The 72,089-nt window shown below is 46.7% G+C and overlaps 1 long non-coding RNA gene across 1 annotated transcript; it reads right to left on the bottom strand.

Moving 5' to 3' along the window:
• Positions 1 to 35,922: 35,922 nt before the first annotated feature.
• On the bottom strand, positions 35,923 to 56,234 carry LOC140213533 (uncharacterized). Its single transcript, XR_011890393.1, has 4 exons — positions 56,003 to 56,234; positions 40,918 to 41,075; positions 40,767 to 40,846; positions 35,923 to 36,009 (listed from the first exon to the last, which is right to left on the bottom strand). It is a non-coding gene; the product is annotated as an uncharacterized lncRNA (long non-coding RNA).
• Between the last annotated feature and the right edge of the window lie 15,855 nt (positions 56,235 to 72,089).

Below are 72,089 nucleotides of genomic sequence, written 5' to 3'. Positions count from 1 at the left end.
AACTTCCAGGCCAAGAAACCGGAGCTCTTCAATCTCAGGTATCAGCGATCAGCCATTCTTGACATGCAAGTCGCTATTACAAACTGACTTTCTGAGCGGTTTGTTGGCAGCGTGCACGTAGCGAGATTTATGGGTCGATATGAGGAGTCTAGTGGACTGACTGCATGTATTCGTGTAACACAAGAAGACCTCTCTGCAGTTGTTTACACTGTATCTCAAAGTCTCTTTGACTGGACAACAGCTTGACGCCCACACCATAAATGAGACATCTTATATTATGAACTTCCTGTAGTGTATACGCCAAAGGCAAGAAGCCAATAATAAATAATAATGATGCCAGAACAGAGCCTCCTGTACCCCACAGTTTGGTGTAAAAGAACCCGATTCCTGCCTGTCTACACGTACAGAAAATGTTCGGCAGATTAAGAACGAGTCTACTGATTTCTTCACATGAAATGGCAAGCCGAGCGTGTCCATGTTTCGTAGAATGGTCTCGTCATTTGCATTATAGTATGCTTTGGCTCTGTAAGTTGCCACCACAGTGCGCCCGAAGTGACGGTAAGGTCAGACGCGCAGGTCTTCAGCTTCCAGTATAGCTACGACATCTTGCGTACTTAAGTACGGCTTGAATCCAAGCTGAGCTAGATAGTATTTACGGTTGTGTTTTGCCCACCACGGAATGCCACAAAAAAAAAAGATCATTCACATAAACATTTTGCAGATCGTTGGTGCGAAAGAAATTGGCCGCATAGCTTCAAATCTTGTTGGCGGATATCCTGGTTTTGGAAAGGGATCCACATTCGAGTGTTTCCATTCAGGTGGGAGAGATTGCTCGATCCACACGTTATTTATAACCTGTAGAAAAATGTCGATGGCCTCATTGCCCAAGTTCTCAAAAAGCTCATACGGGAGAAGGTCATGTCCAGGCGTTGAATATTGCTGTATGCCTTCAAATGCAACGAACCCCTCGGCTTTTGTGAAATGCAGTTATAAATAATGTAGGCGCGTCTTGCACCGAGCGGTAACAGTTAACATTTGCTAGCTGGCGAAGGGCAGTCACCGAAGGAAGACAGACAACGTCAATTGAAGTCATAGCGCTGGATAGACGCAGACAAGATAGACGACAGCACGAGCGCACGTCCTGTCGTCTTTCTTGTCCGTGTCCATCCAGCGCAATGACTGCAATTGATGCAACGAACCATATAGCCTAAAATCTGCGCTCCAAGATATACAAGCAAACGTGTCTGAACCCCCATCTTAGAAACCATGTCCCGATGCTACAAACAAAGGCGAACCCAAAACAAAACATGCTGCGATAGAGAAAAAAAAACAAAGTCGCAAATTCGTCACCGGGCATAGAAAGGCTTAAGATGCACCTCGTGGACTTCGGGCATGCGCGGTGCCACTGTGATTGCGCAACGCTGTCCAGAAGCACCTCAAGAAGTCAAGTGTGCCACACGTCGTGCGATGATCTTCCAAGGTCCGAAATAGCGCCGCAAAAGTTTCTAAGTGCTCGTCGGCGTATCGGAGTCGGAAGTCGAACATGGTCGCCAGGCTGGTAATTCACATATTGTAATGGAAGATTGTAGTGTCGGCTGTCGGTCGTCTGCTCGTTCTTGATGAACAGGTGGGAGAGCTCTCGGGCCTCTTTCACGCGTTGGGTATACCCTTACAAAAAAATTGTTGAAAGGTTATTGAAATATTGTTGTTCAACGTCAACAAATGGCCTTGAAAGATCATCGGGGAATTGTTGAAACATCATTGAGGAAATTGTTGACAAGTGTTGATAATTGGCCCGCGACATTCTGTCGAAACATCATTGTGGCCTCTCAATTTGAAAGATCATTGGCATATCGTTGAAACTACAATGTACTTCAATGTTGAAAGCCCATTGAAGCATTGTTGAAGATGTGTTGTTTGTCAATGTTGAAAGCCGATTGACGTATTGTTGAAATGTGTTGTTCGTCAATATTGAAAGCCCATGGAAGAATTGTTGCAGATCTGTTGAACATCAACACAATCTATGTTGAAAGCCCTTTATGCCCCACTGGGTATTTAGCAGTTTAAACCTGCACTTTCCTTAGAATACTGCTGAGCTATGTTGCATATAATTACCTTTGATGTCACGTTGGTATGTTTGTTGTGATAGGGATAAAATTTAAACACAGCCGTTTTGTATCGCAGGCCTCTGTCACCCTGGGCTCAAAAGCATGCTCCTAGATTGCCTGTAATAAACCATATTGTAAAACTGCTAGCAGTACTGTTATGCCACTTTTTTCAATTGTCAGAGTGAATGGTCCTCCACAAAATCAAGAGTGCTGAACTGATGCAGACAAAAACCATTTTTCTAGGTGAACTGTTTATTTGTAACCAAACATCTGTGTAAATGTACAACCATTTGTAGTTTGAGAACATCAGAAACTTCTTAAAAACTATTGCACAGACAAAACTTCCTGCAGCTTGACACCATAACAAAATTGAATACTGGAGATGTAGTCTGTGTGGCCCTCAAGTAAAACACATTTCCCAAAAGAAATAAATTAAAAAAATAAATACCTAAATAAATAAATGTAGAAGCAGACTGACATGACTGTCAATAAGAACACTCAAAAAAGATACTTGCTTTCTCTATTAGCGAGCCAGTGGTACTATTACCATGGCACGATTTGCTTGAGCCCACAGCACTCAAATGAGACCTGATATGCAGGGTGGTTATCTTGAAGTTTCATGAAATTTATTAAACACGAACTGTTGCAGCTAACATAATTCTAGATACAGAGTGCCAAACATTACTTGCGTGAGTAATCAAGACACCATAGTCAGCTGATTAAGAAAAAATCAGTTCCTAATAAAGTTTTTACGAATTGTAGACGGTAATTTTACAAGGTGTATGCACTTAGAACGAACTTCCACAATGACACCAGTAACGAGACACATGCCATCAAACTGGCTGTAGAAATGCACTGCTGTAGCACTTTTTTGTTAACAAAACGCACTGTTATGCATTGAAGCACAAAAGTAACCGGAATGCCCACGTACTTCTCTCACATTTATGGAAAAATCTCGCAACTGGTGTCATCCTGGAAATTAATTTCAAGTTATGTCTATCAAACTCACTGGCTACAATTTGCAAACTGATATATGTGCCGTGATCTTTAAGTGAATTAATAAATTTATGAGAATAAGTTTAATGTTTCCATTTCTTGTGCTAGTAATGTCCACCTCTGAATAATCCAGCTCAAGAACAAAAATTATACTACCTGGCACAGACAACTTAAAAAAAATCTGTAACACTGAAAAAGGATCACTGTACAATCCTTATTTGTTGGTTGAATGGTGCGTGCCAATTTCAGTAAACCTTACATACTTCTGAAATATGGCAATCACAATAAGTGATGCTTATGGGAGCAGTTTATTATGCTGCATTGCTGTTGCATGATCCAGTTGCGTTTTCTGCCATGATAACGTTCCTGCGCAGGTCATTCCATATCAAGCGACTTATTCATATTAACTACTTCTGTTTTTTATATGCAAAAAACAACTATAAGTGATGTGCTGGAATAAAACAAAGTTACTCCTTTTGTGAGCTCCATTTCAATTTTATTCACTGTAACAAAAAAATAACGAAAGAATTCAGAAAAAGATATGGTTTCATGCAAACATGAAAGGCACATCATTGCCATTACTGGAGATGTTTTGTTGCATTTTAAATTTAAGCCGACTTATACCTATTAATTTTTACTCATGTATTTTAGATAGCAATAAAGGATTTTTACAAAGTTATGTAAAATGCAGTTTTTACTGAACTCTGACAATGGCACAGATGCACTTGCAGGTGTGCGATTCTATGCCGAATCGACCAGTGTTTTTTTGACACCACACATATAGCTGAAACATTGCCATATGTTTACTAGAGTTCAAAACTGGTTACCCACTTTTATTTATTTTTGCTAGATAGTTTGTAGCATTTTGGTGACAGTTTAGTTTTCCTGCTCAGCTGAGCTAGAGGACATCAATCAACATTCTTTTTCAAATGCACATTGTATTGATCGAGGCCTTCAAATGGTGTGCGTGGAAATACGGTGAAGTCAATTTCCAATATAGCCAATTTCCAAGCCAAAATAGGCAATTTCTCAAATATTTGAATACGTCAATTGGTTTTGGCACCGGCAAAAATGAGTCAAATTGCAATCCGTTAGATTTTTTTTCGTAACGAAAGATTCACAGGACTGAAATTAAATACAGAATGGTAGCCCAGGTGACATAGTATAGCAAAAAAATATGCGAAGCTTTGAAGGTTCAGCTGATCGCCTGTAAAAAAAACAAATTCTAATCTTTTGCAAGAAGCTTCATGTTGAAGAAAAAAACAGCTTTCGTAGTTGGCCAAAAAATATGTGATACATTATTGGATAGCTCTACATGTGTGCTATGCATGTGTGAAGTTAAAAAAGTCATTATTTTTAAATGCGAGAAATTCTTTTTTGAAATTTTGTCAGCACCGACTTTTCTCGGATGTGCGCACAGCTTGCCGGCTGGGAATGCAGACGACAAAGCTGGCTTTGTCTCCACACAGATGACAGAGAACCGGTGTTAGGGTCTGCATTTTATTGCCAAGGGACACATGCTCTAACGCAACGAGGCTTGTGTTTGGTGTGGGCCAGGTAAACCATACAGCCATTGCACATAAACTATCAATACGAGGTCTGTTAGAGAAGTATCCGACCTTTGGCTGAAGAAAAAAAGAACTGGCATAACTGGAGCGTCGGAAACCTAATCACCCTCAATGTAGTCTCCTTGGGACTCCAGCCACTTCTCCCAGCAGTGCTGCCATTGTTAGAAGCATTCCGAGAAGGCCTCTTTCCGAATGGAGTTTAGCTCAGCTGTCGTTGCAGCCATATTGTCTTCTCTTGTCTGAAATCGCGCTTCTTTCAATGGCCTCTTGATTTTGGGAAATAGCCAGAAGTCGCAGGCGGCCATATCAGGAGACTAAGGAGCCTGTCGAACTACAGGAGTCTGGTTATTCGCCAAAAAAATCTGAATCAAGTGCGAAAAAAGCATTGTCGTCATGGATGCGCCAATTTCCTGTTGACAACTTCGGTATCTTGTGCCACACAGCATCACATAGGCCATGGAGGATATCCCTGTAGTAGTCTTTAGTGATTCTTTGACCCTGTGGTGCGTGCTCGTGGTGTACCACACTGCGGGAGTCAAAGAAAGCAGTCAGGAACACTTTAACGTTGATGCGCACTTAGTGGTCTTTGGTTGGTGACGTGGAATGCTTCCACTGTAATGACTGGGATTTGGTTTCCGGGTCGTAAACATACACCCAAGACTTGTCACCGGTGATTATGGTGTTCATGAAGTTGGGGTCACTGTTTGTGGAATCCAGCATGTCTGCGAGACTTCAACACGAAGTTGCTTTAGCTCCACCATGAGCAGCTTGGGAACGAATTTCGATGCAACTTTCTTCATGGCGAAATCTTCGGTGATAATGGAATGTGGATAAAATGTGCTGATGCCCACCTCTACCACAATTTCTTGGATAGTCACACGACGGTCCCGCATCACCACGGGGTTCACTTCGGCAATGACCTGGTCATTTTGGCATGTTGATGGCCGACTGGAGCGTGGCTCGCTCTCCACCAATGCGTGGCCGTCTTTAAACTGGTTGTACCACTCCTTAATCTGTGTGCTGCTCATAGCATAGTCACCGAAAGCAGTCTGAATCTTCCGAATGGTTTCCACTAGGCTGTCGCCCAGTTTCTGGCAAAATTTGATGCAGTAGCACTGCTCCAGTCGCTCCGCCATTTTTCCTGCAATAAAAAACCGACGAGAGCACTGTGTACTACCTCATTCAAATGCTGCGTCCCAGCTATTCACGCTATTGGCAGGCCTTTACGGAATCCTGCCTGGTCCTTTGGTTGACAGAAGTCTAAGGTATTCCTGATTCTATTTGGAATTACCTTAGTAAATACTTTGTAGGCAACGGACAGTAAGCTGATTGGTCTATAATTTTTCAAGTCTTTGGCGTCCCCTTTCTTATGGATTAGGATTATGTTAGCGTTCTTCCAAGATTCCGGTACGTTCGAGGTCATGAGGCATTGTGTATATGGGCGGCCAACCTTTCTAGGACAGTGTTCCCACCATCCTTCAACAAATCTGCTGTTACCTGATCCTCCCCAGCTGCCTTCCCCCTTTGCATAGCTCCCAAGGCGTTCTTTACCTCTTCCGGTGTTACTTGTGGGATTTCAAGTTCCTTTAGACTATTCTCTCTCACCTTATCGTCGTGGGTGTAACTGGTACTGTATTAATCTCTATAAGACTCTTCAGCCACTTGAACTATCTCATCCATATTAGTAACGATATTGCCGGCTTTGTCTCTTAACGCACACATCTGATTCTTGCCTATTCCTAGTTTCTTCTTTACTGCTTTTAGGCTTCCTCCGTACCTGAGAGCCTGTTCAATTCTATCCATATTATAGTTCCTTATGTCCGCTGTCTTACGCTTGTTGATTAACTTAGAAAGTTCTGCCAGTTCTATTCTAGCTGTAGGGTTAGAGGCTTTCATACATTGGCGTTTCTTGATCAGATCTTTCGTCTCCTGCGATAGCTTACTGGTTTCTTGTTTAGCGGCGTTACCACCGACTTCTACTGCGCACTCCTTAATGATGCCCATAAGATTGTCATTCATTGCTTCAACACTATGGTCATCTTCCTGGGTTAAAGCCGAATACCTGTTCTGTAGCTTGATCCGGAATTCCTCTAGTTTCCCTCTTACCGCTAACTCATTGATTGGTTTCTTATGTACCAGTTCCTTCCGTTCCTTCCTCAAGTCAAGGCTAATTCGAGTTCTTACCATCCTATGGTCACTGCAGCGCACCTTGCCGAGCACGTCTACATCTTGTATGATGGCAGGGTTCGCGCAGAGTATAAGGTCGATTTCATTTCTAGTCTCACCATTCGGGCTCCTCCATGTCCACTTTCGGCTAACCCGCTTGCGGAAAAAGGTATTCATTATCCGCATATAATTCTGTTCTGCAAACTCTACTAATAACTCTCCTCTGCCATTCCTAGAGCCTATGCCATATTGACACGTGTACTTATCTTTCTCGGCCGACCACGTTTCGCCGCTTAACAACTGTAATCGCACAGCGACGGACGCGCCTGCATGTATCCGACGTTTCTGGAAAGTTATCGATGCTTCTACCCGGCTGTCTGTTGTCGCCGAACCTTGTGCTATCTGATTTCATCGCGTAACGCGAATGGTGTAGAACTTTGTGGAAGGCACGCGGGTCCAAGCGATTAGTCTGGAACATTCGACGACTGCTCTATAAAAGCAGACGCGCTTGACCCACTGATCAGATTTCCGACGATCGCCTACTGTGTTCGCTGCTTTCGTTGTGCTATAAGTGTAGCCTGTTTTGTGGGCGCAGGTTCGCCCAATAAAATCTAGTTTTGCCTTTCACAGTATTGCTACTGTGTTCTTAACGTCACCACCACGTGACATCTGGTGGAGGTGCTAGTGCGTTCATGTACCGAACGCCCCCGCAAAGCCGCGATCCAAGCCCGAAGCCCGAGGACAAAACCAACATCGCCCAAGACCAGCGTGCTAGCCGCAGACTTCAAGGACTGCCCCCAGAGCACGGACTTCTACCTGAGTCGACAAAGAAGATCGTGGTCAAAACAACCTCAATGGCTACCCCAGCGTCCCCCGTTATCTTACAACAACCTCGGAACCCACCAACCTTCCATGGAGCAGCGAAAGAAGACCCGGAATCATGGCTGGAGACCTACGAACGCATCGCGACGTTCAACAACTGGGACTCCGACGACAAGCTGCGGCATGTCTACTTCGCCTTAGAAGACGCCGCCAGAACTTGGTTTGAGAACAGGGAATCGACCTTGACAACGTGGGACCTGTTCCGTAGCGGCTTCCTGCGCACCTTTACAAGCGTCGTGCGCAAGGAAAGGGCTGAAGCTATGCTTGACGCCCGAGTGCAGCTACCAAACGAGAACGTTGCCATCTTTACGGAAGAAATGAGCCGCCTATTCCGCCACGCCGACCCGGAAATGTCCGAGGAAAAGAAAGTCCGGCTACTGATGCGTGGTGTAAAGGAGGAACTTTTCGCCGGTATGGTACGAAGCCCACCGAAGACCGTCGACGAGTTTCTTCGCGAGGCCACTAGCATCGAGAAGACACTCGAGATGCGAAACCGGCAATTCGACCGCCGCACCAACTCTACAAACTATGCCGGCGTTCAATCGCTGGCCTCCGACGACCTGCGCGAGGCTATCAGGGCAGTCGTACGACAGGAGCTCCAGAAGATCTTCCCGTCGTCAAGTGGCCTCGATCGCTGACATTACCAAAGATGAGGTTCAGCGGTCACTTGGGGTTCCGGAGGTGCAACCTCAATTACCGCAACCCCAGCCAGAAGCGATGACCTACGCCGCCGTCGCACGCCGTCAAGGTCCTCCTCCGCGACCGCGACAGCGCCCTGTAAAGCCGCAATTCCGTCGACCACCCCCGCCGCCAGCACGCCCACCCGTCGCCCAGCGCAGCTACCCGAGGAAGACAGACGTATGGCGCGCTCCTGACCACCGCCCGCTGTGCTACCACTGCGGAGAAGCGGGTCACGTCTACCGACGATGTCCATACCGGGAGATGGGACTGCGAGGTTTCGCCGTCAACGCTCCGCGCCCGCAGCAAGGTGAACGCCTTCGCGATGTCGCTGACTACCTCGCGGCTACTCACTGGAGCTCTCGACGACCGTCGCGTTCGCCATCACCAGGCCGCTACCTGTCGCCGCAGCGCCGACCATTCACTGGCCCAGCCCGGGGCCGGTCAGCGAGCCCATATCCGGAAAACTAAAAGCAGCAACCGATGGACGTGCGGTTGCTGTCCGTCGAACTGACGAAGACGTAGTGCGTAAAACACTTAGTGCGTAAAAGCTAGCAGACATGAAGCTTTCTTTTAATTGGTAGCTTCAGTCAAAGTTGATTTTCCAAGACGTTCTACGACTTCAACGGAAGGTTTTTAAGCTGATGTGGAAAGCTTACAGGAAAGCAAAAACTTGTCAAATTTCAATCGTTCTATCGAGGGAATATGTGAACAGTATTGTGTACAATGTAACAACGGCTGCCGTGTTTTTTTTTAAACAGGTGCTGAAAAAACACTCCCGCAAGAGATAAATCCTCTTTTCCTTGTTGCTGCAGCGCAGGAATCGAGCTAGCACAAACTTTCGAAAAACTTTGGAAGGGTGGCCGTGCTTTTCGATTCTTGGAGAAGCGCCCACTTCACCGTGGGCGCTTCAACTGGCCACAGCACATGTGTGGAGCTGGCAGCTCACAAGCTTGTATAATAATAGTTTTCGATCACTGCTGCACAGTGAAAAACGACTGGCGATATAGGTCATAGGGACCTGCATACTGTATATTTCTGTCTAAGTGCTACATGCATATAACGCCTTCCAGCTCTGGCCATTGATTGCACAGTCTTTGCATGGCGAGTTTAACCTTGGTGAAAGACAGGGACCGCCCACCCAACGTTTCAAAAACGGGCGCTCGCCTGGAGGGAGCATCTCTTGATGTAATCCTTTCTTCGAGAAGCTCGAGACCAATTCCACGTTAAGACGAAAGGTTTGGGAGTGTTCATAAGCGGCTGAGCGCAGGACGAATGGGGCAACTTGCCCCAAATGCTGGCCGATGGCCAGGAACAGTTAAACATGTCACAGCTGGTGTCTAACAAGCAACTGTGTGAATTTTATCATGTAACTTTTTTGCAGAAAAAAGGAGCAAAAGCGCAGTGCGGAAGGTGTAGATTCAACGTAGGAGAAGATACGAGAATTTTCCCCGAAGTCATTTAGTGAGCCATCTTAGACGTGGAAGAGGGTGTCATGGTGCCGATCTATTGCTCTCTGCTCTGAAAAGACCGTGTGATCTCTAACACGATCTGTAATGCTACGTGGCAAACATAATTTTATGGGTGCTTTTTTTCTACAGCTAATCTTAGTTCTCGCCTATTTACGTTGCCAAAAAAGGTCAGAGCAGCATCTTTCGTTTTTTGTTTTGGTTTTTCCAGCAATTTGATGGCCGGCGTTTCAAGCCTCTGTGAGCGCCGAATGCAAGGGCGGCCTTATAGGTATCACATATCTTGTCATTGTGGACGCGGCGTACGCTACAACGCGCAGCTTCTGAGAATCAGCTATTCGCATGGACTTTTACATTGATATAGAAAGGCTTCGTGCAGTATGTTAGCGCCGAGAAAGAGTACAGACATATAGTGGCGTGGCTGAGGTGACTCAGACTGACGGCGCTGAGGAGACGGCAAGTGTGCAGGGCGACTGTTATCGACGGAAACGTCAGAGGTAGGAGGCATACGGCGAGGCGAGTTATGGCGCGGGTCGGCATATGGGCAAGCAGGCGGGGAAAAGGAGCTCGAATACGGCGACGTCCAGGAAGTGCGGCAGTGGCGAGCGACGTGGCCAGTGCAGAGGCAACTGAAGCAAATGGGCTTGTCGTCCGGAGTTCTCCACTAGGCAGGTTTGCGGTATCTGGGAGGGAAATACAGATCGCCGTGAGGCGGAGCAGTCGGCACCGGTCGAGCGTCAGGTTGGGAGATGGAGAAGCAGCAGGAAAACATAGGTTTGCAAATTCTTGCCGTACCACTGCATGAATGAGGGAGATCGCTGGGGCTGGTGGGTCAATGGTAGGTTCGTGTGGGCTTGAATGAAACGGCGCAGGACTTGTAGCCTCGAGTTCGCGGCGAACAATACGTCGGGCGTGCTCATTTAAAGGTGGTGAAGTGGCAAGGTCAACGCAAGACGATGTCGCAGCCTTATTAGGGATCCGGGAGAACTCTGGATTGACGCGGCGGCTTTTGGTGAGCTCAAAGCGGTGGCATGGTGGGCACATTGTTGAAGACTAACAAGTTGAAGGCGTCGTCCGCAATCCCTTTAAGTACGTGGCCGACTTTGTCAAACTCGGCCATTTTCTCGTCGATTTTCCGGCAAAGAGCGAGCACGTCTTGTATGTACGAGACATACGACTCACTAAAAGACTGAACACGGGTAGCAAGCTCTTTTCTAGCAGCCAGCTGCCGACCGGTAGGATTTCCAAAAGGGTCGACGAGCTTCTCCTTTGAAGCATCCCAGCTAGAGATTTCCTCCTCGTGGGTCTGGAACCAGACACGAGGAGTTCCGCCCAAGTAGTATAGGACATTGCCTAGCATAATGGTAGGGTTCCAGCGGTTGTTGTGGCTAATACGCTCATACAGTTTGAGCCAGTCCTCAACGTCGACATTACCTTCGCCGGGGAATATGTCAATATCGCGACGATTTGTAACCGTAACCTACGTTGATGTCGTGGTCGCAGGGTACGAGACGAGGTGTCGTCACTGGGAGCCATGGCGGAAAGCGAGATGGTGCGGCCGCTGCGGAGCTCCATGGCGAAGACGGGGAACAGCACCCTCCACCGCAATGTTACTCGAAGGACGAGTCAATAAGACAACCAACTATTTTCAGGTTATATTTACAACAGAGGTTGCAGCGCTAACCGCTTAGATTCATAGCACGAGCCGAGTTCGAGTGATGGCGCCCACCGGCCTCGTTCAAACAATGAAATATCACAAGCGTGTAGGAATATTTCGTAACTAGCGATACAGGGCACGCCTTACTAAGCTACAGCACTTGTCGACAAATTTAATGAACATTTTTTGAAGGCCGGGATATTTGACAACCCTGACACAAGCAAAACTGATTGCACGTCGTACATTACGCGTTGTCTGTGTCGTTGATATTCCTCACTCCCACTACGGAATTAGAGATTCATGGCCACCTGCTGAAATAGATAATGATAGTGTATGTGGCATAGAGAAAATGAAGCCTCAGCCTATAAAACCGATTTCTGATATCATTGTTCAGCCACTGTCTCAAATTTTCAACTTAATTCTTCGCACCGGAACGTTTCCTGGTAAACTAAAGATCGTAAGGGTGACAGCAATTTTCAAAGGAGGCGACAAAGGTGACTATGGCCTTTACCGGCCGATGTTGGTGTTGTCTATATTCTCAAAAGTATTTTCAACAAACCAGCATAATAACCAAACAGCAGTATGGTTTTCAAAAACTAAAATCTATTAAAGCTGCCCTATTGGAAACAAAAGGTAAAATTATTGCCAACTTCGAGAACAAATTGTTCACTTTAGGCTTGTTCGTTGATTTCCGTAAATCATTTGACTCGGTAAAGCATGACGCATTATTAAAAAAACTGTATAGGCATGAAATTAGAGGAGTAGCTTTAGACCTGGCTAAAAGCTACATGAAAAATCACGTTCGATACACTGCAATTAAGGACTTCAAATCAAGGATGGGTCATACAACATGCGGCATTCCTCAGGGGTCAAATCTTGGACCGCTTTTTTCTTAGTTATGTAAACGATATTGTAAATGTACCACACACGCGACATTTAACATTATATGCAGACGACACCAGCGCTTGGTTTTCCGGCAAGGAATTAAAACCATTACATGATCAGGCTAACGATTGGCTGCAGGAACGGTCAAAATGGCTTAAAATTACCAGTTCAGAATTAAACATAAAAAGAACAAAGTATGTTATATTGAGACCTCGTAATAAGTGTACTCCTGACGAGAACTTTATTAATTTTCGTAACCAAGTATTCGACCGAGTTACATCATACAAATTTCTTGGTACACTTTTTAACGAATACCGACATTGTTCTATTCACACAAATATTGTCCCTGAAAATGTGCCGCGAGGGATTGGTATTATATGTAAATTGCGAAGCTTGATTCCAGTGTGCGTAAAGAAACAGCTGTACTACACTTTGGTACACTCACACATTCATTACTGTCTAATTGTGTGGCGTACCACGACAAAAACTAACACGGAAAGTATACTTGGGCTCCAAAAAGAAGCATTACGTATTATCAAAGATGAATCCTACCATTGTCACACAGCTCCAATATTTAAAAAGCAACAAATCCTGACTATTGCTATTGTACTCAATAGGAAAATGGCTACTCTAATATATTACCAAACAGTATCTCATCCATCTGGTTTCGTAAATAAATACCTTCGGGGAGAACACTGCCACGACTTGCGACATATGTTTCATGAAAACCAAATGCTGCGCACCCAAACTAAGGCACCGAGAAGCTTGATTACTTAATGCCAGATTTCTTACACAAACATCTCAATGCATTGTCCGTTATCGAAAGAAGCACTTCTGTCCACGCCTGGAAAAAAACTATGCGTACCTACTTGTTATCATTTCAGTAAGTACAGACTATGTAGGCAAATGATCACCTTCGTTGTACGCAATTCTTGTCATGTTTTTAATGCTGTTCATTATATCGTGTCTTGTTTCTGTAGTTACTCTTGAGGTCATCATATTTTACATATATTCTGTATCCCTGCAGTTATATGTGGTTTAGACTACTTTTGTAATTTGTTTAAACTATGCATCGCCGTTTCTGGACTGTTATCATTTTTTTCTAATTCTCGCTAAGTGTTTGTGCTTATGGGTACTTGGTGCATTAAAAAGAATTTATTTGCCTTTTCGCCAGCCTCCGCGGGAAAGATCTGCATGAGTGTCCGAAGTAAACAAACTTGTACTTGAAGGGAAGCCATAAAAATTGCAATCCTTAATGAGGGAAGCGAGTCCTCCTTGGCTAGCAGATGAAAAAAGATAACACTGAACAGTTACTTTGTTAGCTTATAGAAAAAAGAAACAAACCAGTGCCTGATCCACTTTTTATCAAGCAATAATTCACTAGGTCTGTACAAGTTCCGTTTTAGGGAAGACATGTCAAGAGCAAATTGCCTTGTCTACATCACACTCAAACACAAGATACACAAACTGACCTGCCGCGGTGGCGTTCGCTTCGCTGTTTTGGCGTTGCTCTGCGAAGCACGAGGTCGCGGGATCAACCGTGTGCCACGGCGGCCGTTGGAGGTTGGTCTCTGGATTCACAAAACCAAGGCACGTCAAGGCGAAGCACGATGACCGAGAAATAAATCATGATGGATTTGCAGAATGAAAACATAGTCCAAATGCGAGCTCGTGAGGGCGCTATGCAAGGACCGGAAAGATAACCACCGCCTGGTGACTAGCGATACTAACCCGAGCTCTACAAAATCCAACAACAGCGACCATCGCACCGCCAGCAACACATACGACTGGGGCCGTAGGAAGTGTAAGGATCTTCTTCAAGCGACGACGAAAACTGGCAGTCATGACACAGACGCGCGCCTTAGTAGGAACCCAAGCTCTGACAGGGGCGCTGTTGACGTGTAAATCACGAATTCTACGGTGGGCACAACATGACAGCTTAGGATATTGGGTCATGCAAGACAGTGCGGCTTCGTCTCCAGAAGCTGCGCAGTCTAGTTTCCCAGTGAAAAGCCACGGATAAAAGATGGCGAAAAAGAGCGGCGGCGAGTCTTTGAAGGAGATGGAAGGCTATGCGGCGGAGGCGACTGGGCGTAGCGGGTGTCTTCCTCAGCGACTTTGGGTGCAAAGGAATAGGTGCGGGCGGATAGCGGATTGCAGTACGTAAGGGACCAGAATAAGCGATAAATGAGCTATGGTACTGAGAGGGACACTGGTTGCGCTAATATTGAGAAATGTGCTGCGCTTGTCTGCAGCGGAAACAGATAGATTTATCACCGGCTGTTATCCATCCCCATGGGCTTCTGGAACGATGAAGGAGCGCGCTCGTTCCTCTGCTCCCGCGTTCATCGTTGAATTCCTCCACAGCTGGCTGCGATGGCGCCCATCAAACTGCACCTCCCTCTAAGAAGGCGCTGACGCCGCTGGCCTGCTGCCAGTCGTTATGGTGATTTCGGCGAGTTCTGTCGTGCGCTCTGATAGACGAACCTCCTACGGAGATGGTATAAGAAGTCGTGTGGTGACAGAGACTGAGCGCGTTGGTGGCTGGTCTATGTATAGCGCCGAGCGTCGAGACGCTGGCAGTACGTGCGGTGATTTCTGTGCGTTGTGTCGTACGCTCCGATGGACAAACCTGGGACTTCTCAGTCTGTAGCACAGCTGAATCTGCAGTCCTCCCGGCGCACCCGTAATCGCGTGATCTCTTACGTCACGTTGGCTTCTCTATATATGTAACTTGCGCAACCGCAATAAACTCGTTATTCGCCCAACTGCAGGCTTGGATACATGGTCGCAGTGGAACCCAGCCGATATGTCAATGGCGTCCGCGCTACTATCACCCCCGAAGCCTATCAATGCATCGCACGACCCTTGGATAGCCTGGAAAACATGGAAAAGTGAGTTTCTTCTATTTTGGACTGCTATGCGATTCAACAAGCAGCCAAAAGACGTTCAAGCAGCCAGGTTGCTAGTTACCATAGGCAAAGAGGCTCGGAAGTCGTACAGTACCTTCAAGTTCGAGGAAGCGGAAGGCAGAAATCATGTTGAACTTTTGATGAAGAAATTTGAGGAGCATTACAAGCCCGCAACGAGCTTAACATTCCAAGAATTTCGTTTCCGTTCAAGGAGCCAAAAAGAAGGCGAGAGGTTTAGCATGTGGCTAACAGAACTGCGTGTGCTAGCCAACAACTTTGAATTTGGGGACGTTGAAGCCCGCATGTTGACTAGCCGAATGATATTGGCCATTCAGGATAAGAGCCTGCTGCAAAGACTGATCGCGGAAAACCCGACGTACCAAAATGACGGTTGACATTTGCCGCGCGCAAGAACAATGCAAAGAGCACTTTCGTGAGATAAGTGAAGCTACGGGCGCCAGCGAAGGCACCATAGTAAACGCGGTAGCAATAAGAAAAAAACATTTGCTACAAATGTGGGGGTCAAATGCACCGCAGTGACACGTGCCCAGCAAAACGAAAAATATGCCTGAAGTGCAGAAGGCTGAACCATTTCGCTCGAACATGCCAGTCGTCGATGTTGCCGCCCAGTGCCTACTAACAAATGAAAGAGTTACGAGCCGAAGACGACGAATTTTTTGCCAAGCGTTGACCATCGGTGTGATAACCGCCAATCACTGGAGCGCAACGGTATACATATACGGCCATGCCATCATGTGCAAGTTAGGCACAGGCGCCAATTGTTGTGTCATTGTCAAGAAGAGACGTAGCAAAGCTGCCAGAAAAGCTCCAACAAGCCTGCAAGGTCATGCTCACAGCATTTTTTGGCCACACAACAGCCGCGCACGCGAAAGTCTAATTGATGCTTTCAGCAAATGACAGAACCAAGGAACAAACGTTTTTCGTTGTCGAACAAGGCGTCCCTGCTACTTTCAGTGATGCAGCAGCTGAAAGTCGCGGCATCATATACGGTATGCAAAACATACAGCATGAACTGGACCCGCCAGCGCAGCCTTTTGCGGACGTCTTCGAGGGACTCGGGCAGCTAAAAGACTTCGAGTATCACATGCAGCTCAAGCCAGACTCGGTGGGCGTCGTCATTCCCGCAAGAAGAGTTCATGTGGCTCTTCAGGACAATGTCACGGCTGAGCTACAGCGTATGGAAGCACAAGGCGTCATAACAAAGGTAACCGAGCCTACGGAGTGTTCTTGCCATATGGTTACAGTTGTTAAGAAGGACAAGGTTAGAATTTGCCTCGACCCTATCGCGCTTAATAAATTGCTGCTGTGCGATCATTAACCAATGCGAACCCTAGAAGACGCAGCCACTCAGCTGTCTGTTGCCAAGTACTCCTCAACGTTCGACGCGGCGTCAGGATTTTGCCAAATTAAACTCTCTCTCTCAAGCTCTAAACTAAGTACGATGAACACGCCGTATGGGCGATATTGATTTCTTCGAATGGCCTTCGGTATTTTGTCAGCTCCAGAAATCCTCCAAGCAGCTATGCATCGCTTGCTGAAAGGCTTACAGTACGTAGCCGTGGTAATGTGTGACATACTACTTTGGGGCCGCACGAAGGAGGAGCATGACCGCTACCGGTCGCTTTTGTTGACATGCTCTCTCGAAAACAACCTCAAGCTTAACCTCAAGAAATGCACCTTTTTGCAGCCCAAAGTCCCCCTACCTAGGGCACATCCCTAGCACAGAAGGACTCCACCTGGACCATGGTCGAGTGAACGACATACTGGAAATGAAAGAGCCAAAGAACGGTAAGGGAATCCCACTGTTTCTAGGCATGATGAACTATGTGCAACGTTTAATTTCTAACGTGTCCGTCGGGGGTGCCTCACTGAGAACTTTGCTGCGCAAGGACATTAGATGGGTTTGGACCGAGGCTCAGCAACAAAGTTATGAAATGAGTTATGAAATGTTGCGTGAGAGCTTAGTGAACGCCGCAATCCTTTCCTTTTTCGATGCAACTAAGCTGATCACCCTTTCCATCGACGCGAGCGAAACGGAGGTCGGTGGGGATGGCTCATTCAAGACGGCCGCCGCGTCGCTTTCTCGTCACGCTCACTAACAGAGGCGCAGCAACGCTACGCAGAATTTGAAAAAGAAACTGGCAATTGTGCATGGGTGCATCAAGTTTCATGATTACATCTTCGGCCAGGAAAGTGTAATTGTCGAAACTGATCACCGTCCCTTGGTGCCAATATTCAGCAAACCACTATATCAGTGTCCACTTCGCCTGCAGCGCATGCATTTGACTTTGCAGCGATATCCTATTAAGCCGATCTACAAGCTAAGGAAAAAGCTGTATTTGGATGACGCCTTATCTAGATTCCCTAGCAAGCAACTCATGCAATAAGAAACTGAGCAACTCAAGTAAATGTGCTTGAACACATTTCAGCTCCGCAACAGCGCCTGAAGGATCTTCTTGCGGCCACCAATGAAGATCCCGCTCTCGTTAGGCTTTGAGGTTCCGCTGAAACAAGCTGGAGAGAAAAAAGCGAGGTACCCAAAAAATGTGCGTCTGTATTGGTCCTACAAAGAGCTGCACATGCAAGACGGCCTTGTTTTTGGCAGCAACAAGGTAGTCGTAGGATCTTCCAAAAAGCGAGAAATCATGCTGCTGCTTCAGGCTGTGCACCCGGGAACGGAAAAGATGAAGGGACGGGCAATAGACGTCATGTACTCGCCAAATATGAGATATGAGCTATGACACATGAGACACAGTTGAAAAAATTGCGCTGTCTGCCAGAAATACCAGCCGTGAAACGCGAAAATGCCTCTTTACTGCCGTAATCAGGAAAGGTGCTGACAGATGGAATAGCACACTGTAGTATAAAGTTTGTAAACAGGGATAAGGTGCCTCGGAATGGCTGCCCAACGTTTTGATAGGAGGACCTATCTTCGTCAAAGGCGACCTCGTCATCTTCGGCATGTTAGTTTTAAAGGGTTAGTGCAGTGACGACAGGTGCAGGCGTTGTCGCTGGCGGCTGGTTTTAAAGGGAGAGACTTCAGATGAAAAGAGTGCTGTCGTCCGACGTCTGTGAGCTTCGTTCCCAAGACGAGGTGTCAAGAGCGGGAGACTGCGAACGCGGGGACAAAAGAAAAAAAAGAAAGCAGAAAGAAGGGGCCAGGGCGACACACAGACAAAAAAAGAGAGAAAGAACAAGAAAGGGAAAAAATTTTAAGAAAGACGGCGGCCTGGGAGCGCGTTGGGGAGGCGAGAGGTTAGGAAACATTCAGGGGTGTCGTTGGCGGCATGTTCTTGGTCCCCAGCGGTCAGGCGGTGGCGACTCGCGCACTGACCACCTTTATTAAATGTTTTTTTCTCTTGTTCTTTCTCTCTTTTTTGTCTTGGTGTCGCCCTGGCCCCTTATTTTCTGCTTCTCTTTCTTTTCTTTTTTCCCGGCGTTCCCACTCTCCCGTGTATGTAGGCAGTAAGAAGTCTGTCTTTTCGTCCATAAATGTCCATTGGAAGGGCAGCACTTGTGTTCTGTCCAGGCGTCTGTCCTTTAGTGCGTTGTTATTATTACCCGCGTGGGACAATGTACATTTCATTTCATTTATTGATACTCTGAATCCCATCAGGGATTGCAACAGGAAGGGCTATATGTGATATATAGGAGCATGGTATAAGGTGTTACATACTAAAACTTATTTCGGCATATAACAATTTGACTACGTGAATATACGAGAGAATAACAAGAACGAAGACTTTATGACGACAATAATTACAGTTGCAGAATCCAGTTACAGGCTCAGTATCGAGGTAATAACAGTCACGCAACATTCAAGGTTACAATAATGCCAACAAGAATAGAAATATATTGCATCATGGCCGTAATTATATTCAAGCAGAAACACTGTTCAAATACCAAGGAAACAAAGAACTACGTAAATAATGAGAATAATTATTGCGGCAATACGTATAGTTGATCAGCAATCAGGGTACCAAACGTATCTAAGGATGAGCTGTCAATGATACCTGCGTTAAGATTATTCCATTCGCGTGTCGCCCTTGGAAAAAATGAGTATTTGTAAATATCAGTGCGGAACGAAAATTCGCCTAATGTGTGTTTGAGTTTACGACGAGTTAATCTATTCGAGGACGTTGATATGTATTTCATAATAGGCAGTTTGAGTTGATTGTGTATTAACTAATACATGATTTTACTCTAGCATGCTTGGCTCTGTTATCCATGGTTAGAAGTTCTGCCCGTTTCAGCAACGCTGTTGGTGAGTCTCTGATGAAATGTTTATTATATATGTATCTCAGCACTTTTCGCTGTACCCCTTCATTTCCAATCAAACGAAATGGCATACTCAAATAAATAGAGTTGGAAGGAGTACACATTTTGAGAGGTATAATGCCAGCAGAAAAACAAAGACAGCAATACATGGTAACTGACCAAAACTGCGCGAAAGAAAAAGAGGATAAAAGAAAACGGCAGAACGAATACTGCACGAGCTTTCCCGCATCCATCATCCCGGGCTCGCACCTTTATTATTTGATTTTATTTTATGAATACTGCCAGCCTTCAGAGAAGGCCGTAGGCAGGAGTGGACAGTACATATGAAGAAATGATCAAAAATAAGAAGACAAGAACACGCTACACAAGGCTTCCACTACGCACTGAAAAGTAGCGAAAGACCGATAGTTTGGACGTCGCTTGCATACAAACCCGTGCTACAGATATAAAATTGTACAATGATATATTGACAGAGGGCTCGACAAGGAAAAATAAATCAGAACACGGACCATTCAAGCTGCGCATGCGCGTCGCTCGATATGACAAACTGCTGTAATTCATCGCTTATCGAAGCATTTTGCGGGAGAACCATAGCATATGTCGCGAGATGATAAGTGTTGCTGAAAATCGAACGCTGATGGAATTATAAAGCACTTAAGAATGACTGTATGGTGTGTTTCTCGACAATGTGTGCACTGAGCCGGTTCCATTCTCGAATAGTTCGAGGAAAAAATGAATTACTGAAGCAATCGGGTCTGCAGGTGAATTCTTTATCTTTTTTCGAGGAATTTCCTCACGTGGAATGACGAGTCACCTGTTGAATGTATAATTCCTTATTGATGCGCAGATTATCATGATATATTAAATACATATATTTCAACTTATCACGATGACGTCTTAGTTGAAGTGTTTCTAAATTAGCTTTTTCTAGCAGCTGAGTAGGAGATGTGTGCCAGCTGTATGAGTTAAAGACGAATCTTATTGATTTTCTATGTACACTTTCGAGTTTTCTTATATTTACTTCAGTGAATGGGTCCAATAAGACGGAAGCATATTCAAGCATCGGCCTAATAAATGTTTTATGTGCCAGTAACTTTATTTCTTCTGTCGAGTGACGTAGGGAACGTTTCAGATACCCAAGCTTCTTCATGGCCTTTTTTTGTATGTAGTTAATATGCGTGTTCCACCTGAGATCAGGCGTGATCATGACACCCAAGTATTTATAACTCTCTACTGAAGAAAGACTGCGGCCATTTATTGAATATTGGAAGTGTAGAGGAATCCGTTTTCTTGATATTGCCATTGATACGCTTTTCTTCTCATTTACCTTCATTTGCCACTCAGAACACCAACCGTCTATTTTAGATAGAGATGAATTTAGAAGAGCCTGGTCATTCGGACACTGAATTACATTATATAATATACAATCGTCGGCAAACAACTTCGTTTCCACTGGTATGTCTTAAGTTATGTCATTATTAAAAATTAAAAAGAACAGTGGTCACAGCATGGATCCCTGCAGCATGCCTAACAATACTGGCGCCGGACTGGAACTAATGCTGTCGATGGAAACACTCTGCTGTCGCAATGAAATATATGCTTCTATCCAGGATATTAATGTCGTGTTCTTGAATATTGATTTCATTTTGACAAGCAGTTTAGCATTGGACAAGCGATCAAAGGCTTTCTCGAAATCTAATATAATGTCTACCTGGCTTTGCTTATCTAATGATGCGGCAAAATCATGAAAGGTTTCGAGCTGTTGTGTTACCGTTGGCAGGTTCTTGTGAAAACCATGCTGTCTGCTGTCTTTAGTGTATCAGCATGAGATAGACATCTGGTCATGCCGACACTTTAACGAGCCACAGACCTCCTTAAAAGCACTATTGCCAGGCGAGTGATGACAAGCTAACCCAGTTAGTGACCTAGATGCACGTGTGCAAGCTCTTACAAAAGTACATTTCGTAATGCGAGCAGTTTTTGCCTACTTCAGTTGTTTGTAGCTTATATATATATAATATTCTTCTAGACTATTACGCAGAACATCTGGCTTGTGCGAGCGAGTGCCTTTGACTCTCTAGTGCTGTCCGTGCAGGTTGCTCTGCCATCATCTCCCCCTTTCTTCCCTTCTTTCTATTCTCCTTCTTCCTTCCCACAGTGCAGGGTAGCCTACGGGACCCTTGACTAGGTAACATCCCTGCCTTCCTTTTCTCAAGGTACCATAGCCCCAAGGTACCATAGCAGGGAAGAAGTTTGGGCGTGTTGGTGGGATACATTCAGACTGGGATACATAGCGCAGTTTAGGTACCTACCTGCTGGGATGACTAGGTAGGTGCTCCAAGTTTCGATGCCATCGTGCTCATTTCATTTTCTTCATTAGAGGTTTGTGAACTTACTCTCGTCATAACATTGTGGTCATACAGTCGTCATGCATTCGTTGCCACCGCCCCATAGTATTGCGGCACTGATCGTTCAGCCGTCGTCAGTTTAGTTTCGGGATTGCACTCTCGTCATGCTCTCCTTGTCATGCCATGTATTGTGACACAGTTGTTCAAGTTGTGAATAATTTGGGACACGACATATGTGTTCGCGGTCGGGGTGCCGTTGTGGTTATTGCTTCTTCATCAATACAGCTTTGGCATCTCACTCTCGTCATGACCTCATCCCGCCATTGTGGTCACACAATTGTCGCACGCTGTCGTCGTCACGCCGTCATCATCACGATGGCGTTTTACAGCGTAAACTGTTATTTCCTCAGTGAAACGTCCGTTCTGGATGTCACCCGCTGTTGCAGGCTCCGGTGTCCGTCGCAGGTATCGCTAGAAATGAGAAAAAATCAAGAACCATTCCACTCTGTGACTAGTGAGCACGCGACAGGAAGGTGACACATAATTTTGAATAAAGATACGAACTCATTTATTGCCTTGATGGGTGTTCATCGTGACGAAAGGTACATACAATCATTTATTTTCTTGGTCGGTCGTCAATATTTCACTCACAACTGCAATCACAATCTTCGGTAAGGTCAAATAGATGCACGTTCGCCGCTGGGTCGTCAGTTGGGACGGATCAGCCTGGCATCGCAAGGGATATGTTTGCAACACGGAACGCGTGAACCGCTCCCTTTTCGGAACCGACACATCCACATTGAAATCACCAACAGCAACAGAGGTTGTGTCATCACAGGTAATTCACGCAAGGTGAGTGTAGCCATGAACCTTACGGGACTATGTGTCATTGCATTTTTTTTTTGCTTGCATACGGGGGTATGAGCTATTGCTGAAGGGGGAATGAGCTGCTGATGATGAGAGTTTTTGACATGCTGTTCTGCATATTGTATGCGTGATTAGAAAGAATTTAAGCATTGTTCGCTTCACTTTGCTGAGTGATTGTGGTCTCCGCCCTACGTGGCTATGAGCCATTGCATTTTTGCTTGCTGATTATAGTTTCTGTTCACGGAATACAAGATTGTATGGAACCCTAGCTATGTACAGTTTCGCTGCAAAAACGGGATCAAACCCGGTCTATCTGCGCAGGAGTAAGCTACCCTAAGATTTTGCCACTCCAGCGCTTGCTATCTGCTGCGGAAACATGCCCTATACGAGCGTCTTACGTCTATACGAGCGTCTATACGAGGAGTCACGGAATATGAGATACGCACCGCGTAGCGTCAATAAGACTGAATGTTGTACTGCGGATGCGTTGTGTTTCAGCAGGCGTCACGACGTGTAGCAGTTGCATTGTATAGTACCACGTGTCAAGGGATGTGACTCATGTGCCGCGTAGTCTCGTTGCTTATGCTTTCTCTTCAGCATACGTTATAGCCTCTCGTCAGAAGTTACGAACTGCTGCTGAAGAAGTGAATTGTAGAGCTACGCACGCGGAAGCAAACAGGCAATACGAGCACAGCAGACCAATGTGCAGAGAACAACACAAGCCAGAGCTCACCTTCGACGCCGAACTGACAGTTAAGTTTGTTCTCTTGACAACGACGCGAACTCACTTCTCCGCAAAGGCCCTCTAGTGCGTGCTGTAGAAGATGCAGCCATTCAGGTTTGCCCCCAAAACCCTGAAGTGCGTGCTGTGGCTTCCCTATACGGAGTACTTTCAGTTACCATCTTCAAGTAGTTCACCATGGTCCCTACGGAGGCGCTCCTCCAGCTCACGCTGTGACTTTGTTTCGTTTGCAGTGTCGGCCTGTGACATTGTATCAGTGTCATCACTTGTGTAATGTCATCCCATTGTCTTCATGTCGTCGTCGCCAAATCGCATTCGTTCTATCATCAACGTGAATCGTTCTTCATCATTGTAGTGTGATCAAGCTGTTGTCATTCAATCGTGAATATGGCCTATGTCGTCACGCCATCATCAGAGCGTCGTTATCATGCCTCCATTGTCAGACGATATTCGTAAGGACGTAATGGTCCTGCAATATTCGTCACTGAAGCTTCGTCATCCTGACTTTCGTGATGTCGTCGTCACCAAATCATTGTTACCATACAGCTTTCGTGGCAAAGTCATCATCACACCGTTGTCATTAGGCGTACACTAGTTATCGCATTCATATCATGCCGTGGTCAAGCCATCGACGTTACTATATGCTCGCTATATAGTCTTCGTGATGCCGTCGCAACAGTTTCATCGTCATCGTAAGTTCTACATCCAAAATTCTAGTGATGCCGTCATTGCCATACCTTTGTCGTCAAGCCATCATTGTCCCACTATCGTTTCCTCATCGTCATTAATTCAGTATCGTCATCCTATTGTGGCCCTGGCGTAGTAGTCAAACCACCTTTCTTCATCCATAGACGTCATTGCTCTTTTTTCAATCAATCGTAATCAAGATATTGTCATTCAATCTGGATTATGCCTCTCTTGTCTTGCCATCGTCGTCATTGCTTCGCCTTCACACACAGGCTATGATGCATTCGATTTCATACCGTCATCATACCGTCGTCATCATGCCATCGTCGTCATCTCACTGCCTTTATGTCATCGTCGTAAAATTGTGTTTATACCATCGTAATAATTGATTAATCGAAATTTCATTGTCGTCATGCTGTCACCATTATACGCCTTTGTCCTTCCATCGCTACCATTCGTTATTTCTTCCCTCCATCGTCACTGCGTCGGCATCATAGGCTCATTGTCCTGCTTACATGCTCACAGGCAACCTTGGCAAGCGAGTGCCATAGCAAAGTGGAAAGATATCGCAGTATGTGGTATGTAACCGAACCAACCAAAGTCTCAGAATTACTACTACATGCGTTAAATAAACGTGGCTGCAAGAATGGCGATACAGGAATAGAGCAATAAACGTTGCTCGATTACTATTCGCATTACCGCCGACAGTCATCCTTAGATGAGTTCTTCCGTAATCTTTTTTTTTTCGAAGCAATCAATCATAGGGCAAACAAACCTTTGAAGATTTTCATAATTCTCTAGAGTACGTCATGCCTGTAGGATCCTGAGAATGGCGGCAGCTCTATTTGCGACGTATATCCGAAGTTGATAAAAAGCAATACTACCATGTTTTGTTTTATTTTCAGGCATCATCATATATAACACTTAGCCAACGTAGATAACCGGTGGCGGTAACGAAATTCCGCAAATTGATGTCACCTGTTGGCCAAGCCGGAGGTTTGCAAAAGCGTTCTTCAAATTGCACTCAGATACAGGAATGCAATCAGTACCAGATGGGTGCACAAACAGTGTGTCGTTTTTGTTGCATATATCTGCAAACTTTTCGAAGCACTCTCGAGATACCACAGTGAGATTCTCCCTCGTTCTCAATATGCGGATTTCGCAACTTCTATGTAGGTCTGAAAAAATAAAGATAAGTCTTAGGTAGATGTTATGGCTAGGGTTTGCTGCCCTACTATGTCAGGAGTTTAAACGGACAAAATAGCACTCAATGTCTTCATCTTATTTTTGTCCCCGAAACGCTTGGGTCTGTTCAAACCAGGTTTTAAAGAATGTGGTTACACATGTTTCAAAGGTTACACAATAGGCTGGTAATCGACTGTAATACTAATGCGTAAGAAGAGTAAAGTTATACATTCGTCATTCAGTGTCCATTTAGTGCGTATATAACATGAAGCAAAATCTGCACGTCATTGAATTTTTCAAAATTTTCTTCTGGTTTCAGTGTTCAATTATCATGAGCATACTACTTCTTACGGGGCGTTATTGCGTGGTGGAATGACGACCAGCTTTCCCTTGATCTTTTTCGACAAAGCTTACTGTGCCATTGTAGGTGTAATTCATCAAACACTAACATGTGCTCACTAGGAGTTATGAAGTATTTATAGGAAGTTTATAAAGGAATTATATATTTGCCGTAGTAATGTATACTATCTGAATTTACAGGCAGCCTAGCATGTATGGAATCACTTTATCTACAGATCGAATTCTTTGTTGTCATTGGTGTGATTTATCGGCCACTAAACACTGGCACTAGCTGTTTTTGACAAACTTGAGGAATTTCTTTCGGCCTTGTCAAGGACTGGCAAATACTCAGGTTATAATTATTGGCGATATAAATATTAATGCCTTGAGCGCTAGCTACAAATAGTATACTTACCTAATGAAAGATATAATTTTCTCAATCTATTTACTACGCCTATGCGGATGACCGGAACATCAGACGATGTCACCGATGTTTTAGACGATGTCACCGCCAGTATTCCTACTGACATAACAGCAGGCGTTCTTAATGAGCATGTCTTCGATTACACGCCACTCTTTGTCACGGTAGAACCAACGCCTATGGTAGACCATGCTGACCACATAACCTCTTACAAAGTTGCTTATTCAAAGGTTCCTAATGTTTTACTTTTAATCAGTTGGCATGGAGTTGATCATGACGACGTAGACGAAGAATAAACTAATTTATTGTTATAGTAGACTCCGTTGAAAACTCCAAGACTATCCATAGACGCACATATGAGATACCAATTTATCCATGGGGGACGAATAAATTATTAGATGTGCTTAAGCAAAAGACGGTTGGTATGAATTGAATCTCGATAAGCACAATGCCTGTCTTTTAATTGAGTACAACACGGCCAGTAATAAGCCCGTAACTATGTCACGTAAATGCAAGAACAAATATTCTTCCAGCATTTTTGAACAAGCTGCTGCGAACTCGCGGAAAATTTGGCGAATATTCAACAAAGAACCTGCACACACTCACAATAAAAATATTGTACCTGATAATGTTACTATGAATACTGTCGATGACTTAAGCGCTTACGTTACAAATGTTACATCCTCTCCGGCTAATACGTTGCCTCGTTCCACCAAAGCATCGTATGAAGCTATTTCGAGGACCAGTAGTTTTGTTATACATTATATAGAGTTGTATGAAATTCCGTCTATCGTGAGTAAGCTGGTAATTACTAAAGCACCAGGCCTACAGGAGATTTCGTAATTCGTTATAAACGGGAATACTGATATAATAGCAGGCATATTATGTGATCTAGTTAACCACTCACTACGTACAAGAAAACGCCCATCGACTTTTAATATAGGCAAAGTTACCCCTGCCTATAAAAAGGGGGGCAGGTCTGGCAATTTTTTCTACTGCCCGATAATTGTACTAAGCGTTCCTAACAACATTGTAGCGTAAAGCTACACTACGCGGGTTGGAGCCGAGCTTCGCGTAGTTCTGCGCCTGCCATACTGCGCATGCACAAGAGCCGCTTGACGTCACGAGAAGCGCAGCTGCGTCGCCCTCACCGCCGCCGCGGCCGCAGCCAGCGCGGTATCCTCGCCGCCGCCGACTGCACCGCATTCCAGAGGGGTGGCGTCGCAGTCTCCGCAGACGTGCCGGTGCCGTGTGCTCCCGCTGCTGCATTTACGATTGCGGCGCCACGCGGCCCTGCGCATGCGCGAGGAGGGCGCACCGTGCGTATAAATGCGCGGCAGAGACGGTTGATGCAGCGCGCTCGACATGGAGGTTAAATGGACGTCAGACTCTGGAGTTTTGCGAGACGCGTAGCGCCACCTGCCGGTGCGAAGAGGCAGTAATTGAGTAGTGCGATGCCCGACTCTCTTGCTAAGTTGCCTATGCAGCTAGCGACTGCGAAACAACGATTTAACTAGATTTTGGTCCATATTGCGAGCGTTTTGCGCATTTAACACCCAGACAGAGAGCTATGGATTTCTACGATAGTCGGATGGGCCGCGCTTGCTGGCTCACTCTTCAGACTGATGGCGGAAACGACGGCAACCGGGATAGCTCCGCGCGCTACGAAGAAACGCCGCAATCGACGCTACTGTTGTGTTGTAAATTGCCATGAACGTGAAGGACGGAATAACAACGTTCAGATTTGCCGATTTCCATCGCCATCGTATGAAGGGGAAAGGCGAGAGCGCTGGATACGGGCCGTTCAACCTGTTGGGTAATCAGATTACTTGCATTCCCCACAACAAAGCGGCTCGCATGAGAAAGTGCGACAATTTTGTTCTTCTGTAATTGTGTTGCGTAGCCCTGATGGAGGACCGTGGTAACTAAGCGAAAACTCAAGAATCTGCAGCCGCCACTTCGCTGGTAACAGAAAAACCAACGTTGCGAACCATCCTGCTCAAGTGCTATCGATATCTCAACAAGTGAAATGGAGAGATTTGGCAGGTCAGCTTAACCAAACATTTTGGTTCGTTTATGAATTCAAAATCCTGTTCTAGAGCATCGTGGTATAGCGAGCTCATTTCTACTTTCGGTATTTTGTATGTTCTGCGCCGATACAACAAGCACGCTTCGCAATGGGCTGAGCCTGTTCGACTGCGTTTTTCAAATGTGAGCAATAAAGTTGCTGTAGCAGCACTGGTTGTGTAATTGCAAAGTAACGCACGTGTGTAAAGAAAAAATATTTCGCGTTTATTTACATTTATTTCTGCGCGCTTGTTGCTCGAAGGGTCTGCGAAAAGTTCAAATTAAGGTACTGAGTGATTCCGTAGCTCCTGCGAGAAAGAAAGATGCAGCGCGTAGGCACTGTAGGAAGCTTACTTTCGTTATGATCGCGCGCTGTTTGCTGCCTTGGAAAACGTTTTCTGTTTGCTATCCTGGAAAAGACTATGAAAGGATTTACTCTGTAAATAATTGCGAGACAAACCATTACTATAAAATACACAAAAATATAGGAGATATTAAAGTCTTGTGTTCAGGACATATTCAATATGAACCAATTTGAAATGCTTAGATTTTTATGCTGATATGCCTATAAACAAACCTGATGCTCTCTGTACTTGCGAGTTGCAGCACGCCGATATAACACTTGAGACTTTATTTTATATTATACACGTACTTAGCCCTGCTGCGCTTCCTTTCCGTAGCGTGGATGGGCGGAAGAAGCTTTCCAGGTCCTTGATTTTTAGGAAACTGTACCTCAACACCAACGAAAGAGAAGGGTCCATTGTGGCCTATGCACCTTCGCTTGCGGACAGCTCTCCTTGCACTACTCAGTTCATGCCGAGGCTGCGATGAGGGCGCTGGTGACGGGTTTTTCCGCAGCGCCGCCTGGGCAGAGTCTGAGGTCTATAGAGTCGAGCCGCTGCCAGTCAGCTTAAAAGACTGGAAAACCTAAATTCTTCAGACCCCGAAGTGGTCGCTTGGCAGTTGGCCGTCGAACGTCGAAAGAACGAGCGTGCCAAGGCAAACGTGCGGTCGAGACACCGGAGAATCACGAAGAACGCCTAGTGAAAAGACGTCGCCGAGGAGCTCAGCGCCGTGCTATGACTTCCCAACAACCGCGGCAGGATCAGGAGAGTGTCACAGACGATCCCAAGACTCGTCGGTGCACTGAACATGCTATGAAACTCTGTGAAAGTGCGAGTGCGTCTACGCTCTTCCTCTCGGACTTTGTGAACTATCCGTTTGGACACATTTGTGAACAAGGCCTTAGCCGGATAAGCTAAGGTTAGCAAGCAAGGCAAGAGATTAACGAAGCATAACCGTACCTTTACGCTACGTATATCCTCGCATATCTGAGCTAAGCCACTGCTATTTTTTTAATAAATATTCGCAATTCGCATGCATTCATTTTTGGACAAATAAAACGCGTTATGTCTACATCCGCACGGATTGCGACCAATTCTATAACATCTAGAGTGCTCAGTCTGAGCCAGACATTACCATTCAACACCGCCCTTCAGAATAACAAATTCGTTGTAGTGCTTTTCCTTGGCCTGAAAAATCATTTGTTACTGTAGACCAGAAACTTTTACTTTATATATACCCAAATATGATTTCCGGAACAATGTAAGGCATTCATTTCAGAGCTCCGTAAAGGTTCTGAACAAATGGTAATTATTATTGACATTACTTCTTCCCTTCAGTGCATAGAAACAGGTGTGCCACAAGGTATCGTATTAGGCCCATTGCCTTACTTGCGAGACGTAAATGATTTACCGCGAGTACTAACCGCTGCCGAAATGCTCATGTATGCTGACGATACCTCCCTAATTATTACTGGTGACAATATTTCAGATACAGAATAAAAAGAATATTATGAACTAGCCAAACTGGCAGATTCGTTCCTGCTAACACGCATACCATTATTAATAATAAAACGATAAATGCGGTATTCCACGCCTTAACTAACTAGTAGTAGACCACACACTGATGTACTACTAGGTACTAGTAATCACCTCTGGCTGGTATAGACTCTTTATCTTACCTTGGTGTTCTGGGTAGGAGGAGGTGGAGGAGGAAAAATCTGTATTCTGATTATGTACAAGGTGTTGCCACCTGCCTTGCTAGTCCCATGTTGGGACCGGGAGCTCAAGACTTCTAGCCCTATCACGGGCGTACTGGACAGCCAGGACTTGAGGGATATGATCGTGGGATCTAATCATTTCTAAAAACCGATTCCGGAAAATGCCAGGGCCGAGTGACCCGCAGTCCCACAGCATATGTTCAAGCGTGTACATCTAATTTTGCATGCTTTGGATAGAATATTCACGCTTGCAATGTCATACCATTCCTTCATTTGTGCATATGAATTGTAACACAGTGTTTGTAATTGCCTGAGTGTAACTGCTTCTGCCTGTTTACCCTACAGTGAGAGGATGCATACTCCCTCCTTCCCATGTGTAATTTTTGGTAATTTATTGTATGTAATGAGCGTATCTCTCTGTAAGTTCTCCAATCCAGCAGAATCAAAGCCATATGTAAGAGCGGCCCGGTCTGTAAGTTCGACGGCGACGCTGTTGGCCGATTCATTTAGATGGACAGGAATATCATCAAGTGAAGCAATGTGTACCTGGAACCAATAAATAGAATGTGTAACATTTGTTTGTCTTGTGCTAATTATTCCCGCAGCCTGTGGGGCAATCTTGTCCCTGTAGAAAGCTCTAATAGCCGTTTTCTAGTCGCTACATATTTCTGTGCATCGCTCGTCTGTTAGCGCGATCGCAATGGAAACTTGTTCTTCGACTTCAGGTTTGCTAGTGTAGACCATGGCGCAGTAGGTGTATTTGCCCTGGTGATCCACTACCGCCGCCGCGAACTTAGTCCGACGCTTGTAGGCAGCCGAATAAAAAAAGCAGCCTCGTCTGCCCCCTTTATCCATTTTCTTGATTAACGCCCTGGCTTGTGCAACTCTCCTGTTGATGGTACGTGTTGGGTGCATATACCTGGGTAGTGGTGCGACAATTATGTTGTCTGCTAATTGTTGACGGACTTTAGTTTACTGGGCTGAACTCGTGATTAGGTTGATCATGATCTTGTCCAGCATTGACCTTCCCGTGCAGGTTGTAGATAGTCTCGCGATTTGTGATATTTCTTGAGCCTCGGCGATCTCTATGGTCGTGTTGTGTATTCCTAACTTGAGGAGTTTTTTAGTGCTGGTTCGAATTGGGAGCCCCAATGCGCTTTTAACTACCTTCTTGATCGCTGCGTCAAGCTTCTGAAGTTGAACCGGCGTCCACTTGTAAATGGCAGCGGCGTATGAAATATAACAAAGTACGAAAGAGTTGATTAACCTGATGAAGTTATCTTCTTTTATCCCGTTGTGTCTTTTTGCGAGGTGTCTGATCATCCTGTACGCGTTATCCGTTTTAAGGGTGATTTTCTTGAGCTTCCTATGGTTTCCACCGTTTGCATCAATGAAAAAGCCTAGTACCCTGATTACGTTGACTTTGGACATATTGAGAGCATTTTCTGAGTGTAGGAGTATATAGCTTTGCGATAGTTGTTTCCAGCCCTTAAGCCTACCCCCTTTTTTTGCGTCTATAAATTAGCAAATCCGAGTACGGTGGGGAGCACCTGTGTCCACTGGGTCTCAGGTATTCCTCCACCGTCCTGATCGCTTCAGTCAGTGCGACCTGTATGTGCCCTTCATTGCCACCAGCACACCATACAGTGAGATCATCAGCATATATGGTATGGTCAATTCTCGTAATGTTGCCCAGCTTTCTGGACAGACCAATTATACAAAGGTTGGAAAGGACTGGAGAAATCCCCGATCCTTGGGGGATCGGGGATCCTTGGGGGACCACTTCCGAGTTTGTGTCTCTGACCTTTATCGTCGCCGTGTGTACTTCGAGAAAGTATTTGATTAGTTAAACATCATCAAACCGAGTCCAATGTTTTCTGAGGTTTGAGGATGTACTCATGCTTGATGTTGTCGAACGCTTTTTCCAAGTCTAACCCAAGTAGGGCCTTGGTATATCTAGAATATGCGTCTAGTATGTGCTGTTTGATTTGCTCCATGGAATCCTGCCTGGAAAGTGTGGTCCTAAAACCCAGCCTGTTGTGAGTGATACATTATTGTCTTCTAAGTAATCTTTCAGCCTATTAGGATTGTGGGTTCAGCGAGCATTCCTACGCAAGATGTCAGTGATATTGGGCGTAAGTTGTCCAAGCTAGGGGGTTTACCCGGCTTCGGTGTTAGTATAACTTGTGAGGTTTTCCATTCTTCTGGGACTTCGCCTGAGATCCGTGCTTCATTGATGAAGTCTGCCAGCGATTCAATTGACGGCTCATCGAAATTGCTGAGTGATCTGTTTATTTCTCTGTCAGGACCAGGAGCTGACTTTCGATTTAGTTCACTTACCACCTCCGGATTTCAGATGTGGTGAAGGGTTGTTCGAGTTCAGATTGAGCGGCTTCCCTGCATACTGATGGAAGTGGTTGGTCCTGCTCATTTCTAACTGGTAGGTATTTGTGAATTAGTTTTTTCATAGCTGTTTCGATGGGCTGATCATTAAGGGCTATGTGTATAGCTCGAGCAAGGCTGTGTCTCTGGTTGGCTTTAGTGCCTTTTTCATCCAGCAGATGCTTGATCAGTTTCTACGCCTTGCTATCGATTGACTCACAAAACTCATCCCACTGTTCGTGGCAGAGGGGGTTACAGTGTTATAAGATTTTTTTGTAATGTTCTGCGATTCTTTTTCTCCGCCTACGATTTAGCCTTTGTGCCGTCCACCTTCGGGTTATGGCTTCCTTGACCTCTAATAAGTGAGCAAGTTTCACGTACATTGCCTACACATTAGTGGCTGTAACAATCCGCTTAGACGCTGTTTTGATGTCCCTTCTGATGCCCTCCCACCTGTCTGTGAAATTGAGTTTGGTGGTTTATTTTATGCTTTGGGCTCTTAACTTTCAAAAAATGTCCCAATCTACAACCTTGAATTCTCGAGTTCGGCCTTTCTCAACTTACAGTTTGACTTCTATTAATGTATAACAGTTTCTCTTATGTATACTTCTAGATGGGGCCGGTTCTGGCCATTGGCTATGGGACCATACATATTGTGCGTATATTGTACAAAAAATGTGTGTGTGCGTATGTGTGCAAGAAAGAAAGAAAGATGTCAGACAAATACAATGACCTGAGACAAATTCCAGCGCAGCTTCTGACAACTGAATTTTTCATTCCTAAAAACAGCTCATATATACCCTCCAGACCCATCACACGATAACCTCGCATGGTTAACAGAGCGCCTGCGCCACTTGAATGCAGCACCAAAAGAATGTATCATAATCAACAGACTGTCCTCTAATAAGGAGCACGTTAATCAAAGAAAGCGACAATTACGGACGCGTCGCTGTCCGGAGTTCGCAATTCAATGCATCTCTGCTTGAACGCATGCAGCCATCCACCTGTGTTCTCCTGCCAACCTGCCCAGATATACTTAAGCGTACCACATGACTCGAGTGCAGGCATCACACAAATTCAGCCGGCAAAGCCACGTACGCCCAAATATATCGCCGGCATTGTGCATGATGAAGGGAGGCATCTGCTCGCGATACCGCAGACCTCAGCCAGTAATGTCCCGTTCTATAAAAACAGTCAACATTTAGTTGACACGAGCGCTCAGTCCGCATTTTGAGCCGTCAGCCAAACACAGGCACACACACACATAGGTGCGCATGCACACACGCACGCGCGCGCTATGAAATAAATCCAAGCGCCGGCGCGTGGACATTAACGTCATCGTGTGATGTATTATTCCACCCCACTTGTTGCAAGGAGTAACAATAAGTTGAAGGAAAAACAAGTAATCCGTAACGCGAAATAGGAGAACATTAACACATAAAACACATCTCTTAATCGGTTTACCCCATGCGCAGCAATGTTGGTGCTATTATCATCAGCAAGTAGCTAGGAGCAATGTTCCCGGGTGCCCTGTGGATAATGGATTGTACTGTGAGGCGGTATTGTATTGTAGAGATTACCTGATTGCAAAGACCTTTATGATGTTAATCAAACGTTGTTGACAAAAGAATTGTTAGATTTTCCAACCTATTGTCTTTGAAAATTCATCAGCAAGTAATATTGTTTAATTATATGCAGGGTCAGTATCTAGAATATATCTTTTCTTTTTTTTTCACTTTTGCACGCTTTCAGATTCAGCTTGCTGATAAGCCAAGGGCAAGACATCTGAGAGAATGTACTAGCCTGTCGATCCTTTTTTTTGTGTGATGTGGTGGTCCCGACGCCAAAGCATTGCAAAGTTGGTAATACGAATGGGAGAGGGCAGGTGATAAGCAGGCGGCATTAAAGTACAGATGCTTCACTGAGTCATATTATTTGCAGCTGTTCAAAGTCGTAAAGCTTTTTAGACATATTTAAACTTCTCCGTAAATAAAAATTGATCCTGAACTCTTACCGCTATTCTTACATCCTGAGAAACCTAAAAAAGAAAGTCCGGAAGGTGTTACACTCGTGCAAAACGAGAAGGCGAAAGCCTGCTGCACATTTCGTAATACACGAAGCTGCACAATCGGTGCTAGACGTCTCTAAAAACTGTAGTTTTACCTGCCAAAACCACCATCCGATTATAAGGCACGCCGTAGTGGGGGACTCCGGAAAGGCGGACCACGTGGGGTTCTTTAACGCGCAGCCAAATCTAAGTACACGGGTGCTTTCACATTTGGCCCCTATCGAAATGCATCCGCTGTGACCAGGCTTCAATCCGGTGACCTCATGCTTAGGAGCGCAACAACAGAGCCACTAAACAACCGCGGCGGGTTTTAGACTTATGTAAGATATATTGCAATGCATTGGGTTGTACCGTGGGAGCTAAATTTCTTGCAAGATATGAGGGACCGGAATGGCAAGCACACGTGTGACACTAAGGCACAGGGGTAGCCGTTTCTTTCGCAGTTGGATACTGACACGGCCGTCTTCGTGAGCCACAAAAGTGTGCACGCTCATCGGTCGTTCGACGCCGACAACCACCGCCGCGGTCGGCTCTCCAACTGTGAACTCAATGCGCAGAGCGCGCAACAACACCTGGCGTGAATGCAATTACTAAACTTGAAATTCCGCAGACAATTAAGAATGCTTACATGCAAGAATGCGAAGAAAGCATTATACGGTTTGTAGACCTTGGAACGTCATCAGCGCGATCAGTTTATACACTTATGACGTGGCGCCACCTCCTCCTCACCGTCACGTGCGCCGCCCAATTACGATCGCACTAGTCCGCTGGAAGGCTGCGACGTGACGTGCGAAATCATTCACGCGCTAGGCACACCTTGAGTACTTGAGACCCGTGGACCAGCCATGGCTTCAGGGAAGCGTACTTGTCCCGCACCCTCGAGGCCGGGGCTTGATTCCCACCAGGAGCGACGTTGACCAAATTTTATTTTCAAAGCCACTTATTTACTTTGTTTACAAAACTCTTACTGACAAATGTGTCGTCAATCCTAGCATACTTTGATGTGTTTTTACTCTTTGTGGCGTTGGTTATTTTCTGTTAAGGCGCAGTTTCCCAAAGGTCACCGCCTACATAGACACCTAAGGCTTTCGCCATTATATATAGTTGATCCGCTGCTTGATTGCTCACCGTCAGGGTGGTAAGGCCATATTTGGAATACGCCGCATAGTGTCATGTTGTCCATAAACATTAGCTTTTCCACGCGCGTTCCACTGCCTTGTCCTGCATGAATTACAAAATGCGAAAAATTAATTTTAAATGGTGTTATACCATGACAGTCTATGAATCAACAACACCACAGAAATAAATGACACTATGTGCATTCTATATAACTATCGATGAGACAAATAGCTGACCTATGTAAAAGAAAAAGAATGTGCAGATCTGACGTTATTGACGTTATGGATTGACGTTATGCGAAACATTTTGTAGGCAACTGGCTATGCAGCATTGGTTGCAGTTTCACAAAGTGTATGTGTAAATGCTGGGGTTGTGAGACGCGAGTACATTGCATTAGAACTAAAGCGAGGTAACGCGTGCGACACGGCAGTAGCAATACGACGGCGGTGGTAATGACGATAGCATGATTTCTGCGAATGGCCGAATTCATGGGAAGGAGCGGCATGGAGGTGCGAGATAAGTAAGAAATGGAGAAACACATGCTTACGGACGGCAGCGCGCTAACGTGTAGCACAACCTGAGGCGCGTTTCACTTTACTGGCGTACGGACAAGTGGTGTGGTGTACTCCAAATTGGCCAAACCGTAATTACGGTGCCATAGTGGAATTCGGTACAGCCTTGTCATACTCGTTGACTATGTGCAGCAGGAAACAGTAGGCGTCGTTTCACACGAAAGCCTAACTGTCCAGCTCTTGAAATCGGAGGTGTTTGTCTGAGGAAGCCAAGCAAGCGAACGAGGAAGGCGCCTGGAGGTGAAGAAAATCGCACGCCGGCGAGAGTACGATGGAGCGCTCTCAGCGTGCGGCAAAGTACCACCACCTGGAAGAAAGTGTAGGTAACATTCAGCGAAGTAGAGATGGAAAAACGAGGCCAAGGTCACGCTGGAGGAAGGAGGGCGGATGCGCGCTGGGTTGACCTCATATGACAGTTGCTACTAGTTTTCTTTGCGAAGCACACATGGTGGCTTTGTCTGGTGGCAACGTGTTCCTCGCACGCCGTACGCTGTGTGTGAGAGTGAAAGCGGGCGACGGTGAGCCGACGATGGCGGCTTAATCCTGCGTGCACAAGGGGAGAAAGCGCGCCATATTCCGTCGCGCGCATTGCACTATGACATAGGGGGAGGGGATGGAGTGGGTGAGTTGTACTTCGGCCGCGCAAGGTGGCGCGCGCTTTATGTTGCAAACAGTCTCGTTTGGGGACACTGTCTAAGTAGCCAGACGTATCTTAGCATTGCGTGCGCTGTGTTCTCACTGATGAGTTTGAGTTGGTGCAATAGACAGCACGAGCGCCACTTAGCTCGCTGCTGCTGCCGTTATTCCTCATGCACGGTTTGACAGCGAGTGTCCACACTCATCGAGTGCGGACACTTGCTGTTTGCTTTTGGGTGCTGAAACCATGCTAGGCAAGTTAAATAGTAAGGGAATGTTTACAACAGGGTGTTCTGCTCCGGCGGCTGCTACGATTTCCACGGCCGTGGAAGCCCTGTCTTGAATACGATCCGTGATGCGGACAGTTTAGGTGTGAATGCACACCCAGGGCCGATAACTTCGTCTACACTATAGTACCCATACGCCTGCGCGTCACCCACGTTGACCAACTGAAACGTCACTGTAACTTTTTTTGATTAACGGCCTGGTAACAAATAGAAGGGTATCGATAGTCCGCTGGGAGCTTCGGGAGGAAGGAGGATGCCACGCGTCGCTGTCTGGCGTTCGCAAGTCAACGCATCTCTGCTTGAACGCATGTAGCCATCCCCCTGCGTTCTCCTGCCAACCTGCCCAGATCTACTTAAGCGTACTACATGACTCGAGTGCAGGCAGCACACGAGAATGAAAGTGAAGAATCGAACTGCGAAGCTGTAATTACCATGCAATGGCCACCACGGCATGACGAAGACGAGCGTATAGCTACCAGCCCAAGTTAGAAGGCAGCTTGGTCCATTGGGTCATCATAACTTCTTTTCATGTTCATGAGGTCATGCAGTGCATGCATGCATGCATGTATGCATCACGTGTATTTTTGTCATTCTTGCCATTGATGGTGTGATATGCATGCCATGACATGTCAATTATGTCACGCATGCATGTCATGACGCGCTTGTCCAAGATGTATCAAAGTAAAAAAAATTTTTCTCATGTCATTCAATTGATTATAGCCATGTCATCTCAATGCTGACATTGATGTTACGACATGCATCTCACGTCATCTACGTCATGACGTGATTGTCATTCATGGCTTGCCCATTTTTAACATGATATGTATCTAGATATGCATGACATGAATAAAACGAAATGACATGCCTGACACGCATGTCATGTATGATATAGATGACATGAGTTGATGGAATCGGGGTCATTTGTTTATCTGGATGTGAATCAGGATACTTGCGACGATATATACGGGCGCGACGTGAAAAGAATTACATGTTATGACATGTTCATGCATGTATTGGCAATAATGCCATCTCATGAGATACATGGAACGTCATGCAATTCATGGCATTCATGTGATGATATTTAATTGATATCATTCCTGTCGGGCCATGCACGCGCATCATTCGTATCCTGCATATATTGAGTGAAAGAAACGACTCCGATGTCATATATGCAATAACAAGCATGGGTGTCAGTGATGTTTTGACATGAGATGTACATGCATGTCTTGCAATTGTTGTAATGACGCACATGACATGTCAGGTAATCTATGTCATTCATGTGATGACACGCATGCATGTCAGTTACATCCAGATACACAATATCTAGTTAAAGAAACCACCACAATTGTATCAGGTGATTCATGCCATTTATGTCATGACATACATGCTATAACAAATATGTCACGGTAATGATGTCATGACAAGTCATCGTTGATACGAATGCATACATTTCACGCCCCCTCGCCTTCCTGCATGCATATTTGATATATATACAGTTGGAGAAAAGACCACGCAAGCATGACGACGTTAAAGCCCATTAGATAGATAGATAGATAGATAGATAGATAGATAGATAGATAGATAGATAGATAGATAGATAGATAGATAGATAGATAGATAGATAGATAGATCTATCTAACAGACAGAGAGACAGACTCAAAACTCTTGATGTTCTCAAAGAATCATTGGCATTAAGAAAAATCAACGACGATTACGATACTTCCTAAAACGAAATTTGAGCGCAGCACTATACGAGTTTTCATTTCGCGATATACTGGCTGGCGCGTACAATCGGTCTCGTGCGGCACGTTGCAAACAGAGCGAAATGTGGCGCGACTGACTGGTTAATATGGAGATCGCGAGATCTGGAGAAGCGTGGGCGCGATTCAAGCAAGCCGCCATAGACAGATTCAGAGGACGCACGCTACTCTGGCGCCATCTCGTAGCCATCGCTGCAGAGCTCATGGAGCGCGAAAATAGCTCTGAAATTTTGCGCATGCCGGCTAATTTTGCTCCGGCTGTCGCATTCGCCGCGCTCCCAAGCAAAAAAAGTGTAATTCGGCGTGCGCGCCCGGCTACCCCCAGAGGGCACTGTTAGCCGTGGCACAATAAAATTCCTTTTTAATTTGAAAGTACCGCCACTCTTTGAACTCAGCCACCGCCACGCGACCTTCTAGTCTCCTCCTCGTCCCTTAGTTGCGTCGCACTGCAAAAGTCAAGTAGTGCCGCAAGCGCACTCTTGATGATAGACGAGTGGGCTCAAGTTACTCTATGCACCGTATTGGAAATTTGGAACTTCACTTTGTTATTTTTTTCATTTTCCTTCACTACCTGTGCTTTCATTTTTCGCATTCCTGTTATTCGCAGTATTGGGATGCTGCTTTTCGCGAGGTCCCGCTGACTGCGCCGGATGCCTGTTTGTATGAACGTGATGACGTAATGTCGGCATGAGGAGACAACCATTATTATCACTGTCCTGCGTATTCGACATCGACGCATGACCTTACCGACCGTTTTTTTTTTTCAGAAGTGCTTACAAGATACCCAGATTCCAGATGCGCGAAATCTGTCTGAAGCTGGCTATGAATCCTTTTTTCTTGGCGGCAACATACACCTGCGTCTCTTCTACCAATTTTCTATTGAATTCGTGTCACATTCATAAGGATGGAGCCTCCACACCAAAACACGTGATCAAATTTTCACTTTCCGAAGATGTGTTACATTTGTACATATATTGCACTGCGTCTACAGAATGACTGTTACGTTTGCGTAAATCTATATTAATTTTACTTAACTTTCCCCAATGTTGTCGTGATTGCCATTACATTTGTGTAACATTTGCCTTACAATTCGCGTAAATATCAATAAAGCTTCGACGTGCCGTGATTGCGTCGTGGCTATGGCATTGCGCTACTAAGCCTAAGGGCACGGGATAGAATTGCGGCCAGGGGGGCAGCATTTAGACGGGAGTAAAATGCATAAACGCCCGTGTACCATTTATTGGGTGCACGTCAAGGAAGCCCAAGTGGTGAAAAATTAACCCAGAATGCCCCACCAATGCCCGCCTCATAATAAGATCGTGGTTTTGGCAGCTAACACCTCGGAATTTAATTTTTTTTAAAAAGCTTCGCTCGTAACCTCATACCACATGTGCGTATGATTTGGCAATGCTCTAAGGATTCGGTATCGTTGAGGAACAAGGTGCAGTTGCTACAGGTGCATAGTTATTGACTCCTGCTTCCTTTACTTGCTAGTAGCAATAGTCCAGCCGACAGTAGCCCAGGACCACGGATGTTTTTATACATATTTATCGAAGAGACACGACACTACGATTAGGGTACATTGTGAAATAGGTATCCATCACCTTCCTTGCGGATCTGCATCTCGCCGATGTTCTTGTGTGGATCCAAATTCAAGGTAGCTATTACCGAAGCGTTTAGTCCCCTGTATCAGACAGATATGATATGAGTTGCAAAAATATGTTCTAATTCTTATAAAAAGCACTGATGACATACCTTCCATTTGTCACGTAATGCCTCTCAAGAGGTATTGTTGGGGCATACCCTTTTTTCATGAGATCAAATTTGCAAGGATAATCAGAATCTACAATTGTTTCCATTAGAGTTGACATTTGTATCCGGTTTGAAAGGTCCATGAAAGCTTTCTGCAAAAACTGCAAAGAGCAAAATACATGCTGACTTGACATATGAGCTTACTAGTTTTCGTCATATTTGTTTGAATTCATAGCGCCATGATATCATGTTGCAAAAAGCATGCGGGCGCTTCAGTGCATGATATCAATAGTAGTTGAGCGTCCATAAACGTTACGTAAGGGGTCTAAGACGCCTCCAATACACTAGTCGTTAAATAATCGAATGGTTTTTGGATAAACGCATGTGCTTTTGTGCCTGGAAAAAGGCACACCCTTCGAATAACGCCTCATGCACTTCGCCGTTGAACTGTTATCTCAAAAAAAGAAGCCCAGAAAGAGAAGCATAGGCACTGATAAGACGTATGAGACAATTACATCCGGAATGTTTCTTCGTTATATCGTGCCAACAATTGGAATTTGCCTACTTACAGGTGTACAAGCTTGGTTTCTAGAACGCCAGAAAAACGTAAACAGATCTTGTTCGATGAACGCGAGCACTCGTTTTCAAATCCTGTCATGATGAAGAATGCCGGTGTACATGAGCGAAAACCTCATGCTGCTGCTCTCTTCCACGCGTACTCTAAACAGATTACGCAAGCACCAACACCAGGCGCAGAGGTACACAGCGCGCATGACGCCACAAGCCCATGGGCTTGTCCTCTGGCTTTCCAGCCGCCGCATATTACATCCAACGAACATGCGTCGGTGCGTTGGTTGCGTAGGCACTACAGCTCGCGGACCGAGCCGCGCTGCCACAGTCCGGCTAGGGGAGGAGACGAGTGCTTTCGTATTCTAACTCACCTTGTATTATGTAGCGTGAAACAACTGGCGCGTGGAAAGGTGGTGCGCATCAACCGAGAAAAAACTCGCAGCTTAGTCCGAAAGGTGGCGCATCGATTGCGATAGCAAATACTAGTAGTAGCTATATCGACCGCGTAGAATTGTAAACATTCTCTGACTAACTAGATAAACAAGCATGGTGTCAGGCGCCGAGAGGTAAACATGAAAGCATCTCTCTTGATGACCATGAAAACTTGCAGTCGAAACCCTGGAGTGAGGACGCGCAGCAGCAGTGGTGACCCAATTGACCTTAGGGCTGCCCCTCACTTCAACACAAACTAACAGTTGAAAGCGCAGCGCATATTAAGCTACCAACCCTCGGCGCCATTTTTCCATGTCGCACACAATTTTCAAGATAAGGCCCGCGCGACTGTGCAATTGGCCCACATCGCTGATTGCTTTCAAGGTACGGCGCCCGCGCGGCCTCGCCTTACGCCGCCACCACCAAGTAGAACACCCTCCCCTCCCGTGGGCCCTCGTGCGTGATGGAAAAATTGTGGGACACTTTTTCAGTTCCAAAGCATGTTCGGCGAAAGCCTGCACCCGTTCGGCTGACTATGCCATGTCTTTTTTTGGTGTTTTTGTGCATGACACTCCCAGTCACAACCGTGTTGCAAAGGTAATGATTTCCAAATTATCCTCAGAGGCCGGCGCGGCATTTGCACAGATGTCATCGATCTTTTGCATATCGACTTTGACCCCGTAGAAGCGGTATAGTTCCGTGCCCATCAGGTAGTTGAGCCATGGCACTAGATCCTCCTTCTTGACCATTCCTTGTACACATGAAATCTTGTTTATCATACGTCGCTTGATGTTTACGTGCCGTGTGACATGATTCGCACGCTTGTTCGATAGCATGGTGATGGTCTTGGGGACGCTTAGTGGGACGTTGACTATGGGACCTGTGATCGACAGCTGCCCCGAAGTACTGTATAGTAGCCACCTAATCAGCATGCAAAGAATCCTAGGTGCAATCAGTCTCTCACTGACTGCATTAAGCGGAGGCTGGCATGGTGGCTTGGGTGGGTACACATCCCCGTTGCTAGTCGAGTAGTTGGGGTTCTTCATTAAGCGACGTGCGGCAGGTTGCGCACAACCTGAACGCGCTAATGTCTCTGTTTGGGAAATGCTCCATGAGAATGTCATGGCTCTGATGTGGGGCCTTGCTAAGATCGTTGAACCACAAGCGATCACACAGTGAACACAGAGCTCCAAACGGGTTCTGCACGAAATGCTTCTGGAAGTAGTTTGTGGCAGCCGTGTGCGATATCCTCGGCGCTGAGTGCTGTGGAGGAGTGTTGTTGGCACTAGACGCACTGGGTCTGTTGCTGTAGTCGGTACTATGTGACCAGGTTGCGACGACAACCACGGCTGCCAAATTCGTTCTGCTTCCCTGGCCTTGGTGCCCGGTGACGCGGCCGCTCGCTGCTGCCGTCTACGCTCCGCTTCCCTGGCCTTGGTGTCCGGTGACGCGGACACTCCCTGCCGCCGTCTACGCTCCGCTTTCCTGGCCTTGTGTCCGTTGACGCGGCCACTCCCTGCTGCAGTCTACGCTCCGCTTCTCTGGCCTTGGTGTCTGGTGACGCGGCCACTCCCTGCTGCCGTCTACGCTCCGCTTCCCTGGCCTTGGTGTCGGGTGACGCGGTCATTCTCTGCTGCCGTCTAGGCTCCGCTTCCCTGGCCTCGGTGTCCGGTGACGCGGCCGCTCGCTGCTGCCGTCTACGCTCCGCTTCCCTGGCCTTGGTGTCCGGTGACGCGGCCACTCCCTGCTGCCGTCTACGCTCCGCTTCCCCTGGCCTTGGTGACGGGTGACGCGGCCACTCCCTGCTGCCGTCTATGCTCCGCTTCCCTGGCCTTGGTGTCGGGTGACGCGGCCAGTCCCTGCTGCCGTCTACGCTCCGCTTCCCCTAGCCTTAGTGACGGGTGACGCGGCCACTCCCTGCTGCCGTCTACGCTCCGCTTCCCTGGCCTTGGTGTCGGGTGACGCGGCCAGTCCATGCTGCCGTCTACGCTCGCTTCCCTGGCCTTGGTGCCCGGTGACGCGGCGGCTCACTGCTGCCGTCTACGCTCCGCTTCCCTGGCCTTGGTGTCCGGTGACGCGGACACTCCCTGCCGCCGTCTCCGCTCCGCTTCCCTGGCCTTGTGTCCGTTGACGCGGCCACTCCCTGCTGCAGTCTACGCTCCGCTTCTTGGCCTTGGTGTCCGGTGACGCGGCCACTCCCTGCTGCCGTCTACGCTCCGCTTCCCTGGCCTTGGTGTCCGGTGACGCGGTCACTCCCTGCTGCAGTCTACGCTCCGCTTCTCTGGCCTTGGTGTCCGGTGACGCGGCCACTCCCTGCTGCCGTCTACGCTCCGCTTCCCTGGCCTTGGTGTCCGGTGACGCGGCCGCTCACTGCCGCCGTCTCCGCTCCGCTTCCCTGGCCTTGTGTCCGTTGACGCGGCCACTCCCTGCTGCAGTCTACGCTCCGCTTCTCTTGCCTTGGTGTCCGGTGACGCGGCCACTCCCTGCTGCCGTCTACGCTCCGCTTCCCTGGCCTTGGTGTCCGGTGACGCGGCCACTCCCTGCTGCCGTCTACGCTCCGCTTCCCTGGCCTTGGTGTCGGGTGACGCGGTCACTCTCTGCTGCCGTCTACGCTCCGCTTCCCTGGCCTCGGTGTCCGGTGACGCGGCCACTCCCTGCTGCCGTCTAGGCTCCGCTTCCCCTGGCCTTGGTGACGGGTGACGCGGCCACTCCCTGCTGCCGTCTACGCTCCGCTTCCCTGGCCTTGGTGTCGGGTGACGCGGCCAGTCCCTGCTGCCGTCTACGCTCGCTTCCCTGGCCTTGGTGCCTGGTGACGCGGCCACTCCCTGCTGCCGTCTACGCTCCGCTTCCCTGGCCTTGTTGTCCGGTGACGCGGCCACTCGCTGCTGCCACTTTCTTTGCGCTTCCCTGGCGCGCTGGTGTGCCATCACGTGTTTACTGAAAGAGTGTAAAGGGGAGAGGCCACAGCTATGGCGGCGCAACTCTTGCAATGCGCCGCTGTGCCATCCCGTGAGTGCTGAGATTGTGAGGGGGACAGGCCACAGCTGGCAATGTTGTAGGGCATGGACGGACGTATGGTCGGACGCGGCGAGTATGAACCATTAAAGGCTTTCGCCTTAATACGTCGCGCTTCCTTCCCGCTTTCTTCACTTGTGAGTGCCACAATGAGCCGCAATCATCGTGTGACCCATACAAGTTTCACTCGCACATACTGCCTACGCGTGCAATGTTGTCCTGCTTCGACTTTTTACGGAACATCATCATTAACACCAACGGTGATGGCGACGCCGACGACAACGGCATAACTTCACCTGGAGGGTCCATGTAATTGATATAGGAATAAACATTGTCAGCACACCCACACGCTTTTCCTCGCAACTGCACCATACATAGTATTGGTCGCTGGTCCTTATAGCGTTTCGAATTGATATGAAGCTGTTACAGACAACACCACCCAGTGTCGTGCTGCGTTATTACTGCTTGCGGCGCATGCTCATCATGCTTTGGTTTGTATCTGATTCTCGTTTAATACCTGCTAACTTCCTATATTTGTGATCTGGGATCAAAACAATAGAACGAATTTTGCTTCGGGCCTCGAACTGCGTTTTGTGATTTTGAAGCCGTGCCTGCGTCGCTTAGTTAGGCAACAGTGGCCACGAATGAAAGGCATACGCTGCGAATATGGAAGCTTATTTTGAGGCAACCGGCGTGAAATACACAGGAATGAAGGGGCATAGTTAGTGTCTGCGTTAACCGTACGCACCACACAAGCATCGTCAGCAAGAATTGCACAACGGTAGGCAATTGGCCTTCCGCATGAAAAGCCTTTCAAACTTCTGGATGGATATTCTGACCTCCAATGTCACGAGATAACTGAGAGCATCCGCTTCTTCAGTGGCGCCAGTTGAAATTGTTTGTTTGTAAAAAAAATGTACGTTGGTGTGCGGACGGCTGCAATTTTAGTGGCATGTCTGAGTATTCGCTTCAGGACAGGACCGTCTCCGGTGTCAGATCAAGTGGTTACAGAAGCAACCATTAGCCAAAACTATCCTGATTTAGAGGACGCTGAAGCATCAAACGTGTTGACAGGGTTGGCTGCATATGATGCGAAAAAAGAAGGGCGACGGCAACCATCTTACAATGCCTGGTCGAATGGTCGAAACGATTTACATATGAGGCGTGCACTACAGGGAGGCTTCCTTTTCGCCGTTCGCCATAAACAGTCGGCGCCATGGGGCGCCGCTGCCATGAAGTATCCAGGTGGCGTCCGAAATGCATGACGCGACGGTGCCTGCGAGCGCTGATAAACGTGTCATGCGGCAACGGGGCTTCACTCTCGCGCTTTCTTCTGGACTCGCCGCGCCATCAAGTGGCGCTGCCGAGATGTTCGCGCGTGACTTCTCATGCAAGAAACGTGGCGCGCCCGTGCTTGCGAACGGCGAGAATCGTAACCTCGCTTGCCGCACAGTAAGTAGCACCTACACAGTGACGCCCTTTGTTGAGATGTTCATTAAAAAGCGCCGAAAACCAAGCGCAGTCAAGTGCTTCGCTACCTGCCGTAAACTACTGTTCTCTTCCTAGAATGTTAAACATTACTTTTGTTTTCTGCAGACTAATTTTTAGACCCACGCTTCTGCTTTGCCTGTGCAGGTCAGTGAGCATGCAGTGCAATTCTTCCCCTGAGTTACTAAGCAAGGCAATACCATCAGCAAATCGGAAGTTACTGAGGTATTCTCCAATACCACTCATTTACAATTATTCCCAATCCAGGGATCTGAATACCTCCTTTAAACGCGCTGTGAATAGCATTGGACAGTTAGTATCTCCCTGCATGACGCCCTTCTTTTTGGGGATTTCGCTGCTTTTTTTATGGAAGACTACGGCGGCTGTGGAGCCCCTATAGATATCTTTCAATATTTTAACGCACGTCTCGTCTACACGCTTATTTTGTAATGCCTGCATGACTGCATTTTTAAGTGGTGCTCTTCAAATAATATCATTTCTATTTGTACTTCATAAAACGTAGCAATGTGTTTCTGATACCTTAACTCATCCCTTTTACATTGAAATTTATTTTATTTTTTGGACATAGTGACTACAAGCAAGCCCATAGGTTTTCGCTACGTAAAAAAACAACTTTCGCGCCTTGTAGAATAGAATGAACAGGTAAATGGAAATATTTAACAGATCCCTCGGAACTAGCAAGATGCAGAGATCTGATGCTGCTTACAGAAGTGTCTGCAATTGTGGCAGAGAAAGCAAATAACAAAACCAGGTGTTTAATGCGCAAGCATTTTTTGGCGAGTACCCCAGCAAAATATGTCAGTCACATGAAATGTGTGTTACTTTTCATCTACGCAAAATGCGTAATTTTGGGAAGACGTTCAATCGTTATAGTAGTGTAAATCTAAATGATCGGTAGCTTTGTAAGCAATAAGGAGCAATCAAAACAAAATGAAACTCATTAGAAAGAATACTTGTAGCGATACATAGGGCTCCATACAAGATGCTTGAGGAAGCCTATATTTGGTGTGGGCCAACTAAACTTATTGATCGACTTCTTATGTACCAGTTTGTTCCGTTCCTTCTTCAGGTCTAGGCTAATTCGATTTCTCACCATCCTATGGTCACTGCACCGCACTTTGCCGAGCGCGTCCACATCTTGTATGATACCAGGGTAAGCGCAGAGTATAAGGTCTATTTCATTTCTAGTCTCGCCAGTCGGGCTCCTCCACGTCCACTTTTGGCTATCCCGCTTGCCGAAGACGCTATAGATCACCAGCATGTTATTCTGTTCTGCAAACTCTACTAATAACTCTCCCCTGTTATTCCTAGAGCCTATGCCATATGCACCCACTGACTTGTCTCCAGCGTTCGTCTTGCCTGCCATGGCATTGATGTCGCCCATCAGTATAGTGTATTTTGTTTTGACTTTACCCATCACCGATTTCACGTCTTCATAGAGACTTTCGACTTCCTGGTCATCATGACTGGATGTAGGGGCGTAGACCTGTACGACCTTTAATTTGTACCTCGAATTAAGTCGCATAACAAGACCTGCCACCCTCTCGTTAATGCTATAGAATTATTGCATGTTACCTACCATCTATTTCCATATTAATCAGGAATTCGACTCCGAGTTCTCGTCTCTCCGCTAAGCCCCGGTAGAACAAGTTGCGCCCACTTTTTAGCACTGTATATGTTTCTTTTGTGCTCCTACCTTCACTGAGCCCTATTATATCCCATTTACTGCCTTCTAATTCCTCCAATAGCACTGCTAGAATCGCCTCACTAGATAAGGTGCTAGCGTTAAACGTTGCCAGGTTCCGGTTCCAATGGCTACCTGTTTGGACACATGTTATATTAGCACCCTCTGCGCATCACAGGTCTGACCGCGGCCGTGATCAGTTGCTTCGCAGCTGCTGGGGACTAAAGGCCGGGGTTTGATTGTTGTGTTCATATAGAAGGTTGTGGCCAAGTGCTGCACCAGAGTGGCCAATCCTGCTCTGGTGAAAGAGTGCGTCACCGGTTCTGGTCACCGGGATCAGGCCGCACTCTGCTCCTGTTTATGCAATTTTATCAACACGCGGATTTTTTTTAACTCGGCGGAAAATTGTGCGGCACCGTGATTTGAACCATGGTCTTCTTGCGTGCCAGGCGGATACTTTACCTCTACGCCACCGCTGCATCTCTCAATGTTTATAGCAATGCTGTAAGGTCATTGTGAATGTTCGCCTTGGTTAAACTCATGTGTGCATTCTTTTCGTTTTGTTGAAGTCCGCGTTTTCTCGTCTTCTCTAGGGTACACTCTGTGTTTGTGTATCTGTTGCAGTACACTGCTGTGCTGTTGGCTCGCACTCGGGCCGCTTCAAGAGAACGCCTGCTTTGGGAAGTCGGTGGCCGGAAGTTGTTCGGCGAAAACGGAAGCGGAAGGTGCTCTCGTGCACCGGTTCTGGCGGACGCCATAAACCGCGGCAGCGAGCCGTTTTAGCGACGTCAGGAGAAAGGAGGCTATGGGGAGTGTCACATGTTCCCGCGGCTGGGGGTGAGAGTGTGCGCGGCTGAGCGGGCAGTGTGGTAAGAGACTTGAGAGACAACGGACCGACCTCGTTAAGTGCCCGATCAGAGCAACGGACTTCTCTGAGGCCTTTGCTCAACCGCATTCGTTAATATGAACCCGTTTACCTTGTTAAGTATGCACTGATATGTTCCAGTGTGGTCTGAGACTTGAGAGATACGAATCGATCGCGTCTAGTGCCCGATCTGAGCGATGGACTGCTCCGAGACCTTTGCTCAGCCGCATTCGTTAATGTGAACCTTCTTTCCTAGTTTAGTATATGCTCAGTGTAATCGCTTACGTCTGGCTGTAAATAAGCTAAGTTCAAATGATTGCCATCCAGCATGTTTAGACCCGGAACACCGAAGAAGAGTACAGTGCAGTGGCTTAGGAAGAGCCGAAAACGAACGAAAACACCAAGAAAGAAGAACCCGGCGCAGGAACGAAACGTTACTGATGTCTTCCGCGCGTTTCTGTGCCGCTGTTTTCCACCATCGTTAAAGATCTGCTGGTGCATTGTTAATGCGGGCAGAGATCCCCTTCTAAGCACAAAGCGCGAAAAGAGATATGGCAGGCGAAGGCACCGCTTCACCATCGCCGCCCAGATACACCACCAACAAATTCCTCTGGGTGATCACCATTTTAGATATGACTAAACTGTGCATGCATTCATCGTCAACATCAGCAGCAGCAGCTTGATTAAGCGCACTAACGGGCAAACGACTCTCCCATACTTCTCCAACAAGCCAGGTTTGGGTACCGGCTAGTTGGTATTCCATGGTATCAATCGTCACTTACAGCGCATACAAAGACGAGGGACAAAAAGGACGACGAAGGCAAGCGCTGTTAGCGATGCCCGACGAACTAGAAATATACTGAAGCAAGGTTTGGGTACGGGCTAGCTGGCATTCCATCGCTTCCAGCGGTTGTCTTCATCGTCCTTTTTGTCCTTCGTCAATGTATGCGCTGTAAGTGACGATTCTCCAACAACCCCGGTCATGTACTTATTGTCGCCATGTTGTCCCTGCATACTTTTTTTTCTCATCCGCGAACCTAACTTTCTGCCGCCCCCTGCTACGCCTTTCTTCGTTTGCAATTAAGTCCGTAACCCTCAATGACCATCGGTTGCTTTCCCTCCTCAATACATGTCCCGCCCATGCACAATTCTTTTTCTTGATTTCAACTAAGATGTCATAAACTCATGTTTGTCCCTCACTGGTACTCTATTAATCTCTATAGAACTCCTCAGCCACTTGAACTATCTCATCAATATTAGTAATAATATTGCCGGCTTTGTCTCTTAACGCATACATCTGATTCTTGCCTATTCCTAGTTTCTTCTTCACTGCTCTTAGGCTTCCTACGTTCCGGTGAGCATGTTCAATTCTATCGATTATATACTTCCTTATGTCAGCTGTCTTGCGCTTGTTGAATAACATAGAAAAATCTGCCAGTTCTATTCTAGCTGTAGGATTACAAGCTTTCATATATTGGCGTTTCTTGATCAGATCTTTCGTCTCCTGCACTAGCTTACTGGCATCCTGTCTAATGGAGTTACCACCGACTTCCATTGCACACTCCTTAATGATGCCCACAAGATTCTCGTTCATTGCTTCAACGCTAAGGTCCTCTTCCTGAGTTAAAGCCGAATACCTGTTCTGTAGCTCGATCTGGAATTCCTCTATTTTCCCTCTTACCGCTAACTCATTAATCGGCTTCTTATGTACCAGTTTCTTCCGTTCTCTCCTCACGTCTAGGCTAATTCGAGTTCTTACCATCCTGTGGTCACTGCAGCCCACTTTGCCGACCACACCCACATATTGTATGATGCCAGGGTCAGTGCAGAGTACAAGGTCTATTTCATTTCTAGTCTCGCCATTTCGGCTCCTCCGTGTCCACTTCTGGCTATCCCGCTTGCCTTGTTTAGTAACTAACCATGAAGAATTGAAAGGACAGGGCACTGCCAAGGTACCAGCCAATTAGTTCAAGTCATGAAAAAAAGCGTCATTGCCGAGATTCTGTCAGCTTCCCATGGCTGCTATTTGTAGCGGTGTTCATCCAGCAACCATGTTTTTCGCTGCTTCTAGTCTCTTGTTAAAATAAAAAGGCTGTGTCGATTGCCTTTTGCGTGTGAGTTACGTGTACAACCGCGCAATAACTTCGCGGCATGAAGTGCGGCCAGGCACGTAGCGTGAGGTGAACGTGCACAAAACACACACAGAAAGAAAAGAAAGGACAGCCTCGGTACACGAAGCTGTTAGTGCGTGGCAACGCGAGTGTGGCGTGTTTTTGCATACCAAAAGCTTCCATGTACACTGCAAGAGGACGTGACCGACCCATCGGGACGTAGGCGCGGATAGATTCCTTCCAGACAATATGTCTGAGCCTTCATCATCATCAGCCTGGTTACGCCCACTGCAGGGCAAAGGCCTCTCCCATACTTCTCCAACAACCCCGGTCATGTACTAACTGTGGCCATGCCGTCCCTGCAAACTTCTTATTCTCATCCGCCCACCTAACTTTCTGCCGCCCCCTGCTACGCTTCCCTTCCCTTGGGATGCAGTCCGTAACCCTTAATGACCATCGGTTATCTTCCCTCCTCATTACATGTCCTGCCCATGCCCATTTCTTTTTCTTGATTTCAACTAAGATGTCATTAACTCGCGTTTGTTCCCTCCCGCAATCTGCTCTTTTCTTATCCCTTAAAGTTACACCTATCATTCTTATTTCCATAGCTCGTTGCATCGTCCTCAATGTGAGTAGAACCCTTTTCGTAAGCCTCCAGGTTTCTGCCCCGTAGGTGAGTACTGGAAAGGCATAGCTATTATGTACTTTTCTCTTGAGGGATAATGGCAACCTGCTGTTCATGATCTGAGAATGCCTGCCAAACTCACCCCAGCTCATCCTTATTCTTCTGATTATTTCCGTCTCATGATCCGGATCCTCCGTCACTACCTGCCCTAAGTAGATGTATTCCCTTACGACTTCCAGTGCCTCGCTGCCTATTGTAAATTGCTGCTCTCTTCAGAGACTGTTAAACATTACTTTAGTTTTCTGCAGATTAATTTTTAGACCCCCTCTTCTGCTTTGCCTCTCCAGGTCAGTGAGCATGCATTGCAATTGGTGCCCTGAGTTACTAAGCAAGGCGATATCATCAGCGAATCGCAAGTTACTAAGGTATTCTCCATTAACTTTTATGCCCAATTCTTCCCGATCCAGGTCTCTGAATACCTCCTGTAAACACGTTGTGAATAGCATTGGAGAGATCGTATCTCCCTGCCTGACGCCTTTCTTTATTGGGATTTTGTTGCTTGCTTTATGGAGGAGTACGGTGGTTGTGGAGGCGCTATAGATATCTTTCAGTATTTTTACATACGGCTCGTCTACACCCTGATTCCGTAATGCCTCCATGACTGCTGAGGTTTCGACAGAATCAAACGCTTTCTCGTAATCAATGAAAGCAATATGTAAGGGTTGGTTACATTCCGCACATTTCTCTATCACCTCATTGATAGTGTGAATATGATCTATTGTTCAGTAGCCTTTACGGAATCCTGCCCGGTCCTTTGCTTGACAGAAGTCTAAGGTGTTCCTCATTCTATTTGCGATTACCTTAGTAAATAGTTTGTAGGCAACGGACAGTAAGCTCATCGGTCTATAATTTTTCAAGTCTTTGGCGTCCCCTTTCTTATGGATTAGGATTATGTTAGCGTTCTTCCAAGATTCCGGTACGCATGAGGTCATGAGGCATTGCGTATGCAGGGTGGCCAGTTTCTCTAGAACAATCTTTCCACCATCCTTCAACAAATCTGCTATTACCTGATCCTCCCCGGCTGCCTTCCCGCTTTGCATATCTCCCAAGGCTTTCTTTACTTCTTCCGGCGTTACCTTTGTGATTTCGAATTCCTCTAGACTATTTTCTCTTCCATTATCGTCGTGGGTGCCACTGGTACTGTATAAATCTCTATAGAACTCCTCAGCCACTTGAACTATCTCATCCATATTAGTAACGATATTGCCGGCTTTGTCTCTTAACGCACACATCTGATTCTTCCCTATTCCTAGTTTCTTCTTCACTGTTTTTAGGCTTCCTCCATTCCTGAGAGCCTGTTCAATTCTATCCATATGATAGTTCCTGATGTCCGCTGTCTTACGCTTGTTCATTAACTTAGAAAGTTCCGCCAGTTCTATTCTAGCTGTAGGGTTAGAGGCTTTCATACATTGACGTTTCTTAATCAGATCTTTCGTCTCCTGCGATAGTTTGCTGGTATCCTGCCTAACGGAGTTACCACCGACTTCCATTGCACACTCCTTAATGATGCCCACAAGATTCTCGTTCATTGCTTCAACAGTAAGTTCCTCTTCCTGAGTTAAAGCCAAATACCTGTTCTGTAGCTTGATGTGGAATTCCTCTATTTTCCCTCTTACCACTAACTCATTGATCGGCTTCTTGTGTACCAGTTTCTTCCGCTCCCTCCTCAGGTCTTGGCTAATTCGAGTTCTTACCATCATATGGTCACTGCAGCGCACCTTGCTGATCACGTCCACATCTTGTGTGATGCCAGGGTTAGTGCAGAGTATGAAGCCTATTTCATTTCTAGTCTCACCGTTCGGGCTCCTCCACGTCCATTTTCGGCTATCTCGCTTGCGGAAGAAGGTATTCATTATCCGCATAATATTTTGTTCCGCAAATTCTACTAATAACTCTCCCCTGCTAGTCCTAGTGCCTATGCCATATTCCCCCACTGCCTTGTCTCCAGCCTACTTCTTGCCTACCTTGGCATTGAAGTCGCCCATCAGTGTAGTGTATTTTGTTTTCACTCTACCCACCGCCAATTCCACGTCTTCATAGAAGCTTTCGACTTCCTGGTCATCATGACTGGATGCAGGGGCGTAGACCTGTACAACCTTCATTTTGTACCTCTTCTTAGGTTCACAACATGACCTGCCACCCTCTCGTTAATGCTATAGAATTCCTGTATGTTACCAGCTATATTCTTATTAATCAGGAATCCTACTCCTAGTTCTCGTCTCTCCGCTACGCCCCGGTAGCACAGGACATGCCCGCATTTTAGCACTGTATATGCTTCATTTGGCCTCCTAACTTCACTGAGCCCTATTTTATCCCATTTACTGCCCTCTAATTCCTCCAATAGCACTGCTAGACTCGCCTCACTAGATAAAGTTCTAGCGTTAAACGTTGCCAGGTTCATATTCCAATGGCGGCCTGTCCGGAGCCAGTGATTCTTTGCACCCTCTGCTGCGTCGCAGGTCTGACCGCCACCGTGGTCAGTTGCTTCGCAGTTGCTGGGGACTGAGGGCCGGGGGTTTGATTGTTGTGTTCATATAGGGGGTTGTGGCCACGTATTGCACCAGGGTGGCCAATCCTGCTCTGGTGAGAGAGTGCGTTACCGGTTCTGGTCACCGAGGTCAGGCCACAGTCCAGGCCTGTTTGTGCAATTTTATCAACACGCGGATTTTTTTTTAACCCGGTCCAAAATTGCCGGCACCGGGATTCCAACCACGGACCTCTTGCACGCGAGGCGGGCGTTCTACCTCTACGCCACGGCTGAGCATTAGGGGCCTTTAGATCAAGCGGACTCCGTGGCGAATCATGCTTGCCCGGCCTAAAGCAATAGGTCATCTTAAGTTCTGCTGCGTTCTACGCATGAAGTAAGAGCAGGGGGCATGTCTGCCTAGTGGACATGTCAATTTCGTTTGGTGTTGAAGTACCAATTGTCTGGGCGAAAAGAAAACAAGCACCCACAGCCAGTTGTCTTCAGGCTGGATCAGCTACAGCCAAATAGCGGCTGGTGAAATGGCCAGTTGAAATTTGGAGGTGGCGGAAATGTACAGAATACCACCAGTGCAATGCCTTATTTTCTTAGAAGAAAACAGCTCTCGTAGACAACGACACCCATTATCTGGCTGCTTGTTAACTGCTCGCAAATGCATGTGCATGATGCTTGTGTGTCTTTTGTTATTCGCTTGGCCCTCACCTATATATATATATATATATATGCTGCGGTAATGAATCCATAAGCAATAAAGCACATACCGTTCCGAACCTTTAACTACGACAGAAACACTACGGCGACGGCAATGTTGCCATAAATTCGCCTTGGCTGCCTATATAGTTGAACCAAATTATTGCAGTAGCTGATGTGGGACGTATATTTTCAGACGTCTGACAACATATCTCACATAACATGCGACTAAATGCCCAAAGACGCGTCCGGTGCTGACAGGCTCAGTCCCAAAAGATGTCGATCAGTCACTATGCGCGGCAACCTGGTGTGAATGTGTGCTACCAAAACATCGCGAGACGGTTTTCGAGAGACGATGTGGAAACAAGGCCCCATCCCAAACATGCATCAAAGCGAAACTGTTACTGCCGTGAGAGGCGTTAGAAACAAATTTGGGCGGAAACTTGTCGATTTCCTATGAGAATTGTACAATGAATTGAAATCAATAAGCAACCGTAAAGTTCGCTGGATTCGTGCTATGTAGCGCATCTTAGGCGCCTCGCGTAAAATCTGATGTTTTTGTGCCAAGGTATTTATATTTATTGCTTAACTGATTGGTTATTAGAAGGATGATCAATTAATGGGGCAAGAATAACGGCCCAGCTAAGGTAATGCCAATAAATTCACTCGAATGTCTTGTTTTTATTCAATAGTATAGGTAACTGGGACACCCTACATCGACAATAATACAAAGTGTACTCAGCGCGTATATTGTGTTATAAATGTAGTGCCATTCAGTGAAGTTTGAAAGGGCACCATATGGTAGGTTGCCAATATGCAGGAATAAAATGTATCAGCAATATAAATTTTATCGGAGAAAAAGCTTGTGAAGAAGTTTGCAGGCAGCGTTCACACTGTTACATAGTACTATAAAGGACGCTCAGTTTGAGTAGCTGTTTGAAGGGGCCATAATATATTGCAATATACGCAAAGTAAAGGCAGTGGTTAAAATGGTATGGATGTTGAAGAAAAGGAACACAAGTTAAAAATGATGTATACATACCAATTCCAGTGCTTCGGCAAAGTTAGTCCAATTTTCCCTAATTACTCGTTGTGGAAAGGGTGAAGGCCTCGTGCCACCCGAAATACACAAAGCCGCAAGTTCAGCCAGGTAAAAGAATGCTCCAATACTATAATACGCCATCTCTAAGTGAATGGTAAAGACGACTTGTTTTCTTTCAGAGATACAGGTAGGCTCCACGTCAATGGCAACAACGGAGGTTTCCGACGCGCCAATCTTGAAAATACTTCGCGCAGCTAGCAAAATGCAGCAGCTGGAAGAAATGGATGAATACCAGTTGTGAGTTGTCGCGGGGAACATTCGTTAGGCAGGATGCAAAACGACAGATAAAAGAAGCTGCGCTGAGCATTTACCAATAGTGTGCTTTATCTTTTTGCCAGGTAAACAAGTGCGTTATCCTAACATACGCGTCTCTCGCATAGGCTTGAGGAAAAGGCTTCCCCTTGCGGAATAATAACTCTTGCGGGAAATAGGAATGCGAAAAAAACAGTAACCCTTCTTCAACTGAAAAGACCACGTTTTAAAAATTCAAGCAAACTGTCCATACAAACCATGTAAACTCTTGGATAAGGAAAAATGCACTTACCTACTCACGTGTGTAACGACGAATTCCGGCTATTAGAGGGTGCCAAACACAAACTAGGAGGCTGCAACAAGCTCATTGCCGAGCTCTTGAAAAGCGATGTTCTAGTTACGCCAACCAGCGGCGGGCAGCCAGAGCAAATCGATTCTGTACTTATCGCTGTCCCAGCGTGCTGGCCGCCCGCTGCTGGGTGGAGTAAGCAGAACGGTGCTTGGAGGGGCGCGGATTTGCGCTTGCTGCACTCTTCCATATTCAGTTTCGCGCGATCTAATTGCGATAATTCGTCGGGCCACAGTTCCACGGGCATCACATCGGCAATTTTCAAGATACCGAAGTTGATATAGCCTGTACGAATAGCTTGCTTATATTTCGCAATAAAAATGAGCCCGTTGAAACTCAGCTTTAAGTGTTAATGATGAACTTATTTTATTAAGCGACTAATTGCCACGTGCCACCCGTCACTCCGTAGCGGTCACCCCTGATGGTGTGACGGCGTAGGAACTACAAAAACTGTTCGTAGAAGCCCGCTGTGAAAGGCGGGTGGGAAGCGAATACCCTTTTTTCGAATAACGTTTTAGATGATGACTCACACATTTGTTTTCAACTGCATACGACCTTTTACCACAGTTACGTGGGTGGGAAAGACATTAGAGCTTATTCCAGTATAAGGGACCGGAGACTTCTGGAATGTCCTTGTATTGTTTCGTCCAGGGTTTACGGCATTGTGAAGGCAGCGGCATGATGTCCGATGAGTTTGTCTTATGAATACAATTCCTTGTAGGAATGCCCTAAAACACATATATAGTATAGACGCAGGCTTGCTTTTTTTCTTGAATGATATATGAGAAGATTGATCAAACGAAGCTTTTAAATTTTGTATTCTTATGCTGCATAAGCCTTTCGAGATAACAAATCCAGGAGCACTGCTCTGGATGGTTTCAACCGTATTAATAGGATTAGCTTGCCGAGGGTGCAAATTGCAATAGATTATCCAGCGACCGAAGCCCGTTCTCCGCCAAAGCCGACCGCTGATGCGCAAGCCCCAACAACCCCCCCTTCCTGCCGATGATTACAAGTTGGCGGTTCGTCCACGGAACGGCCTGCAGCTCAACAAGGTGAGCTCACGGAAGTTAGTAGACGCCATTACAAATGAGGCAAAGCTATAAATCGGCCCCATCGGATTTAAAATACGCATCGACGAAGACCGAAACATCCTAGTTCTGAGCACTGCCTCAGAAGCTACGGCCTCAGCACTAAGCAAGATGCGAAAAAATACAGTTGATGCAACAACATATGATATTGCGTCATACGGAATTTTCCCCGATAACTCTTGCAAAGGAGTAATATACAACATCGATCACGACACCACGCCCGATATGTCACTTAAACGCATTGAATCTCCCGGATACGAGGCGCTAACATCTAGACGACTGGGAAACACAACCTCCATGGTGATCACATTGCTGGGAAAAACAGTACCATATTACATCGAATTTTCCGGCCTTCTTCTGCAGTGCTACCTCTACAAAAGAACCGTGCCACATTGCCGAACCTGCAACGAGACAGGCCGGAGAGAGGACGTCTGCCCGCGGCCCCCTCCACTCCCATGTGCAGAGAGTGCGGCACTTTGCTAGCAACGGAGCAGCACGAGTGCCACCCTCGGTGCTCTCTGTGCGGCGGGAATCCTCCGACGGCTGCGAAAACCTGCCCCAAGAGGTTCCTGCCGCCCGTCAACCGCCGGAAACCGGAGCAGACCCCGAGAGCAGGCTCCTCGTCTCCAAGGCCACGTGGCGAGCACTCAGTATCCCGCAAGTCGCGGTTCCCGAAACGACGCGGAGCTGTCCAGGGGAGGAGCAGTTCCAGGCCGCGTTCCGGTTCTGGTTCTAGGCGCAGGACCTCATCACGACGACGGGCGCCATCCCATAGCAGGACCTTGAGCCGTGATCGTTCCGCAAGCAGCAGGAGGGCAAGCAAGGGAGCAGCGCAAGTCAAGATAGAAGAGGTGGTAGCCAAGGCAATTGACAGCCTTCAAACAACCCTAAAAGCTACTATTCAGCAACAACACACAGCTATACAACAGTCAGCGGCACAACAACAAGAATTCGCAACAGAAGAACAACACTCTAACACTCAGTTGCTGGAATGCATCATGAGATTAGAGGAACGCATACTAGCACTGGAAGCTCGTCAAAACCGGCGCCCCAAGAAAACAGATCATCAGACCCTACCAGAACTGCCAGATTCTCTGGGCTCCCCAGAACCCCTTCCTGTACACGCCTCACCGCCCCTTGATAACCAAGATGGCTCCTCATCAACATATATGCAGTAAGCGCGGGGGCTCCCCAGGCGAAACCATGGTGTGGCAGTGGAATTGCCGGGGCTACAAGAACAAGTATGGATCATTGGTAGAATACATTGCTACATCAACAAGACCATCTGAAATCATCGCACTGCAAGAAACGAACACACACGTCCGCCTACCCGGATACGTCACGTATGGCACCAACACAGGCGACAGCCTTCACACCCTGGGCAGCAAGAAGCTAGTGGTCATTCAATACCATCTCCAGCAATCTGAACCGCTTGCAATTCATCTCGAAATTATCCCGCAGGCAACAAAGAAGAAGGTTCCCATGTTTGTTCTAAACGTCTACTGTTGGCCGAAAAGCGCGCTATCGGTCCTCAAACTGGTTTGGAGCAAGCCACGCACGCAGCAGGCAACCATGCGCTTCTAATAGTGGACGAATTTAATGCAGCCCACCGCCTCTGGGGTAATACGTACACCGACCCCAGGGGAAACATGCTTCAAAAAGTTATTGAGGACATGGATCTCACAGTCGTCAACGATCCAAGGAATAGCACGAGGCTCGGCACAAGTGTACTAAGAGACACGAACCCCAACTTAACCCTCACCAGAAGTATCCCGCAAGCTTGCTGGACCAATTTGGAGGATAGGCACTGCTCGCCTCACGGATTGAACCAAGCTGCTGGAGATAAGAGAAGAAAGAGCTGCGAACGAACAGAGCCAACACCTTCAGTCAATTAAGGACTGGAACACTCAGCTTCACCAGGATGTGAAGGCGCACACCAAAATGCTTGAAGCATCCACCACCACACCGAGCATCGACGCTCGCTTGCTCCATATGTGGGAAGCCCGGCGTAGCCTGCTGAAGCGTTGGAAAAGGCAAATAATAAATCGCAAGCTCAAGAGGCGAATAGCGCTACTCACACAAGAGGCTGCGGAATACGCTACCACGCTATGCCGGGAGAATTGGCTATCGCTCTGCGACAGCTTGAGAGGAAGACTGAGTACTTCCAAGACGTGGAAGTTATTGAGATATTTAATCAACCCGGCCAGCAGCAAAACGGAATCACACCACAATATGGCCCGAGTAATTCACCAATTTCCTAGAAACGAGGCGGATCTCCTTTTGACTCTCAAAGCCCAGTACTTCCCCACACGGCCATCGGAGCCTCTGCCACCCTACACCGCCCCCCCCCCCCCCCTAACGAGCTCCTAGATGAGGACATTTATCTACATGAAGTAACAGCGATAATAATGGGCTTGAGACGCCACGCAGCCCCGGGAATGGACCAAATTACCAATAAAGCACTTGTAAATCTTGACAGCCCCTCGCTACTAGAGCTTGCCGCTCATCTTGACGAAGTATGGAGGGAAGAAAACCTTCCCGAGGACTGGAAAATGGCCGAAGTTCGTCTGATACCGAAACCAGGCAAGCCGCCAGCCATTGAGAACCTACGACCGGTCTCCCTCACTTCAGGTGTAGGAAAGCTCTTAGAGCACATCGTTCTCCACCGGGTACAACCATTCCTGGAGGACTCGGCGAAACTTCCAACAACGATGACAGGATTCCATCCACACCTCTGAACTCTAGACATCCTACTTCGGATGAAAAAGGAGGTGATTGTACCAGCAACACGCAACTCCCCCCCCCCCCCCCCCGGCTATCCTCGCCTTAGATCTTAAAGGGGCGTTCGATAACGTCAAGCACACAGCAATCTTACAGAGGCTAAACGCGCTGGGCTGTGGGGCCAGGACGTACTCCTATATCAGAGATTTCCTCTCAGATAGAAAATCCATCCTAAAGGTCGGGGACGAAGCCACAAACCCCTTCCTACTGGGCGGGCGCGGCACACCACTGGGTGCAGTGTTATCCCCTTTCCTTTCCAATATCGACCTAATAGGCCTACCGTCGCTCCTCGATAACATCCCAGATTCGGCATGGCCTATATGCCGATGACATTACCATCTGGTCGTCCACAGGATCCATCAGAGAAATGGAGAACCGCTTGCAGGAAGCTGCAGATGTGGTGAGCGACTGTGCTAAGTCATGCGGGCTCAACGGCACCCCCCCAAATTCGGAGCTACTCCTGGTCTCACCGCGAAGGAAGCACACATCCAACTCGCCCACTATCTACATACAACTGGAGGGACACACCATCGTTCCGTCTCAGAGCGTAAAGATATTGGGAACGGTTTTCTAGTAGGATCGCACCAATACAATACTATTTCAAAAGCTTAAGAATACAACAGCCCAAGTTGCCCACACGATCCAGCGAATAAGGACCAAGACAAGAGGCATGGGGGAGGCGGACACGCTTCGGCTTGTCCAAGCCTTCGTCGTGTCTCGAATAACGTACGCTATTCCATAAGCACTACTCAACGCGACGGAACTCAAGAAAATCAACACAATGATCAGAAAGGCATATAAGGAGGCAATGGGCCTGCCGATCAGTACGTCCACAGAACGCCTACTATGACTAGGTGAGCACAACACGGCTGAGGAGCTGATCGAGGCACATTTATCCAGTCAGCCAACAAGGCTGGCGGTTACGGACCCCATGCCATCCGGAGCAAAATCACCGTACGTCGTCTATCTCGAAATATGCACCCAGTGCCCCCCGCAGAGCGAAGGGAGGCCCGCGCCCTGGCCGTACACAAGTGATACTGGAGTTTACCTTCTACAGCCTACACGGACGCGGCTTCTTACCCCAGACGCGCAGCCAAAACAGCCACCGTAGTCGTCAACGAAGAACATCGGAGCAGCATTTCGCTCACACGAAACAATCTCCTCCAAGCCGAGGAAGCGGCCATAGCCCTTCCGCTCTCCCAAACAGAGGTTGAAGTCATAGGGACCGACTCCCAACAGGCGCGCCGCAACTTTGCTAGCGGCAGAATTCATGCCACTACGCTCCGGATCATCAATCAAAAGCCGCCAACGAGATCAGCCATGATCATCTGGGCGCCAGTTCATCACGGCATTTCAGGCAACGAGGTCGCCAACCACGTGGCTCGCGATCTGACCCATCGAGACGACGCCGAGGAATCTGAACCCGAGCGCTTGCACCCTTTAATCTCGCACCAACACATCCCACGACACTACAAGCTAACCCGCAGAACATATGCACCCCACACAAGTCACTACCTAGAGATCAGGAGCGGTTCCTCTGAGCCCTACAGGTTAATACATTCCCCCATCCAACCAGAAATCACCTCATAGCCCCTACACAATTTTTTCCGCAATGCCGCTTCTGCGCAGAGCCCGGGTCCCTCAGGCATATAGTAGGGGGTTGCAGAGCGGCACCATTAAATCCTCCAACCCTTACCCCACTAACGAGCTTTGAGAGAGAGCCTTGGCCAGCCCCGACCTCGAGGATCAGCAACGGCTGATTGCGAGGGCCGAGGACGCGGCCCGAGCTCGAGGCATTCTGGAATGAGGACGCCTCTCCAAAGCTGCATTCACCAAATAAAAATGTTCATTCTCTCTCTCTCTCTCCAGCATTGAGGGAGGAAGACGAAGATTGCAGAGGCACACAGGAAAAGGCAACTACCAATTTACCCCGAATGGGTTAGTCCGTGGGTGCCATCTGCGTAAAACCGACTCCAAATGTATATGTTGCCTACACCAAGAGGCCTAAAGGTCCAAATATTCAGCGCGGCTCAGGCCGATGTCGCTGAAGCGAATATACAGGATTAAGTTATTTCGTTCTTAAATATTTAAGAGCATTGCGTGCTTTCTCTAGTGCTATTCAGCTTTAGTCAAATTTTGATGAAATGATACAAGCCGCCGGCCACAAACGATATAACGTTTCGGCTACTACACTGGCGCCTTGTTCTCAAAAAGCTGCTGCGGTTGCTTAGTGGTTATGGTGTTGGTCGGCTAGGCACGAGGTTGCGGCATCAAATCCCGCCCACGGCGACAGCATTTCGATGGATGCGAAATGGGAAAACACCCCTGTGCTTAGATTTAGGTGCCCGTTAAAGAACCTCAGTGGCAAAAATTGTTTCGTAGTCCCGATTGCGGCGTGGGTCGAAATCAGATCGTATTTTTGGCACGTAAAACTACACAACAATTTTTTTTATCACAAATGAAAGTAAAAGCGATAAAAGAGTCACCTAAGTATGCCATATGACTCGACAGTGACACCTCACCTACGAAGGTGGAAAATGTCCACGGTTTTCATTAAAAGTGCCTGTCAAGATTTCATTAGGAAGCGATTCTAGATAATGAAGCATCTTTTCATGAACTTCTTTCGCAAGTACACGTGCCTCATCTCAGTTAATATTGCGCCCTAGCGAAACACAATGTTAAGAAAGCGAACTCGAAGACGCATCTTGGCTATCGACGTGCTTGCTGCCTCTTAATGTTGCCGCTTTCAGTGACGTAAGCATACAAATAGTTCGCGCATTAAACGGCATACACTACAGCCGGGAACTTTTGATTCCTTAGTTTGACCTTCCGATTTACAAGTTGCTTGTCATAGCTTTCCGCTTGGCACGTGGACAGCCTCCACGTAGTTGGCAGCGTAGGACTCGACGTATGTCGTTACTTACGCTTGGGGCGTGAGAAATGGCCACACGCCTTCTACTTGAGGATTCAGATGGTGCCATTGTGCGAATAAGCCTGCGTTGAACGATGCCGACGCAATACTTATGGTATCCGCTAAATTGGAGTTCTTGGCGCACGCGAGCGACATTACCTTTTTCATTGTCCGCATGCCTGCACATTTCCTTAGCCTTTGTCATGAGTGAATGGGCACCCGAGCATTTCTATGAAGTAGGTTGTACAGATATAAAATGTAAGTAGTGGCCATTAGGGGCGCGATTTCTAAACAAACTGAAGGACAGCCCGTTTTCGTCACATTTCGCAAAAATGTCCAGGTACAGAAGAAGGCGGCCAAGCTCCTTAATGACCGTGAATTGTATAGAAAGTTCTATGCTGTTGATATGTATCGTGAAAATGTCGAGGCACCTTTTTTGCAGGACTCAATCGCAATTGTCGATGTAGTGCAAAAATATATTTTCACGTGGCATGAAGACGTCAAGGGCTTATGTCCCAATGACTTCCATGAGTAATTAACGGTAGTGCCAAAACTTCTGCTCCCTTCGCGCGTCCGTGCGTTTACATGAACACATGGTAGTAGTCAATACATGTGATCAAAGAGCAAAATGTAGCAGTCTGCATCAAGTTGTGCACTGCAAATGGCGATCCTCCCGTTAAAGTTGCGACTTTTGCGATACACATTAAAGGTGATTTGAATAACAAAGCTTTCAAAAGGCGACGTAATGTCAAAGGTGACCATTGACTTACAGAACTCAATTTGTGCGTCCTGAACTTTCGGGATTAATTCGTCAAAGGTACTCATTTGGGTGCTACTTCAACAAATGAGCTAAGACATAAGGCGATGTGGGAAATTAGGGAGGTTTTGCACAGGCAAGGGGATTAAATTCACTACGGATTATAATAGGGCCTTCATTATGCGAAATTTACGAAGGCCTTTCAAAGAAAAGGTGGGGGCATTATGGCAAATCAGTTCAAAATACAGTTACGTATACTAAGAAGGCAACAAGCGGAAATTGTCAGTAAATATGCTCATCACTATGTAGTACCTTCGAACTCAGATTGCGCTGTAATTGGCAGTACGTGCCAACGGTTGGGCCCATTTAAAGCTTCTTAAGTGTACGTCAAGTCAGCAAAGGAAACGTCACGTCTGCTTTTCCAGCCAATTTTAGGCTACGTTCTTAGCGAAATGTGTTGATATTTACCTGTGCTCGCGTGATACCGCGCTGGTTAATTAGGTTAAGGCACGTTGGCAGGCTAGTTGCTTTGAATGCATTATAGAATGTGTAAACGCGACTGAGCAAGGACGTAGAAATAGGCAGACACACAAAGACCGCGCTGCCTCTATGTGTCCGTTTATGATCTTTGGACGCCTACAAGGTAACACGTACCCTCACAGAGCGACAATGCACAGCTTCTACCCGACGCTCCACGGTACCTCTGCGCACTCTGCAGCGTACCCGACACCCTGGCAAACTTGCTCCTGGAAGGTCCGTGGCAAGAAGACAGCGAAATGCAACCGGAAACAGATGCGAAACAAGCACAACAAGCAAACGAAGATCACCTGTTCGAAACCTGAGAGGCCAACCTGGCTCTCGGGTAACTGGAAGACTAACGAAAACTCGTCACCGGGGCCAAGAGGGCAGTCCAAGCCAGAGCGTTCCTGGACAAAGGAGCCTACCAAGCTCAGGGTGATACCAGGCCTCGGTCGGGAGACTGCTCCGAGTTATAGCCGTTTTTCTCTCCCTCTTTCTTGACATTTAGCCGGCGGGCTGGCGTGTCATTGGAAGTTGCGGCCAATCGTGGGAGAGGGCGAGTTGCTCGGCGCATACGAGGCTATTTCTCCTGTGCCCGACACTGGAGTAAGCAAACACAATTGGTTGTCATGGAACCGGGAGGGGGGAGGGGGGCGGTCGGTGGAATCTCCTTCTTCGGCAGGAGTTATTATTGCGGTCGGCAATGACCTTCCATTTGCTGCGGGGGGCCGTCGACAACGCATTCGTCGAAAGAGAAGGAGCCTGGGGCGCTGAAGGCGAGGCGTGGTCAAGCGGCACAGGTGTTGTCACGGACGAGATACTGAAGTCATTGCGGGAGAGAGAGGTGTCGGGACTTTGAGTACTTGCGCATTTATATAAATATATCACCAAAGAAAATTTCATAAAAGTGCGCTCCTCACGGAGAAGCTGGAGTACTCGCAACGTAATAGACGTGACAGTGGTGAAAATATGTTTGTAGTCAGAAGAGATGTCCTTGAATAAACTAAAACAGCTTATTTGATTTAATTTAATGAATATTCGCAATGTGAAACCAGGGCGTGATAAGGCGAGCCAGGCAGCTTCCACTCCCATCGCATTTTCTCTAACCATTTCTGTGCGATAATGGATTACAAGGCATATTTCTTCAGATGCATTGGTGATTTAATTAAAAAATTGGCAGTATATTTATCCATAGTCAATAATTACGCCTTTGATAATTGCGCCATTTAGAAATTTGAAAAACACAGCTGAATATATTGCAGGCTAAGTAAATTTCATGTTTCATTTTTCGAAAAACAAAAAAGTATGACCACGCCAAAAAACAAAAAAAAACGCGCAATTGAGAGTGCGCAACAGTGTACAGGTAGCGTGTGCAATTTATTTTAAAACAGACGCAGTATGGTGGGCAGCAGTCAAATCCGGGATACTTGGCATATTAGCTGGGATGACAGGGCAAAGTGACAAGAAACTAGCGGCCTCGCTTTAATGGCTAGTGCTTCCGAAAGAATATTTACCTGTGAATATCAACGCGGGCATCGGTAGTCACTGGCAGGCTAAGGACCAAGGGCTAATACGTCAATAAACTTGACTAGCCGGTTAAATAAAACAGTTGGTGCAGCAGCGAAGACGCAAAATGAGTGTCCATAGGTTGGCTTTCATTTCAGACGCATTTTTCAGTTTTGCCCTTTTATTAGGAACATGCAAAGAAAATTGCGGTAAAAAAAACAGTAGAACAGTTCCAATATGCTTCGATGTGGCGTATGGAAGTTGCTTTTAAATGAAAGCTCATGGAGATAAATTTTTGAAAAATTACAGTATTAAGCATTGGCAACGCTCCCTACAGTTCACAGTTTTTCAAAATAGGCCGGTAAGCAAAAAATAAAATCGGCTACAGGCTGTCATTCCTTCGATATTGTGGAAAATTTTATTCAGAACTATGGCTTTATAACATGGCAGGTGACATGGAAGAAACATTTCGCTACCCAGAGATACTTGAACAGTGATATGAGCAAGGTTCTTATACTCTCCATGTTAACGAGCAGGTAACCTAGAGTCTGGAAAAAGGCATTTTCTTTTGCGAAAAACTTGAATGTAGATAAGATATCTGAGAAAAAATGTTTCAGAAAAAGTTCTTCGATCACAGTAACGTCAAGTCCGTGCAAAGAAATACCTGGTATTGACGGCACTGTGTTAATTTTTTATAATGAAGTGGTGTTTCTACAAAAATTCTGTGAATAATACATGTATAAATAATATGCGTAGTGTGAAAGTACCGCGACTGCAATATAGCTTTTGTAGAGTTACTGCAATCAAATTTAGAGGCTGGGGTAATGTAAAGGGAATTCAGTTTGACTGGTAGTGCGGTGAAGCTATGAGAATACGCTACGCTTTATAAGTTCAAAAAAGGCGGACAACTGCACATATTTGCGTCATTGTGCAATTGTTTTACTCATTTTCGCACCTTACGCGAAGCAACCTTCAAATACGTCCTCGGCTGCTAGCCTACATCGATAAAATAAGCATTATACGCAGAAAATGGAAACTAGAAACAAAGGAAAGGACAATTGTTGACGAAGTTATAATGGTACCGTCACTGGTGCACCCGAAGAGTGTTTTGTCAGACTTTCTTGGCACCACGCCCCTAAATATGCCAATCATGATAGAGCTGCACTTCCAGCGCAAAATGTGCGAGTGAAAGTTCTCCAATGAGCAGTAGCATCAAATACTGCTGAATATATTACCTGAGTGAATACGATGTCCTAGACTGTAGAGCTGACACCACCCTAATACAGCAGGAATTTGATTGTAGGCGGTGTACTAACCTATAGTGAAGGACGGTGTTGCTAGGGAAGAAAAGAATGCCGGCGCATTAAAGTTCACATTGAGAATTCATCGCGAATCGCACAGAGGTCGTGATCACAACTGCAAACTTTGCGCGTTCCTATTGCGTTGGATAAAACTTTAAAAATATAATTTCGACAACGTTTATTCACCCTTTTTTAGCACTTTTCAGTCGCTGTGTTAGACACTTGACATTTGATAGAAGAATACCTGCACTTCTTAGGGAGCTTAGCGAGCCTTCTGTCGCCACCAAGTAAAACACTCTCGATCGTGGGCGTTCAGATGGCATTCCAGCCTTTCGCATGTGTCCAAGGAAACTGCGTGCAGATATATATATATATATATATATATATATATATATGATTGCGAATACCGCAGTACATGCACATGCCAAGGTCTAAAGACAAGTTAAGTACATTGGAACGAACAGTTAAGGGAGTCCAGACACAACTATTTATTACGGGCGAACTTGTGCCCTGGGGATAAATAAAGAGCACTGCCGCGTTCTAAAAAGGAGATGATGATGATGATGATGATGTCCTTGATGAGATTGGCGCTTACCCACTCGCGGGGACTGGCCAAGAGTCGGGCAGACTTTGCTTATGTTTTCAGAAAATGGGGGTAAGGATCTAAAATTTTGTTCAGGACTGCCTTCTTCTTCAATCTCCAGCGTCGCTGGACCTCTTCTTCTTCTTGTAGATGCCGACAACGGCCACCTACCATTCGACTGCGTGCGGCGAAAACACGTACCATTATTTCGTCGTCTTTTCCTCCAATACGCCGTTGTCCTCTTGAGGGGGCGCACGAACCTGCGCGCGTTGTTTAAATATTTTGTTGCCTTGTATCGTTTCCCCCCTCCAAAACGTATCGTCCCGTTGCGTAAAGCGACGAAATGGTTCACAAGCTCTTGTCCATACTAAAGCGGTATATGGTACAAAATAGATGTTTGGTCGAATATTCACTGCCTGTCATAATATGGCTTCAGTCTGACCACATGTGCAGTTTCTGTGCGACGCCGGCATCGTGATGAGCTCACTTGTCGTTCTGGCGTATCCTCGTAGTTCAGGGGACTGAGGCGGCGAAGTACACGGTAAGGGCCGAAATAACGGCGCAAATGCTTTCTTTTCGGACAGGCCATGCATTTGCACGGCAGTCCACCCCCATACTCGGTCGCCTGGTGCATACTCGACTTCCCTTCGCCGCAGGTTGTATCGGTCCGCGTCGATGTGCTGCCTTTGTTGAATGTGATGCCGCGCCAGCTGATGTGCTTCTTCGGCCCTCTGTGTAAAGTCGCTGATGTCAGGGTTCTGTTCTGTACTGTCGCTGACAGGCAGCATTTCATCCAAAGGTGTGGTAACTGTTCGATCCAAAACAAGTTGGAATGGGTTGGAATGGGGGTTTGAATGGGAAAAACATGAAATTGGGTTGTGCCACTCTCCAATAAACATTGAGTCACTGCGTATGCTCCACTGGGAAATGACTACTGAGAAAATGCCTCCCTTTAGTGAACCCCTTTGTCGTAAAGTTGGGTCACTGGGTATATGCGGGTCTTCAAAAGCGAAAGAATACTTCCAAAATTATATGGTGCTGGGCGGAATCGCACCCGGGTCAATCATACACAATATTTACTGAATACGTATTGAGCCATGCACAGGCAAAGCGGCGCAGTCAATAGAAGGCGCAGCCTGTCCGGATGGATGAGCTGGTTGAAAAAAGGCAGCTAAGAAACGGATACGACCAGATCCGTTACAGGCACAGGCAGCGATACAAGTTAGATAGAAGAGTTTTAAGGGAAAAAAGATTATGAAGATCTATACAGAAATTCTACAATAAAGATATCTACACTACGCCAGATAAAATCAAGCAGGCTAGGTGACCATTTGTCCACGCCCCGCTGCGACGGGGACGCTGAATAAGCCATCATCGCCATCATTACTATCAAGACTCAAAAGAGGCGCCGGGCTACACATACGCCTGATGCATAAGGTGTTTAGCGGGTAGTATTGACGTGTGCCACTGCATTGTTTCAATAGCATTCGCATTAACGTGGACTTTCAATATGGGATGCCTTCTGCAGGAATTTATTATTAGTAGAAAATCGAGCTTCCTTAAAGCATGAGGGCTGGCTAGAATGATCGCTCGAATTCAATTTGGTAACACACTCCAATATAACGAGACCTCAGGTTGCCCAGTTCACTTTAAGAAGGTGGAGCTTTGTGCTGAAGCTCTGTCGCAACCTGCCTGATAGACTAGCATATTCTGGTTTAGCTCAAGAGCGAGTGATTAATTGAGGCATCAGATCACACCAAATGTAAAAAGTTATGAAAACAAAAGTTGCTCGGCGATACGGCAGAAGGGTGTCGCAGCGATGACCACCGTACTGGGTGGGTAGCGCTCTGCAAGAACCAATTACCAAGCTGCTCTTACTTCACCAGAGCTGAGGAGCAAACGTTTCTGCTCTTTCGGGTGAGCATATAGTGAACGAAAATGAGCCAAGTGTTGTTACCTTGACAGACCTTCAAGTGACCTCCTATAAAACGCGTTCGTGTGTTGTGAAAAGCGAGCTGTTGAGCTCACCAGTGACTATGTGAAATAGAACGTGTCAAGCTCTTAACAACACAGACTCAGAATGCTTGCATCGTTTTGTGTGCGCGTTCCTGGTTTTACCTTCTTTTACAGTGACTATCGCAATATCTCTGAGTATTCTTTTAGTGTTTCAAAAATATATATTTTTACATAATTTTGCTTTCAAATATTATATAATTTTTCTGCAGAACGCATCCTTCCCTTTACGATGCTATAACAAGGCTTATCGGCAATACACCATTGCGAATGAAACATATTATTTAAGCAACAATTAGGAAACGCTCAAAATAGTGGTGTGTACTGTGAGACGCCTTGCCATGTGACATTATGTACATGTGGACTACATTGCCACATGATTCTATCACTATACCTTCTCATATCTTGTCTTACATTCTTCACAAAGTTATTCCGCTAAATTTTGAGAAACTCACAAGTTTCATTAAGCACCGACAGCGCATGCCTCCTTTGTTAAATCTTCTCAGATTCAGGTATAAAGTGCGAAACAATACCATGGCATGGCAAGAACTTTATTTTAGTCCAGAGAAACTAGGGTCCGAGGGCACAAGCCCCCAGGCTAAGTCGGTGGCTCCGCCCACGTAGGCACCGGTAGGCCAAAGGCTTTCCCGATGTCGTGAGCTCTCCGGACGGCCAGGAGTTGATCTTGGAGTACTTCGCTGGATATGCGCCGACTCCAGTCCTCCTCACTGTTGAGATCCGAAGCCCTTAGGTTGGGGCACAGCCAGAACATATGATCAAATAGACACGGAGTGTGTCCACAACTTTTACATTCCGCGGGAAAATCCCGGTCAATTTTGTTAAGCACAAAAGGTGTGGGATAAGATTTAGTTTGAATCATTCTTAATGTGACTGCCTGAGCTCGGTTGAGCTTCTGATGGGGGGGAGGAAAAGACCTCCTGCCTTCCCTATAGTGTGAGGTGATCTCGTGAAAAGTAGTAAGTGGGTCTTTGTAGGAGCCGCAGTCATCCTGGAGCAGTTCCTGATCTGATGCGCGGCATGTGAGCTCTCGCACAGCAGAGTGAGCTTGCTCGTTAGGATTGCAGCCACTGGGGCTGACCGAGTGGCCCTGATGAGCCGGAAACCAGACTAGGTGTGAGCTATCCAGTTGGTCGTAATTATGAGTATTAATACTGTGTATAAGTAACTTGTGTGCTTGCACTGAGATGAAGCCGGCTGAGTAATTCCTAATAGCTGTACGGGAATCAGAGAAAATCGTGGAGCCTCTCCTCATTGTAATTGCAAGTGCTATGCTTGCTTCTTCGGCGGCATGAATGGAGGTCGTTCTTAGTGACGCCGCGTTTATTAATTTACCGCTCTCATCGACCACGGCAATAGCGTAGCGGTTGCCCGATCCATAACTAGTTGCATCGACAAAAAGAGCTGAGCTGTGTTGTTGGTGCCGTTTACCCAGAATGAATTTGGCCCTGGCGTCCCTCCTGCCCCTGTTGTACACAGGATGAATATTTCTAGGTATGGGGTCTACAACTAATTGTGTCTCCACCTCCTTGGGTATATTGAACTTAGAGACGTCTCCTCCTCGAGGCAGTATTCCGACTTCATCTAGAATTTGACACCCTGGCTTAGTGTTGGAGAGTTTGGCAATTTGTGACATCGAATGTGCCTCAATGAGCTCATCTATAGTGTTATGAAGTCCTAACTTGTTGAGGAGTTCGGTACTCGTTCCGTGCGGGAGTCCCAGAGCCCTTTTGAGTCCGGAGCGTATAAGTGCGTTTAGCTTAGCCTTCTCTCCCTTCCCCCAGTTCAGGTATGATGCAATGTACGTCACATAACTGACGAAAAATGCATGATATGCTCTGATGAGATTGTCTTCCTTGAGGCCTGCATTTCGGTTTGAGACCCTGCCCAGGAGCTTTAAAGTACTGTTGGCCTGACCTGTGAGACGGTTTAGGGCCGTAGCGTTA

Source organism: Dermacentor andersoni, chromosome 10 (genome assembly GCF_023375885.2).
Source record: "Dermacentor andersoni chromosome 10, qqDerAnde1_hic_scaffold, whole genome shotgun sequence".
In the NCBI taxonomy this organism is placed as follows: Eukaryota; Metazoa; Arthropoda; class Arachnida; order Ixodida; family Ixodidae; genus Dermacentor; species Dermacentor andersoni.
This window is presented reverse-complemented; position numbering and strand designations above follow the sequence as displayed.